This window comes from Pseudorca crassidens, chromosome 9, assembly GCF_039906515.1.
Source record: "Pseudorca crassidens isolate mPseCra1 chromosome 9, mPseCra1.hap1, whole genome shotgun sequence".
Classification (NCBI taxonomy): Eukaryota; Metazoa; Chordata; class Mammalia; order Artiodactyla; family Delphinidae; genus Pseudorca; species Pseudorca crassidens.
Window position 1 is genome coordinate 33,201,389 of NC_090304.1, and position 72,089 is coordinate 33,273,477.

Sequence of the window (72,089 nt, forward strand, 5' to 3'; positions counted from 1 at the left end):
ATCCCACCCCTCTAGGTGGTCACAAAGCACGGAGCTGATCTCCCTGTGCTATGGGCAGACAGATTCTTAACCACTGCACCACCAGGGAAGTCCAGTGTCTAGCTTAATTTTAAACTCATCTGTTTAAAGTCTTTAATTTCAACTATTATGTTTTTTCAGTTTTTTTTTTAAACAGAACATATTCTTTGGGAAGTTCTCAACTGTGCAGTACATTTTCATGGAACATTTAACTGTAGATACTTTAATATTCATTCGTGAAAATTGCAATAACTGGCTCATCTGTCTATGTATTGTCTTTTTTGTTTCCTCTCTCTTAGTTCAATTTGTCATTCAATTTATTACGGTTGTTACGTTTGGAAATTCATGATGGAAAAGTGGAAATTATTTATAAAACCTGTGGAAGTCTGTTTGATAATATATTCCTTGCGTGTGAGTTTATACTATTCTCCGGCAGACAGCATGAATGAGGTCATCACTTTAATCCAATTTAGAAAAAAAAAGTAAGCTATAGTTGGCCAGAGTTATTTTAAAGTCAATGACCATCTCCTGTTTGCCCTCTCCAACTGAGAACTTGTTTTGTTTACTAGGGACTCTCTGCCTTGGTGAGCTCTCCATCTCACATGTTTTCCTCTGTGATATTAAAATCCACTGCTCATGTTTAGCAGCTTTTTGCCTGATGTCTTGACCTCTTTCCTGGTGCAAATTAAAACTTCAGCAAATGCCTCCAATGGCAGAAAATATGTGGTTCGGCTTACTTACTTGCACTTCTGTTGAAAATCTGTGCTCCCTACCTCCTGTGTGTCTTGATAGCTCCAAGATCTAATTTTTGTTTACCCAGCCCTGTGAGACAGCCAAAAGCTATGCTAACTTCTTTACTTCTTAGCTGAAATCCTCTCACTGAAATATTTTCATCATCTCTCCCTTTCCTAAGAATGGGCCTTTGGAATGGCATATTCCATCTCCCAAGTTGCCTTTTCTCTAGGATCTTCTATCCTTAAGTTCTGATTATCTCAAAAGCCCCCTGTTGCCTTAAAGCATGATATTTTTGTTTTGTTTTGTATTCAGCTTTTTTTTTCTTCTAAGAAATGTTCATTTTCTGCAAGAAAATGGAAGACCCAAGAATTTAATTTATAGGAAAAATATTGGTTCAAGAATGAATGGAGGTTTTATTGCTTTCTAGTGCTAAATTTGGACCTAGATTAGAATGGGCTGAACAAGATGGTTTCTGTGTTAGATAGTCCCTTTCTTTCTGGCTCCAACCTAATCATGTACAGATAGGGATAGAAGCCAGAAGTTGAATGAGATATTTTCACTCCGTTTTTGACAACTGACGCTATTCAGGAGTTAACAAAGAGGGGGAGTTTGCTGTATCTTAATAGAAAAACTATGTGGCTCTGGCACTGTGAGGTCTCAGTAGAAGACAGCATCACTTTTGCTACCCAATTATTTGTTTTAGCTTAGGTAGTACTGGGAACCAACATCCTGAGCCATGGCATCAGGGTTGTCCTGCAGGAAAACAGCAGCCATGGTAACAGCATAACTCAGGATTCAAGTGGTGTTTTAGACAGAAGGCCTGTAAGAGAGTACTGAAAACAAATGTATGATGAGAAAGTCCATGGGTACTTGAGAGATACAGTTTGGGATGCCAGCAGGCTAGTGGGGAATGAAGTGACCTAGAAAGTAGCAGGATTAGTGAAATGTTATGAGATGAAGACATATTCTATTTACATATTTTTAATTTTAATTTTTCTAATTTTGACTTAAAGTCTATCTCATTCAAGCAGTGTATCATAAAATATATTGGTGGTCTCTGGACACACTCGTTTCCTCTTTAAAGGCATTAGGATTTGTTTCATACTTTTTTTTAGGTATAATTTCTGTCTATATGATTAGCTCACAGGTCCTGCGGTTGGATGCTGCATGTATTCTTGTTCCATTGTTTCTCTAGCAAATTGCCACAAATTTAGTGACTTAAAACAACACAAATTTATTATCTTACAGCTTTGTAGCTCAGAAGTATCACTGGCCTAAAATCAAGGTGTCAGCAGGGCTGTGTTCCTTCTGGAAGTTCTAAAGGGAAATGGATTTTCTTTCCTTTTCCAACTCCTAGAGGTCAGCTTTTTGCCTTGCTTGGCTCATGGTCCTGTATCACTCTGACCTCTGCTTCCATTGTTACATGTCTTTCTCTGATCCTGACCCCTGTGACTCCCTCTTATAGGGATCCTTATGATTACATTGGCTTCCCAGATAATTAGCAATAATCCCTTCACCTCAAGATCCTTAATTCCATGAGCAAAGTTCCTTTTTCAATTTCAAGTAACATATTCACACATTTAGGGGATTAGGACATGAACATTCTTGGGAGGCCATTATTCTACCTACAACTTAGTATACAAGTTATTTTACATTCCTCTTAAGTCAACTAATAAACCATTCTGAAGAGAATAAAGTGCTCAGAAGATATCAGTTGGCTCACTGGAACAATCTTTAAAGTCTAATACTTGGATACTTGGAAATTACTTAGAAAATATTCACTGAAATAGACTGATGGTTGTCAAATATTAACTACTAAATTCCTGAATAAATCATGAGCAATCATCAATGACCCATTTCATATAGGAATAATTGAATCATATTTGACATATTGAGAAATTATATCGCTAATGTGTCTATTAAAATAAGCATATAGAATATGTTCAGAGATGGAAGATTTCCAATTGAGCATAATAAGATTTTATTATTTGTTCATATAGATGTATACTCTGGGCTAGATTGGTCCTTGAACTCTAGGCTTCAGAAACAGTCAGATCTATATGGTTTGGACAATCCTTATTATATTTCCTACTCAGTTCCTTCTGGTGAATTTTTCACATAGAAGTAGTGTAAAAGCTCATGGGACTATGCAATTATATATATGTAGGGGCCACATGCATTGGCCCCAGTCCTATGTTTAAATACGTTTTATACCTTTAAATTTCAAGTATTTATCCCACTCATCATCTGGCTTCTTAAAAGAGGTCATGTACAGCAAAAAACTAGCACTCTTTTTGAAAGAGAGAACATATTTTACTTATCTAGTTACCTCAAAAGACTGGGACCATTAATTTAACACCATATTTACCTTGATTGTATTTTGTTTAATGAAGTAGACTATTAACTTTGGAACAATGAACATTGCAAACAGCAGATGATGAAACTTCTCATGTCCCTTAACAACTATAGGATTTGATATACTGTGTTTCCCAGTGCCAAAAACATAATAAGGAAAAACAACAATTATGTATTAAAACACAAGATTACATATGCATTAGAATGAAAACACACATTTAAAAGTGAAAATTATGTTTTTTATACTCATGGTCAAAACAGATTTCAGTGTTATTGAGCAGGTCAAAAGTTTTTTCATGACAGAACATCAGTTGTGTCTTGCTAGTGATTAACTAGCAAGAAGATAATAGCTGTGTTGCTTTAATGCCAAGCACCTGGTTGATTTATCTTTTCATTTTGTTTTAAAATATCCATAGAGTTGGTCTACATTGTATAAAGCAAATAAAATCGTATCATAGATTAAAAACATTTACAGTAATTAAAAAAAATACAACTGTAGTATTGAGTGGAAAATAATCTTCCAGGGAGTTAAATGTTTTATCTACATTATTTTATTAAAACCTCACAATTAATACAACATATTAAAATCAGTTATTAAAATCTCCATTTCAAGATGACAGTGCTGAGGTAGGGAAAGGTTAAGGAGTTTACCCAAGATAATCCTGGTTTTTTGTTGTTGTTGTTTTTAATAATCAGACTTACAAACTGAATGTTGACAAAGAAAACCTTAACATACCCCTCAGCTTGACTAAACTTCTGGCAGCCTTCTTCCTGCCTCTAGGCCCTGAATTCCCTTTTTTTAGAGCATTTACTTTAGGGAAACTTTCATTGTAACTTCTTTGCCTGCCCCTTTGAAATATATCTTTTTTAAAGCCTCTTGTCATTTACAACCCAGGACTTTCTCAAGGACCTGGGAGCCATTCCCTTGAAGTATAACCATCAAGGAAGACAGTGCTCTGTCTCCCAGTCTCTACGGGAGGATAGGAGCCTAACTTTGTTGTGTGCCTTGCCCCAAGTTATAAAACTACCACCTGCCGTGAATAGATAAAGTTTAATTTGCCTTTGGTTAAGGCCAATTAGCAAACACAAATGACCTACAATCGCCCCCACCCCAACTCTTAGAAATCTTCCTCCTCTTTCAGTGGAAATGAGTTCCAAGTGTGTCTGCCCTCTCTCCCTCATTGCATAAAGTCTTCCTTACCTGTCTGACTTTGTCTTGTGTAATTTTTGCTTTGATGTCTTAAGGCCTCAGCTTCTGAATCATTAAGCCTATGCTTCTGATTTCAGAGGGGCAGCAGTGAGTGCCTGAAAAGAGATCTTAGTTCCCTGCCCAGGAATTGAAACTGGGTAGCCTGGATGAAAAACCAGGAATCCTAGCCACTAGTCCACCAGGGGCTAGAGGCTAGAAGCAAAGTTTCCCTGGCTTTTGTCCCATTTGAAAAATGAATTTCTCAAAGAGGCAAACTGTAAAAACAGGTACAAGTTTATTATCAGAGACACAGCATAACATGTGTGAGAGCACAGAGAGAAGCAGTTTGTTTATTTAAGACAGAAGCAAGGCAGAAATACACACCTGGAGAGAAAGGGTGCGGGTATCCTCCCTAATGAGGACTGCCCAGAGAGGTGATTTAAATTACTAATATAGAATAGTTCTTCCCGGTCTTTGTTAACCTTTGGTCAATTATTTTGTTTCTTTTTCCACACCTGACCTGTCCTAGGGCCCTCCCCAACATGCGTGCGCAACTTTTTGCCAAGATGGATTCCAGCGCAGAGGCCTGTGGGAGGCTTGGCATCACCTCCATGGGTGGCCCGCCCTCCTTTCTCTACCCCCAGGGAGCCTTCCTGCTTAGGTGCAGACAGGGAGGTTTCGTTGACCTCAGGAGTGGTCATCTTATCTCTTTACTCCAGCAGAGCTCAGCTCCTGACATTAACTTTGTCCTTGGAGTGTCAGGGAAAACAAAGCTTCAACTTCACTCTGATTGACAAACTCCACCTGCTCTGCCCAAGGGCCCATCTATCTCCTATCTCACTTCCGTTTCAGTATTATAGGAACAATTACCTTGCTTCTGGAAAAAATACGTATGTATGTATACATACCTTGCTGGGGTTTTTTGTTTTTGTTTTTTTGTTTTTTTTTTGCTGTACACGGGCCTCTCACTGTTGTGGCCTCTCCCGTTGCAGAGCACAGGCTCCAGACGCGCAGGCTCAGCAGCCATGGCTCACGGGCCCAGCCGCTCCGCAGCATGTGGGATCTTCCCAGACCGGGGCATGAACCCGTGTCCCCTGCATCGGCAGGCAGACTCTCAACCACTGCGCCACCAGGGAAGCCCACCTTGCTGTTTTATTTTTGTTTTGTTTTGTTTTTTTTAACATCTTTATTGGGGTATAATTGCTTTACAATGGTGTGTTAGTTTCTGCTTTATAACCAAGTGAATCAGTTATACATATACATATGTCCCCATATCTCTTCCCTCTTGCATCTCCCTCCCTCCCACCCTCCCTATCCCACCCCTCCAGGCGGTCACAAAGCACTGAGCTGATATCCCTGTGCCATGCGGCTGCTTCCCACTAGCTATCTACCTTACATTTGTTAGTGTATATATGTCCATGAGTCTCTCTCGCCCTGTCACAGCTTACCCTTCCCCCTCCCCATATCCTCAAGTCCGTTCTCCAGTAGGTCTGTGTTTTTATTCCTGTCTTACCCCTAGGTTCTTCATGACATTTTTTTTCCTTAAATTCCATATATATGTGTTAGCATACGGTATTTGTCTTTTTCTTTCTGACTTCACTCTGTATGACAGACTCTAGGTCTATCCACCTCATTACAAATAGCTCAATTTCGTTTCTTTTTATGGCTGAGTAATATTCCATTGTATATATGTGCCACATCTTTATCCATTCATCCGGTGATGGGCACTTAGGTTGTTTCCATCTCCAGGCTATTGTGAATAGAGCTGCAATGAACATTTTGGTACATGACTCTTTTTGAATTTTGGTTTTCTCAGGGTATATGCCCAGTAGTGGGATTGCTGGGTCATATGGTAGTTCTATTTGTAGTTTTGTAAGGAACCTCCATACTGTTCTCCATAGTGGCTGAACCAATTCACATTCCCACCAGCAGTGTAAGAGTGTTCCCTTTTCTCCACACCCTCTCCAGCATTTATTGTTTCTAGATTTTTTGATGATGGCCATTCTGACTGGTGTGAGATGATATCTCATTGTAGTTTTGATTTGCATTTCTCTAATGATTAATGATGTTGAGCATTCTTTCATGTGTTTGTTGGCAGTCTGTATATCTTCTTTGGAGAAATGTCTATTTAGGTCTTCTGGCCATTTTTGGATTGGGTTGTTTGTTTTTTTGTTATTACGCTGCATGAGCTGCTTATAAATTTTGGAGATTGATCCTTTATCAGTTGCTTCATTGGCAAATATTTTCTCCCATTCTGAGGGTTGTCTTTTGGTCTTGTTTATGGTTTCCTTTGCTGTGCAAAAGCTTTGAAGATTCATTAGGTCCCATTTGTTTATTTTTGTTTTTATTTCCATTTCTCTAGGAGGTGGGTCAGAAAGGATCTTGCTGTGATTTATGTCATAGAGTGTTCTGCCTATGTTTTCCTCTAAGAGTTTGATAGTTTCTGACCTTACATTTAGGTCTTTAATCCATTTTGAGCTTATTTTTGTGTATGGTGTTATATCAAAACTATTTTAGACTGAGACATGGAGTCATTTTCCTTTTTTTTTCCAAAGTTGCATATCTGTATCTGCATACACAATATTGTGTGTGTGTGTGTGTGTGTATGTGTGTGTTTTCTGATTCCCAAATACATTATAAAATTCTGTTGATTTGCATGAGTGACATCTTTGCTTCTCTTCAATAACTGAACACCTTGCTTGTAGTCTGTCTGTACATGAAGAGACAAAATAGAATAACTACAAGGAGATAGGTTTAGCATACATGCTAAAATAGAGCAGCAGGGATTAAAAGAGAAAAAAGTGTATATTTGCATTATGTGACAAGCAGTTTTTAAGCACTTTTCGGATATTTATTCTTTTATTTTTTCCAACAAACATATCACTAACTTACAACGTGAACATTGACCCACATTATACACTCTGGAAGAGAAAACTGAGACACAGGGAGGTTTCTAACTTATTTCAAAGGTAGGAAAAACAAGGCACAAGGAGGTTAGTAAATTCCTCAAGGCCAACGAGTTAATAACTCACACAGCTGGGATTTGAAATCCCAGCAGTTTACCTCTAGAATCTGAGCAATTAATCTTTATGCCATTCTGTCTCTCTTTATTCCATACACACAGTACCTTCACCAAGTACCACGCAGAGACCACAAAACCTGCTGAGACGTGCATCCATCTGATTCTGGAGTTTGTATGGAACTCTAATTGTCCTTGATTAGCTTAGAATAACTCAAAATAAATTGCAGACCTCTCTGAAAAATGAACTCTAAACTGAATTTTATCTACAGAGATAATTAAACCTCTAGTCAGAAGACAAGAACATGGTGAAGGATCCGTAGGATCTGGTTAGCATTTCCATTGTGAAGGAGGGCCTGGACACACAGCTGCTGCTGGACTAAGTTGTTTCAGGGAGTTATTCCAAAATTGGGTATTGTAATAGTCTAACCCAGAGGTCACAAGGAGAACAAGTCAAATAGCATAAAAACACTCCTTAATTAGGATCATCTCAGTGGTTTACATTTTTATGGCTTCTTGAGACTATACAGATAATTTAACAAAACAGAATTGACAGTATGGATAATTTTCAGAAAGGTAGTCAAGAAATGCCATTTTTCTCCTCACATTAAGGTTAAACATAGTTAATGGGGAAGACAACAAAGTCCTAGTGTATAGCACAGAGAACTATAATCAATATCCTATGATAAACCATAATGAAAAAGAATATTTTAAAAATGAATGTGTATATATATATATATATATATGTATAACTGAATCACTTTGCTGTACAGCAGTAATTAACACAACATTGTAAATCAACTCTACTTCAATAAAAAATTAATCATTCAAAGTTAATGGGGGAAGACAAGATCCCTCATTCAATCTAAGTGCCACATAACCATAGATGCAGGAGATAGGACTCACATACTTTACATTAGGAAGTGAAAAACATTTACGAGTTTCAAGCTGGCAGTAAATGCAATATCTGTCAATGGTGTGATGTGCCAACCTTGCCCACCCACCAAAAAATAATAATAAATGCCATTAAAGTAGGTGGGAATATTACATAAAAATAGGTACCACTCTACTCTGTACCAGTTACCAGAATATCCTTGGGATAACACAATCTTTAGAGAGAACTACTCTTTAAGAGCTGTATAGATAAAATGAAATTTATTCAATGGAAACCAGTTAGGTTGGACTTATGTAAAAACTGTTTAAGGAAGAAATTGAAAGACAGATAAAGTTAAGCCTGGGGAAGTACATTTGCAGAAAGAGGTCTAAGACTCTGTATAACTTAAATCATGACCTGGTAACTGGTTTTGGAAGCTCTAGAGAGATATACATTTTTACAAGCAGAGCTACCTCAGAGAGGTGACTCAGTAATTAGCTTCTCAAGGTAGTCAAGCCTTACTTTACAACTTGAAGATATTGTATGGGATTAAATATTCAGGTGGAAAGTTAAATTAGATAAACTGTATGGTTCCCTTTTAACTTTTGATTCTATGATTCTGATAAGTGAATTTTTTGAATGATGTGGCAATTTGTAACATGTAAGCTCTCAGTTGATGAGGGGAATGTGGAAAATTATACTCATCACTTTGGAGACATGGTGATAGCTGAATTTCAGCCCACTTGTACTATCACTTGCATGTCTTGGATTCTAGGAGGATGAGGTAATCTTGATCGCTGTTTGTAGATTGCTCCTAATTTTTGTGCCTTGAAAGAAAACGAACAAAAAATACAGGATATAATTACATAAAATTTCAAGATAAACATCAAAGGAAAAACTGATGTTGGTAAAGCAGATACAGCAGTGGTGTATTAGAGGGGGTGTTTCCACCATGAAATGTCAATTCAAGGAGTTCTCACAGCTGGACTTTAACTTGATGGATTTACCAAGGCTCCCATGATCTTTATTCTGGTACTGGAATGAGATGACTAGGACCTAAGAGGATCCTAGGATCACAGGATCCATCCACACTCTTATACACATAGACTTTCATTCAACTGAAGTTCTTGGAAAGCCAAAATAGAAAGATGATGCATTTGTGGTGAGTAGAGAATTAGAGAAAATTCAGAAATGGGGGATAATCTAAACTTAATTTTCTAAGTTTGTCATGTCCTTCTCTTGAGACCATGTTTCTTTTAATTTAATAATATAGATAGTGGTTCTAGCAGAGTTAGCAAACTTTGTCTCATCCCATCTTCTATCTTCCTCAGATTGTTTTTATCTGTATGAAATTCCCATTTTATGGTCTGAGTCTTTAGAGATACAGCTTTATCAAGTTGAAGTTGCTTATACAGTATAACTTATTCCTGTATTCTCTCCCCTCTGGACATAGTTCATATTTCCTTAAAGCATTTTTAAAAGCCTAATTAAAGCATTTTTAAAAGCCTAATTATAGTTTCTTCTGTAGAATCTTAACTTTTCCCTTATTTTGGATTACAAATGTCTTAAGAGTTGGTATTACTAGGTTCCTAATTTGTCAGTATAAGTACTTTCATCACTACATTAAAAAGCAATTAGTTAAAAAAAATAAAAAGGAATTAGTTAATGCCATTTAAATCATTTTGTCCCAGGTTTGATTAGTTTAAATCTCAGAGGTCAACTCTATTTTCTTTATCTCTGAGGTCCTGTGAACCATCTCACTATTCCTTATGTACTGCTGACAAAGAGCAAGAGACGGTATGGAGTTCAGCCAGAAACCCATTTGAAGAACTGTAGTAAGCCAACTGATTATTTCCATCACTTTGCTCCTGAAGGAAATATCTCAATCTCTCCAGTAAACATTTATTATATAGTGAATGAAGGAAAAGAAACATTTTTATCACTCTCAGTTCTCTAATATATTTTTAATCAAGCTACCATAAAAATTTAAAGTGAATCATAGACCTTCAGGAACCTCTACTAAGAGGAGTTAACCAAGGTGACTAAATTGCAGTCTTGGCCTAATATTTTTAAAGAAATAAAAAATCTTTCCACTTTTATCAGAAATTGCTTCAGTGGATAAATGCATGTCCTTATCTCCCTGCTAAGTCCCTGAATTTCTGCTTTGTGCAGGATAAGACCATTTTTCTTCCTTAGTACTTCATCAAGGATTTTTTTTCCCCAATTTGTTTTAAGATTCATATTATGTTTAGTATTAGATGATTTATTCAACTACACAAAATAATGCAGAGTAAATTTATAGATCAAATTCCCCTTTAACATTTTCCTTTTCATTTAATATTCACTGATGACTTTTGGAGGGCCTGCAATATGCTGGACATATAGGGTTATACAATAGAGCTCACTAGTTAACATAGGAGCAGAAATGCTTAAATATAAGACTTGTATTGCCATTACATTAGTATAATATAAACACGGAGAGGAAAAGTAATCATATCAAGGTGAGCAGGAGGCATGACAAGGAAGACTTCTAGATCAAGGAAACATTCTTTTGAGGTGAGGCTTGCACTGAAAGGAGAGAATCAGAGGAAAGGACTCTTGGTAGGGGTACTAGAAGATGTGAAGGCCCAGTGAAAGTGAATAGCATGCATAGAAAATAATTTGAATTGAAAACTTTCTTAAATATGACATTTTGTATTTTAAAATCAAATCCAGTCAAATGCAATAGATTTTTCACTTAGAATAGGATATAGAATATACATTTCTGGTAAGACAGGGAAGAATGAAGTAGACCAAGGAAACATATGGCAGATAAAGAAGATTTGGAGGTAGTTTCACACTTTTTCCACAAGCCCTAAATTGAGTTTAATGTCAAAGGTCAAAGGACAGTGCAAGCACTTTTAGCCCAGACTATTTATTTGTCTGTTCTTTATCCTCCTGCTGCAGTGTAACTGAATCAGAGAATCTCTTCCCCAGGAGCAAACCTCAGCTATCTAAAATAATTTGTCTGCTATGGTAACTAAATCTTCATGCCAAGATGGTTTAATTGTGTTAATTTGTGGACCAACAGTTGGGTTTTTACAGTTTGTTTATATTAACTATTCTCTATTTATGCTCAAATCTCGGCTTTGCTAGTAATGGAACATGGTGCAAGTGACTTAGGTTTACAAAGCTCTAATTCCCTCATCAATAAATGAGAGCACATTATTTTATCTATTCAGAAACGCCTTTGATTATAAGATACTCCACCCTTTGCTGTACCTCAAAGAAAAAATATCTACCAATTAAAATTAATTTTTAGTAAATTTTTATTTTATATTTATTGGAAGAACTCTTTTAATCCTTATTAGAGATTTTATTACTAAAACACTCACAGATATACAAAAAGAAAAATATAAGCAACTTATTGATTAAATTTTCCTCAGTCTTTTCACATTGAGTCTAATGTTTCCAACTGAATTTTCAACTCAGTGATTAATTTTCTTGTTTTTACATATAACTCCATCCTTTGTGCCATAAATAGCATTGGCAATATATCTCTTAATGTGTAAAATATTTTAAAACATAATGGTACTGAGCTCTTAAATTGACTTTGAAATTAAGTTAACATAGAAAAACTTTTTACTTCAACTTTAAAAATGTTTATAAACAATGTTTGATTCACCATCTCCCCTTTCCACAGTCCTTTGGTGCCTCAGAGTTAAAACAATGCTTCACTATTCACTGCTACTAGAATTTTCTTCCAGACTTTTTACTCCAAATCTGCAAGTTTTGATATTGCTTTTTCTTGATAATTTTTAATGCTTAGGCATCAACAACTGCATCATAGCTGACCCCAGGCCAACATTAATAGCAAACTATCATTGCTTGTAAGATCAACCCTGATTTTAGCGATCTTAAAATATGAAAGATACAAGCCTAAATATCTATGAAATAGTATTGATAACATCTATCTCCCAATATGAATGGTAACTGAGATAATTTCATAAACAGAATATATTGAGTACTTAGCAGACTATTTAGTACATAATAAGTACTTGTTATTGCCCAGTTAGAAAGTTGGTCAGCACTTTTTCCAGGAATACTTGCCTTCTTCAGAAATCAAGATATTTCATTAACTCAAAGAATAGAGAATGATGAAGCTGTTATTTCATTTGATATTGAATCTGAGTCAGCATATAAGTAACAGATTTGACAGTGTAGTAATGAAAGTTAGAGTGTTTCTGATCAAATATTTAGTGTTCATATTAGTTTTTCCTAGCAGTAGAATCTAGAATTTCCTAGCAAGATACAAGGACTAATATTCATTTCAGTTATTAAGCTATCACCACCTTTCTTTGGTCTTGCACACATTTTATTCCTCAAGCACGTGGCACAAACGTAGTGTGGGACACATGTGGGAACTAAGGAAGAGGGAAACAATAGTGCATTTTAATAACTTTATAATAACAGAGAGAAAACGAAAGCAAGTATAATTACACTGTTACCTCATAAGTGAGATATTTTATTATAAAATATTTACCATATATAAATATATTTGTATGCACTTTTTACAGTAGTTAAAACTTCAGGGCTTCCCTGGTGGCGCAGTGGTTGGGAGTCCGCCTGCCGATGCAGGGGACACGGGTTCGTGCCCCGATCTGCGAAGATCCCAAATGCCGCGGAGCGGCTAGGCGCGTGAGCCATGGCCGCTGAGCCTGCGTGTCCGGAGCCTGTGCTCTGCAAAGGGAGAGGCCACAACAGTGAGAGGCCCGCATACCGCAAACAAAACAAAACAAAACAAAAAAAACCTTCAAATCTATCTAAATTGTTTTTAAGATAACTATCTGGTTGAAGAAACACCTATAAGAAAAATACCTCTTAATTTTCAAATTTTCTAAAATCAAACATATATCAGAATATCTTCCTGACATTATGGAAAGAGGACCCTGAGCATTATCTAACAGGCAGAGGATAACATATAGATACATTTTGCTAATTTGATATGTGTAAAACATCATTGGTGTTCATGCTATTCTTGTAAAGTTTTAACAAATAATTTTAACTTTAACAAATGTACTAAAAATCAGTAAGGGGGTCTTCATAATTTGGCCAATGACTCTGGTTTACCAGTGCTTCTGTCTGCAGGTATTATTCTTCATTTGGGGGAGTGATAGCAGAAAGGAACGAATATTATCAGTTCTGAAATCTAGTATCTCTCTTTATTGAGAGATAAAAGAAGAAAGGATCTAGTCTCTTTTAAACATGCTAATGAGAGATCACCTGTCAAACTTACTGGCCAGGGAGATTTTATCTAATGAATGATTTCATGAGGATGAACCTGGTCTAAGTTGCTATTTTAAATTAATCAGGAATTTATGGATTTATAAATCCCCAGGAAAGCTTATACAAGCTATGGATTTGATGGGGTATGTAAGAAATATAACATAAATGAAATAATGAGGTAAATATCACCTCACCTGAATCATTAGTGGTGTCCTATCTGAACCAGCATGCATCTGAATGTAGGAAAAAAGACCTGAAGAGCAACATTGGTCTCAGAATGGTTCCATAATTTTATTTTTCCTGTGTTTTGACATTTTCTCTGGACTTTGGATGACTAATATATTTGGTTCTAGGTAAGAGCTGTGATTACTGTGACTCTGATCTGGCAATTTAAGCCTTCTTTATTTTTTTAATTGAAGAATAGTTTATTTACAATATTGGGTTAGATTCATGTGTACAGCTAAGGGATTTTGTTTATTTATATATATATATAGAGAGAGAAATACATATATATATACAGATTATTTTCCATTATAGGTTATCACAAGATATTGAGTATAATTTCCTGTGCTATACAGTAAATCCAGCAAATCTATTTTATATATAATAGTTTGTATCTGTTAATCCCATACCCCTCTCCCTTTCCTCTTTGGTAACTACAAGTTTGTTTTCTATGTCTGTGAATCTGTTTCTGTTTTGTATATAGACTCATTTGTAAGTATTATTTTTTTGATTCTACATATAAGTGATATCATATAATATTTGTCTCTGACTTACCTCACTAAGTATAATATTCTGTAGGTCCATTCATGTCACTGCAAATGGCAATATTTCATTCTTTTTTATGGCTGAATAATATTCCATTGTATATATATTTATACCACATCTTCTTAAGCCAATTGTCTGCTGATGGGCACTTGGGTTGTTTCCAGGTCTTAGCTTTTGTAAATTGTGCTGCTATGAAAATTGGGGTGCAGGTATCATTTTGAAATAGAGTTGTCATCTTTTCCAGATATATACCCAGGAGTGGGATTGCTATATCATATGGTAGCTCTATGTTTAGTTTTTTAAGGAACCTCCATACTGCGTTGTATAATGGCTACACCAATTTACATTCCCACCAACAGTGTAGAAGGGTTTCTTTTTCTCCACACCTTCCTCACCATTTATTATTTGTAGATGATGACCCTTCTAACTGGTATGAGGTGACACCTCATTGTGTTTTTTAAAATTTATTTTTATTGGAGTATAGTTGCTTTAAAATGCTGTGTTAGTTTCTACTGTACATCAAGGTGAATCAGCTATACATACATATATACCCTCTTTTTTGGATTTCTTTCCCATTTAAGTAACCACAGAACACTGAGTACCCTGAGCTATACTGTAGGTTCTCATCTGTTATCTATTTTATACATGGAACCAACAGTGCATATATGTCAATCCCAATCTCCCAATTTATCCCACCCCACCCATTTCCCCCTTGGTGTTCATATGTTTGTTCTCTACACCTGTGTCTCGTTTCTGCTTTGCAAATAAGACCATCTATACCATTTTTCTAGATTCCACATATATGCGTTAATATACGATATTTATTTTTCTCTTTCTTACTTCACTCTGTATGGCACTCTCTAGGTCCATCCACATCTCTACAAATGACCCAATTTTGTTCCTTTATATAGCTGAGTAATATGCTATTGTATATATGTACCACATCTTCTTTATCCATTCCTCTGCTGATGGACGTTTAGGTTGTTCCATGTCTTGCCTATTGTAAATAGTGCTGCAGTGAACATTGGGGTGCATGTGTCTTTTTGAATTATGGTTTTCTTTGGGTATATGCCCAGTACTGGGATTGCTGGGTCATATGGTAGTTTTATTTTTAGTTTTTTAAGGAACCTCCATACTGTTCTCCATAGTGGCTATATCAATTTACATTCCAACCAACAGTGCAAGAGGGTTCCCTTTGCTCCATTCTCTCTCCAACATTTATCATTGGTAGATTTTTTAATGATGGCCATTTTCTGACCAGTGTGAGGTGATACCTCATTGTCGTTTTGATTTGCATTTCTCTAATAATTAGTGATGTTGAGCATGTGTTCATGTGTTTGTTGGCCCTCTGTGTGTATTCTTTGGAGAAATGTCTATTTAGGTCTCCAGACCATTTTTTGATTGGGTTGTTTGTTTTTTTTGATATTGAGCTGCAGGAGCTGTTTATATATTTTGGAGATTAATCCTTTATCTGTTGCTTCGTCTGCAAATATTTTCTCCCATTCTGAGGGTTGTCTTTTCATCTTCTTTATGGTTTCTTTTGCTGTTCAAAAGATTTTAAGTTTAATTAGTTCCCATTTGTTTATTTTTGTTTTTATTTTCATTTCTGTAGGAAGTGGGTCAAAAAGATCTTGCTGTGATTAATGTCAAGAGCATTCTGCCTATGTTTTCTTCTAAGAGTTTTATAGTGTCTGGCCTTACATTCAGGTCTTTAATCAATTTTGAATTTATTCTTGTGTATGGTGTTAGGGAGTGTTCTAATTTCATTCTTTTACATGTAGCTGTCCAGTTTTCCCAGCACCCACCATCCACTCTTCAGCAAAACATTGCTTCTTCAGTGGTTCCATCTGTTCCTTGGATCATCATTTCTTGTCCACATCATATCTATTCACTTCCATATCTTTTATATTAAAAAAAAAAGTTCTCCGACACTTTCCAGTTACTATCTTTTCTGCCCTCCACTGGTTAGAATGGGCATCATCAGAAAATCTACAAACAACAAATGCTGGAGAGGGTGTGGAGAAAAGGGAACCCTCTTGCACTGTTGGTGGGAATGTACATTGATACAGCCACTATGAAGAACAGTATGGAGGTTCCTTATAAAACTAAAAATAAAACTACCATATGACCCAGCAATCCCACTACTGGGCATATACCCAAAGAAAACCATAATTCAAAAAGACACGTGCACCCCAATGTTCACTGCAGCACTATTTACAATAGCCAGCTCATGGAAGCAACCTAAATGCCCACTGACAGATGAATGGATAAAGAAGATGTGGTACATATATACAATGGAATATTACTCTGCCATAAAAAGGGATGAAATTGGGTCATTTGTAGAGACGTGATGGATCTAGAGACTGTCATACAGAGTGAAGTAAGTCAGAACGAGAAAAACAAATATCGTATAATAATGCATATATTTGGAATCTAGAAAAATGGTACAGATGAACCAGTTTGCAAGGTAGAAATAGAGACACAGATGTAGAGAACAAACGTATGAACACCAAGGGGGAAATGGGGGGGTGGGATAAATTGGGAGATTGGGATTGACATATATACAACTAATATGTATAAAATAGATAACTAATAAGAATGTGCTGTATAAAAAATAGATAAAATAAAATTCAAAAAATTAAAATAAGCCTTAGGATTGGAAAAGAAATTATTCAATGGAAACTCCATATCAATTTTTCAGTTTATGGTGTCTTAGTGCTTCAGTAAGTCACGATTATATCTGAATTTTCTTCTTTTTCTACTCTACTAAAACTAAGTTTGCCATCTGGACAGCTGCTAGTGGGGTCATGTGTCTGAAGAGTGTTTAAATTTACTGCCCCTTTTCTTAATTTACTTTTATATATTTTTAAATTCAGCTATGATACCTTTGTCTTTGTACAGAATAGATATTCTGTGTGTAATATATATCCCAAGATGAGAGAGCATATTTGTATTGAAACTATAATATATAAATATTAATTCCAAAATGTAAAATATGTGATAATCTTTTTCACTTGCCCATAAGCATGTATATATGAGCAGCTCATGGATGAGGAAGTAATCAAAAGTTGTCAGGATGGGTAATAGGGTCATCTCAATTCAGGATAATATAACACCATATATCATTTTACTTTCTGTGAAATAAAAGAATCCATTGAAAGGAAATGGATGGAGGAGGGATAGAAAAATACATTTATTTTTCTGTTTCAAGACTTTATATTTAGAAAAGGACATAAGATAAAAGTTCATTTTTATTTTGCCTGAGCATTCATGTGAGACCCTAGGAACTTTCTAGTTGTGGTTTTGAATCAATGAAATTGAGCATATCAAAGCTCTGTGGGAAATGCCAGAAATATTGAACAAATTTAGATGAGTTGGTGGATTTTGAATATCAGGATCTACCTTGTCCATACCTCTGATCCTTTAGAACAGTAAGGGAATTTAAAAGAAGATATGGCTCATAAAACCTCCACTTTACTGTGGAGATGACCCTTATGGAATCTCATCAGTGCTGGCTATGCAACTTTGTTGGATTGTCATCTTTCTTGTATTACTTGAAGGTTTTCAGAGCTGAGGAAGAAAGTTAATCATTATTCTAGAGAAAGAAAGAAAGGAAGGAAGGAAGGAAGGGAGGGAGGGAGGGAGGGAGGATGGGAGGGAAAAAGAAAGGAAGAGAGATGAAGGGAGGAAGAAAGAAAAGAAAGATGGCCTCAAATTTTTGAAATCTGGTGATGCTCCATTGTTTATATTGTTTATATGATTCTTACAAAGTTCATACAAAGCGGTATCATTCACATTTTCCTTCCTTGGAGTATTTTCCTGTTTGTGACATAAAGCAGACTTTGCTGTGAGTGCCATTAAGACGATTAACAAAAAGATTACTGAAACTGTCAAGGTAACAAAATGTGTCCAGGAAGCTCAAAAGGCTGAACTGATATTCTGTACAGTAGCTTCTTTATAACACCAACTACTCAAGGCTCAGGCCATGGTGGGAGAATAATTCTGGAATCAATGTCTCAGCTGACCCACTCTAGTCTTCTTTATGTCAACTACCTTAATTACATCCACAGGTGCTTTGCCCATTACATCTACAGGGCGTTTGCACATTCAGAACATCTGCCAGGCATGCTCTTTTTTTCTCCTTTTCAATCATTAGTAATCAATGCCTTTGCATTTCAGCCCAAATAGCACCTTCCTTCCATTACCTTTCCTCTATGTCCATGAAGAAGTCAAATTTCCCTACCATAACCTAGAACACTATGAATCTTACCTTTTTAAAACAGTCACAGTTCAAATATTACAATTCATATGTGGCTATTTCTTTAAAGTTCAGCTTTCTCTTTGGTTTATAAATTCTACATGTAGAGGAGAATGTTTTATTCTTCCTACCATGATGCATGACTAAAATATAGCCACCAAAATATTTTTAAAATATATAAATGAATCATCTGGAGAGGTAGCATTACAGCAGATTTGAGTGTGCCAAATGTAGCCAACCCCCAAATCTGTATAACATAATCTCTGTTTCCATTCTCAGAAAATAAAATTTATTCCTATTTCTTTACATAGAATTTTATCCCATATAGTTTTCATTGACTATATATTTTTTCAATAAAAAGAAAGATAGGACTGCTAAATAAATATATTGAAACCCACTTTTAAGTTGGCTTTCATTATGGTCATTTTTCTTGTAACATTTGTATTCCATCAACGTGAAATTTATTACCCCTCAGAGTTTTGCAAAATAATGTTTATTAGAAGTCATTTAAACACCTGTGTTTGGGGTCTCTCTAGACCCCAAAGACAATACATTTTCCTCTTATTGCAAAAGCTCAGGATATAAAGAAACGAGGACTCAAACCTACTAAGCAATAAAATTGACTTATCTTTTTTTTCAATAGTACTTCTAAATCTTACTTTTCCCAAGGGATATTTTTGCTCAAAATAAATATGCAAAATACATGAGCAGGAACTGAACCCTGTATGACAGATGAACTAGGACACAGGGAGTAACAAGTCTGCAGGGGAAGCAGGAACATATGCGTAATATGAAAGTCCCTGACCTGCACCTCCAGCCTGTGGTCAAGATTAGATCACATTAACATTTGGCTCTCACCTGCTCAGTCTGGGCCTCAGCTTTCCCACCTCACCAAAACCCTCATTCTTTGTTGGTTATGTCAGGAAGATCTAGGGAGTTAGAATCACAGAAGCTAAGAACAAGTCAGCTCATATTTCCTTTCTCTGGTCCAGTCATGAGCCGTGCCAATGATTACTGCCTTTGCTGAAAGTGCCTTGTGGAAGTTTTGCTCTGTAGGGTAAAGCTAGTATGAAATGGTAGCACAATTGGTAATGAGTCTCAAAAAACTTTTCATTAGTTCATCTCCTTGAGCTTCCAGTCATGATTTTCCTCTTCTAATGTGTCTCCAAATCAGTCTCTCAAGCTAAGTAGGGAAAAATGTTACCTCATTTGCCTTCTGCTTTCTTGTTTCTTCTTCTTGTGTTGATGAAAAAGTTTCCAACTTCTCCTTTTATCCTCCAAATCCCAAGTCTATCATGACAGCTGTGCAACCAGAATTAGAATATTAGGTTGGTGTCTGCTTGGACACTCTGCAGGAAGTCAGTCAGTGGCCAAAAAATCTATGAGCTATTGCAGAAAGAAATAGATGAGAACCACAGTCTTGGATACATAGGAAGTCTATGGATTTAGTCACTGGGTTTCAACTAATTACCTAATTTTTGATGCTAGGAAACAAAGTGGTATGAGCCTCATCAAAGGTGTGACCAATTACTGCTGGTAATCTAGACAAGGAGAGTGGTAACAGGCATAGACATCATCAATTTCACAGTCTGATTTTCTGAGATCTGGTGCCCAAACTTGCTTATTTGGGACTTCTTATTTGTGTTTTAAAAACATTTTTGATTATCTATGTTTTGAGATACTGCAGACCAGTAACCGCAATATATGCATTTAATTCAGGCAAATTTAGTTGAATTTATTTCAGTATAAAACATAAAAATATCATACCAAATACTAAGCATTAGGCACACGATTAAGATACTGAAGATGCAGAAATAAAAGGAAGGTTATTATTGGATTTGGACATCTACTGCAGGTAAACTCAATAACTAGCATAGTGTATCATATCTAGTTGATGAATGACCAGAAAGGAATACTTGAATTTGTGAATTGTGTGAATGAGTATCAGCCCATTTGTTTTGCTTAGACAGATTTGTATCAAAGCTATCTTAATGTCAGCTGTGAAGCTTCCATCTTGCTTTATATTACTTTTGCTAAGATACAATCATTTACAACTGAGTTGGAAGGGGATATAAGTTTATAAATAAATTGGATATTATTTCAAGCAAAATATTAGCCTTCTGTCTGTAGCATAAGTATAATATCATGCTTTTGTAGGTATAAGATGGCTGTACTCACACTTTTTCCAAGTTGTTCTGCTATGTTCTGTGGCTTGAAGCTAAGGAATGAACATCCAGAGATAAAGGGGATTTTTGTGCCAGATCCTATATTTCTTATTTCACTGAGATCTAATAATCTGGTAATTATAAAGTGAAATTATCAGAGAAATGTAGTTTTACAAAATGTTCTTACCTTTACTTAAATATGTTCTATAAATTATAGCACATAATTCTTAAGGATAATGTTCTCCCCATGAGCAAAGTGATAATGATTGATCTAAAGAATTGTCATCTTGGGCTTCCCTGGTGGCGCAGTGGTTGAGAGTCCGCCTGCCGATGCAGGGGACACGGGTTCGAGCCCCGGTCCGGGAAGATCCCACATGCCGCGGAGCGGCTGGGCCCGTGAGCCATGGCCGCTGGGCCTGCACGTCCGGAGCCTGTGCTCCGCAACGGGAGAGGCCACAACAGTGAGAGGCCCGCATACAGCAAAAAAAAAAATTGTCATGTTCACTAAAAGTCTTATTTCTAAAGGCAAACAGCTGAACCTAGATTTGAGCACTGTTGTCTAAAAAGGCTGAGTATTTTGCCAACTGAAAAACATGACTAGAATTTACATAACATTCCTCTCCAAGACCTAAAGGGCTTATTTGAATTTGGCTTATATTGAACAAGTGTGCAAGTAAATCTCTATTTTTAACTTATCATTGTGACAGCATGTAGCAGTGTTTTCTTTTAAAACTATGTATTTACTGTAAGATGATACATTTTCCATTGTAAACAGTTGGAACAATACAAAAGTGTGCTGTTTGGATTTTGTAGCTAAGGTAACCAGTGTTAACATTGTGATAAATATTCTGTCAGACATTTTTTTACACACACAGACACATACCCTTACATATGCTATCTTTATTTTTTAAAAAACATATTATCAATACATATTGTTATGCAAAATTCATGTTCACTTCACATGTTGGATAAAATTTTCCATGTCAGAACATGTAAATTCATTGTATTTATTTTAATTAGAACTTGATTATTTTGAAAAATCCATCTGTGTTCTTTTTGTGACCTACTGGGTAAGAAGTTGTAAAAGGGAGGGATTCAGGATCTACACTACTACTTTAAATAGGGAAGCCCTTTTTATGGCTGTTTTATATATTGGGGATTCTCATATAATTTTATTTAAATAATTTTATTTCTAAAAGCTAATATAAATCTAGGATCACTAAAATAATATTACTTTCAGAACAATGATATGTGGAAAAATAATGATTTTAGATTTCTTGGTATATGTTTGAATAAAGGACTTTTCCCATGATTTTTATACGTTTTTTCTTTTTCAAGACTTCAAATTCACTTCATAGAAAGGGAGAGAAAATGTTCTCTGGAGACCCAATTCATTTATTTTCCTTTGTGAAGAATCTGATGCTAAAATTAACTCTGCTGTAATCTTGCTGCTTCTGTCCTGTCTTCTGAGAATAAAGTATGAAAATGCATACATAAATATGGAATTCTTAATAAAATTAACTTTGTTCATTTTAGCTTCCTTTATACAATAATTTTTAAGCCTCAATTTCCATTCAATTTTAATTTTGATTTAATTTAATATAAAATTAATTTCTGTGTTTCAGAATAATAAATCACTGAATGAATGTAGGATGGCTGGCTGGATCCTGTGCATATTGTTGAGAGATTTATAGTGGATAATCTATTGAATCCTCTAATTTTTTTTTTGAAAATTTTTGTGGTTTGTGGTTTTTAAAAACTTTGCCCACATTTCTAAAGTGATTCATCTCTTTAGAAACTTTTTCTATCCCTATTTCTTCAGGTTTCATCATACTTAAAGATTAACCAGGTACAGGGCTTTCTACCATGAGATCTGTATTTGCCCTATACTATAATCTATCTTTATCTTTTTAATTTCCCTTTTCCCAAATATCATCATCTATTTTTGGTGATGCTGAACATACGCCGCTTCGTTAAAGTTGTCTCTCAACTTCCTGGAAGCTCCTTTTCCCCACTACTTCATAGACATTGTTATCCCTTATGCCTCTGGTTTCCTGCCTTACCATTCACACTTTTGTTTGTTCCCATAGTCCTCTTCTATTTTCAGGTCAATTGGCCACTTGGACCCAGTCAGTGGTAAATTCTTTTTCTGATCCTGACTATTGGCTAGGCTCCTTTCCTTTGCAATAAATTCCACCAAGAAATTTTATAAAACATTCCCAGGGGCCAAAGGAAAGGAATCTATGTGTGATGAAACCCTGATGCACTTCTAAGAAATGCTTCTCCTGACCATGAATAAACCAGTGCCTTACACATGGACAGTTCTTTGGCTTCCTCTTACATCTGGATAGGTTACTACTCTTCTGTGTCTATGTGGCTCCATCTCTTTCCTCCAGTGACATCATTTGTCTGCCGTCTTTGCTCAGAAAAGTCCATCCCAGTGTTTCAATTACCCGACTTTCAGCCTCTATAGCTTCATCACTATTTTATCAGATGGTGTAGAAAGCAGTGCAGTCAGTGAGGAGAATAAAGAACTGAAGCTTCGGTGTATATATATTTTCCAACTTATAAAATATCTTTAGAGAGATTACAAAACTATATGTATATTACCATAATATTAAAAATAGATTTGAAAATCTTGGAAAATGACAAAAAAGAACCAGAGTAATAATAATGTCTGTATTGTGATTTATACACATAAAAGCATGTAAAAATTTCATTCAACATGAGTCCCACTCAGTGTTTATGCATGTATGTGCATATGTGTGTATGATACATATGGGTGTTATATTTGAGCCCATGAATATATTTTTTTCTTAGAATGAGACAGAAGTGGATCCATTATGTATATTCTACAGAGATATCATGGATTAAAGGCTTTTTGTTTAGTTGATGTGTGGAAACAATGCACATCCTGAAAGTTGCACACAAATTACTAACACTTGGGAAACATGGCTTACAGGGTAAAATCCAAGTCTGTGGCACAGGTTGTGAGGTCATTTCATAACTTTCTCTCAAAACTTGACTCTTTACCTGTTTCAGTCCCTATCATTTTTCATCTTGCTGCCTACACTACTCCTTTATTATTTCCATTTTTTATATGTGTATGTGCTGTATACATACTATCATAATGCATTTGTATTTGGTCTACTTTTCTCTCACCTGTTAGAACAGACTGAATTATTTGATGGCTAAGACTTTATCTTATTTATCTTTGTACTCTCAAGGTCTAGTACATAGTAAGAGCTCAGTAACATTTTAAAATATGAGCATACCGTTATGATATACCCTGTACCCCCTAAAACAATACATTAGCTGAAAATGTACAAAGCAATATGTATCCCTTAAATCACTTAAATCTGACACTCTACTTATCCAGTTATCTTTAATAATATTATCATGTAACAAACTAAAAAGAGTGAGAGAAGTGCTTAATCATTTAAAATCATGTTGAAAATGCCTATGTTGTAGTGCTCTATAAATTGCTGAGGATATGCTTGAATTTTATTCTTATTTAGACTAAGAATACAAGCTTTATGCCAAGTGAATATACATAGAAAATTAAAAGGTATATATAGTATTGTGTTCACTGTCGTATTTTTCAAGGTGATCATGCTTAGGTCATAGTAAATTTCCCAGTGAGAACTTACCAGAAATGTCATGAAAAGAGCTACATTTAGGCATAATACTTTCTATTATTTTATTTCCCCTTATATTGGGATATTATAATTTTGTACCATTGCCATTGCCTGAAAAATATTTGTGGCTAATATTGTTTGTTTTCTATTGTCACAGTAACAAATTACCATAAATTTAGTGACTTAAACAACACAAATTTATTATCTACAGTTTTGTACTTCAGAAGTCTGACATGGTTCTCACTGGATAAAATCAAGATGCCAGCAGGGCTAAGTTCCTTTATTTGTATGCTCAAAAAAATAACCAATTTACTTGCCTTTTTTAGCTTCTAGAGGATGCCTACATTTCTAGGCTAGTAATCTTCTTTCTTCTCAAAGTCAGCAATATTAAATCTTTCTGACCATGACCAAGTGAGGTTTATCCCCAAATTACAAGGTATGTTTGATGTCTGAAAATCAATTAATGTAATACACAGTATCAGTAGGATAAAAGATAGAAACCACATGATAATTTCGTTTTTTTTTGTTTTGTTTTGTTTTTGTTTTTTTTCCGGTATGCGGGCCTCTCATTGTTGAGGCCTCTCCCGTTGCAGAGCACGGGCTCCGGACGCGCCGGCCCAGCGGCCACGGCTCACGGACCCAGCCGCTCCGCGGCATGCGGGATCCTCCCGGACTGGGGCACGAACCTGCGCCCCCTGCTCTGGCAGGCAGACTCCCAACCACTGCACCACCAGGGAAGCCCCCCCCCAGATGATAATTTCAATCAACACAGAAAAAAGTGAAAAATTCAATACATTCCTGACATATTTTAAGCTATTCTCTTTCATGTGTGATATTCTCTAGTCCAGGAATTTTATTGTGTATTAAAGTTGCTCTCAGTTTTTAAATGAGTACAAATTGTCAAAATAAGACATATCTTTATCAAAAGAAAACCTAGAAAAAAATGCAAATCATTAACCTCTACAATAGTCATCCCAAGAAAATGTTGTTTCCCAAACCTAAGGCATACTATAATTTAAAGTCACATTACTGCTTTTGGTAGTCAATTACTCTATAACAGCTTAATGTTTCCAAGAATAAAGGCATTCAGAAAAATCATTAAGAACAAAGATAAAATTTCTTGGGTCAATCTAGCCAAGATATCAGACAACAGGTCTTTGATAGCTTTTTAGAATTCCAACTTTTTGGAAGTTCAACTTCTGAAACCAGATTGGGGGAAAAAAAAAATATTTCAGCCAGAGACCAATTGTTGTGCCATATGTTTACAGAGTCTAGGTTAACACTCTACTCACCCGTAGCACCTCCTTTCTCATAGAATGCGTCTTTGAATTTGATTTTCTAGAACCCACCCACCCTTACTGCATTTTATTGAAACCCCCTTTTTTTTCTTTCATGTCCATATACTTTTATTAGAGTTACTATGTATTTATTGTATTTTAAAAGTAATTTAATGGATATTAAAGATTCAAATATGGAGAAGAGCTTATGAGATTTTCTGCCCCACTTACCAGCACATCCCATTTTTACTTCCTAAGACAGCCACCTTTTTGACCCTTAACTATTTCTTCTGATAGGTCTATGATAGCAATGTTATTTCTGAAATAATTAATTTTGGACATTTAGATATTTTTTGTTGACTGCCTGCCATATTATATGAGGATTTCTCTCTCTTATACCAATAGCTCACCTACTTTGCTGGAAAGACCAACGGGTACATCACAATGATTATTATTTTGTTTTTACTGAGATTTTTATTTTGCAGGGAATTTTTATTTTGTAATGTTTTGTATTTTAATTGCATAATGGTGTATGTATCAAAAATTGTACATGAAACACATGTAAATGTTTAAGGAAACTGTTCCCTTCAATAAGCTTCATGAACTGAAAACCATCATACTTTAAATTCCTCTGTAAACCTCTCTGATTGCCTATACCTCCTCTAAGAGGTAAGCACTATCTTGAATTTTATGTTAATTATTTTCTGACTTTTATTTGTGATTTTACCATCAATAAATATATGCACTGTACATATAAATTTTATTTTGATGCTTTTAGATGTTAACATAGGAATTTTACCCTGCATACTTCACTTAACAAACATATGTGTTTAATAGTACTTTGACTCCATTCTTAAACCATAGAGGGATTTATGCTTTAATTGTATCTATGCCAGTTATTTGTTGTTGAATATCAGTCATTATAAATTTAGTTTCTTAAAAATTTTTAACATTTTATTATTATTCAGCCAGATAATTTATTTTGTGATTTCTGATCCACATGCTATCAGACAGGTGGGGTCTGGAATCATTTGAAAGTTCATTCAATTGCATGTCTGGTGCCTTGGAAGGGCAAACTTAAAGAGCTTGGAACTGAAAGAGCTGGAGCTCTTTGGGCATCTCTCTGTCTCTAAGTGGTGTTTCCACATGTCCTCTCTAGCATGTCTGTGTCAAGGGAACCAGGTTTTCTTAATTAAGTCTCAGGCTTCAAAGACATCTGTCCTTAAACAGAGAATGTCAAGCCCAGACTGTATTGTCCTTTATGACGTAGCCTTGGAAATCAAGCAATGTCAATTCTGCTATATTAGAGGCAGTTACAAAAGTCCATCCATCATCAAGAGGAGAATAAGTAGGCTCTACATAATGATAGTGAATAAAAAGGAAGACCTTTTGGGGCCAAATATAGTTCCATGGCTATTTTGGAAAATATAATATGCCACAACTTCTTTTGGCCAAAAAAATTTACATCTCTCTTCCATCATCAGATTAAAATCAACCCTTCCCCAGGATACCTCATCTCTTTGCAACATCAAACTCAGTCTTGAGGTTCAGGATATCACAATACAGATAAGGTTTATGTGTGGATGAAATTCTTCTGCTACAGTTAACTTTGTCAGCTAATTGATCTAAACACCTGTGAACTAAGGAAATACATTATCTGCATCCCTCCCCCCTACATACACACACAACCTAAAATAGTGGAACAGTCATATGATAGCAATTATAGACCATTCCAATTAAAATAGTGAAAAAACAAGGTTCCAGATGTCACCAATCTATAGTAATTCCAAAATACAGTATTTTGGAATTTCCTTGAATAGGACTCAGTCCCATTGCTTGGGAATGATTTGCAACAGCTCTTAGCTTCAACCTCTGGATTCTTAAGTCATCCTTTGTTTTGCATAAGAAATAACAAGTATTTGAAGCTGGGTTGGCTTCTGTTAATCATAATTCTAGGTTCCAAATACTTTTTCTGACTTTGCATGGTCTCTGTCCATTTTAGACCTAGTTGATGATGTTCTGCCAATATAATTCTTTTTAAAGCATTGTGTGGTAACTATAAACCTTATTGCAGTTCACTTCATTAGACAAAAGCCTTCTCCCCAAATCTCTTCAAAATAAGCCTTTTCTGTCTAGAATTTCCTATAATGTAGCTATTGGCAGCATTCTTAAGATTCTTAGAAGTTCTGTTGTTTAACAGGAAAGATTTGTATGGTATGCTCTTAAGATGCTTAAATGGAGTTCTGTTTGTGCCACCACCTTAAATCTTTCTGAGGTGTTAACAAAAGATTATAAAGTCACATCCTTGTCACACAACATATTTAAACCATTTCCCTTGACAGTGCACTGAATTTAATTTATGCCCAGAAGCTATGTCTCAATTTTAACAAAGAAAATAAGATAATCAGAATAAGAATCAGTTTTATTTTAGATTCATGCAGATCCTGGTGCCTTTATATTTACCAGTTATCTCACTAGCTTATCTCTCTTTTCTCATATTTTATTAGACAAGAAGACAGTCAGCAACTTCAACAGTCTGCCTAGAAATAGTTAGATCTCTTAGGTTAATAGGTACTTTTTCTTTTTTCCATGTCACTGCAGGTAATAGTGTTGCTAAACTTCCTGTTATTATAGGACAAAAGCCAGTTTCCTACAGCTCCTAATATCACTGTACTTACTTTCCTTTTAGCTCTCATTTATTGCTGCCTTAAGGGCCGTCAAGCTTTTGCCAAGTTTCTTTAAGGCCATTAACATTACTTCTCTATCAGGTACCCAAAGAGCTTCCAGTTACTATTGATATACAGCATACCAGCACAAACCTTAGTGAATCAAAACAACCACATATTTAATTATTATCTGTCATTATTTTGAAGATTGGCTGGGTTAGCTAGGTGGTTTTTAGATCCTCTCAGAAAGCTGCAGTCAGACAATGGCTGGGCCTGAAATCTTCTGAAATCTCTCTCAATTACACATTAATTGTCCCAGCTAAGAAATTCAAAATGAGTTGAGGACAGGAATAATGGGGTCTGCTTGAGCACTTCTCTCGGTCTTTATGTGGTCTTTCTATAAGATCTCTCCAGAGCCAGATAGAAACCACATCAACTTTTATAACCTAATATCAGAAGACATTAATTATAACATCCACCACATTCTATTTGTTGAAGCAGTCGCAAAGCCTGTCCAAGTTAAAGATGAGAAGAAATAGGAACCATGTCTTGACAAGGGAGTGGCAAAGTTTTAGAAGAGCATAGGGGTCCAGAAATATTTTTTGAAATACAGTATGTCATACATCTAATCTAATCTGCTTGTAAATTATACACTATTGTCAAGATTTCATCAAAAATTTTTCTTCCTGGGTCATTTATCTTCCTTCTAAAGACCACCTTTAGAAGTATCTTTAGTAAACAACTGTCTGTTGGTAATGGACTCTCAGACTTAATTTGCCTGAAAATATTTATGTAATTCTCATACTTTAAAGAAAATGTGGTAAACATAAAATTCCAGAATCACAGTTATTTTTTCCTCAGAGCTTTGAAAATATTATTCTACTGTATATTGGTGTTCTATTATTTTGTTTGTTTGTTTGTTTACTTTATTTTATTTTATTTGCGGTACGCGGGCCTCTCACTGTTGTGGCCTCTCCCGTTGCGGAGCACAGGCTCTGGACGCGCAGGCTCAGTGGCCATGGCTCACGGGCCCAGCCACTCCGCGGCATGTGGGATCTTCCCGGACCGGGGCACGAACCCGTGTCCCGTGCATCAGCAGGTGGACTCTCAACCGCTGCGCCACCAGGGAAGCCTGGTGTTCTATTATTGATTTCTTTGGTTTTTATTGCTGACCTTGAATAATCTATTGCCAGAAACTTTGGTTGCTCTTCTCTACTTATATGTTCCTCTCTTCATCTTTGCTATTCTATAATTTTGTTGTGAAGTGTCTAAATATCAATATCCTGTTTTAGAAAATTCTACTTTGAATTTATTGGGCTTCCTAAATGTATTAGTAGCTTTCATTAATTCTGGGAAACTTTCATTATCTCTTTTCATATTATCTTCCCCAAGTTGTTTTTAACTTCTACTTTAAATTCTCTCATGAGATTTATGTTACATTTTCTCACTCTATATTCCATATTGCAATTCTTCATTTCATATATTTTTCTTATCTTTGTGAAATGTATTATGGGTCATTTCTTGTGGCTTCTGTGAGAAATTTCTTTTGATATTCCATATTTCTCTCTTCAGCTGTTAAGCTTTAGTTCAACCAATTTAATCTGTTCATTGGATTCCAATATTAATGTATATTTTAGTATATTCTATATATTTACAGATTCCTAATTATTAATATACTTTATTTTTTAATATTTAATTTGTTCTTTTTCTGATATGCCTCCTCAATTTCAATAGCCTCATATTATTGTATAATTCTTTTTTGTATTGTTAGTTATTAGCCATATTAAATGTATTTAATTTGTATATATGATAGGGGAGAGGTCATCTACTTTGCTGATCCATTTCAATAGATTTTTTTATTTGCTGACTCTCTCTCATGATTAGTTCCTTTAAGGACTTAATGATACTTTTCTATAACCTCATTTTCCTGAAATTATTTAAAGCCAATGTCTTAAAGAGGGATTATATTTGTTTGTCATGCTTCTACAACTTTAACCACCATGAAAAGTTAACAAAATTTTCTGCTTATTTTTTTCAGGGTGGGGTTAATTATAAAAGTGCATGAATTCTAGACCCAAACCCACATGAGTAAAAGCCCTGAGTTTGGGAGTCTTCAAGTAGCATTCTTCTTCTTCCCCTCCTCTTCCACCTCCTTCTTCTTTAACTCTTCCTTCTTCTCCATTTTACCCCCAAGGGTATCACTATATTAGGTGTCTCTGATTTTCACAGTTGCCTCTGATCTGCCCACCATCCTATTGGCCTCAGATTTTGTATCTTTTTATCCAATTACACAGGCTTCCCACCTGCATTTTTTTTTTAAAAGAAGATGTTGGGGGTAGGAGTTTATTAATTAATTAATTTATTTTTGCTGTGTTGGGTCTTCGTTTCTGTGTGAGGGCTTTCTCTAGTTGCGGCAAGCAGGGGCCACTCTTCATCGCGGTGTGCGGGCCTCTCACTATCGCGTCCTCTCTTGTTGCAGAGCACAGGCTCCAGACGTGCAGGCTCTGTAGTTGTGGCTCATGGGCCTAGTTGCTCCGCGGCATGTGGGATCCTCCCAGACCAGGGCTCGAACCCGTGTCCCCTGCATTAGCAGGCAGATTCTCAACCACTGTGCCACCAGGGAGGCCCTCACCTGCATTTTAACTGTCCTGAGTTCAGTGACCCACCCACAGTAGATGTCCATCACTGTTTGCTAGTGTCTTTACTAAAGAGAGTCAAGCTCTAGGATCAGCCGAGGCCTCAAAGCCAAAAGCTGGATCCAGTTATAACCTAAACCCCTGGACTGAATCTGTTTTGCAACTTTTGCCTTTCATGGAACATCAGCTCAAGCATGCATTTCAAAGCAATATTTTCTATTATATGCTGCATTTTTAGGGATGCTATATTAGAATTGATTTATCTGAACATATAAATTGTTATAGGATTAGAAGCACTAGTTTTGATATTTGAACCTTGTGTCTTTGGCAGTCCATTTTAATTCTGAATTTGATGAAGGCTCTAAAAACTTTAACTCCGCCCCATTATATTAATATATATTTGGTATAGAAAACTTTTTAAGCTCATATCTTAGCTTTGCATTCACCACATTCCTAGTCTCCAACCTATGTATTTATATTATATTATATTATATATTATTATAACACAGATCCTTCCGTATGATCTATGGATAGGCCTTTGACTATCATTATCTAATTTATGGAAATTTGGGGAACTACAAATCCCTGTTTGTCATCCCCATATTTGCTTTTATAGAAGAATTACCTGTAGTAGTTTCTTACATTTAAGCTACATTTAGCTTTTTAAAGTTTTATGTCTTCAGGAGCCCAATGAAGACCAATATGGTTCCCTTCAGTAACCAATATCACCTTGAGGTCATCAAAAGCATTGCTGTGGGCCACATATTTTCCTGAAGTATGGCATATAGCCCTCATTTTCCACTTCTCTCTATCCCCCTCCATTTTTATTCAGGCAGCTTTCTTTAGTTTGTAACATTTAAGCCTGCTTATTATGCTGGCTTTTTTGCTTTTCTCCTTTGTGTAATGTTATCACTGCGATTGGATCAGAGCAGCGTGTCTTCATTTATTTTACATTTTGTTTGTTTGCCTGTTTAAGGCCAAGCTATTTGTTTTGATTATGTACTTCTCTGTATTTGGATTTATGGATAGCCTCGAAAGCAAGAAAAATGAAGTAAATGAGCGTTCATTTGTTCAAAAAATTTGGCTCACTTCCACCTCCTAAAGCAGTATAATTCCACTCCGGAAGTATCTCCATTTATTCCTATTCCTCCCCTAGACTTCCTTCCATATGACTTATCTTTTCTGAGTTTCACTTAGAGACTTAATTTGATATATGTGTTGGGGATGAAAGTCATGAATTGCCTTATCCACACACCAGCAGAAATAATTATCACCCTTGAATCTCACCTGATAAAGCTTGATATATTTTATCTATCTTTCAAATTTGTCAAAGTTTTACATAACAATAGAATATTGCTATTCCAGATTTCTCAATTATTGCTGTTAACTCTTTTTTTTGTTTGTTTGTTTTTGCGGCACACGGGTCTCTCACTGCTGTGGCCTCTCCCGTTGCGGAGCACAGGCTCCGGACATGCAGGCCCAGTGACCATGGCTCACGGGCCCAGCCGCTCCACGGCACGTGGGATCCTCCCGGACCGGGGCATGAACCCGTGTCCCCAGCACCAGCAGGCGGACTCTCAACCACTGTGCCACCAGGGAAGCCCCCTGTTAACTCTTTAGTTACATTTTAAGAGGCAAACTCTCACTGTCCCCATGGTTCTTGTTTACCTCTGGGGGTAAGTACTCCGTTTGATTTTTAAACTCTCATCTGTTTTCTTCCATTTAATCACTTTGACTCCCAGAAACCCTAGTGACAATTGAATTAGCTTCCCTTTTTTTGGTTCCATGTCAAATAGTAGTTTTAAATATACCTCATTATCTTTTTTGTTTTTGGTTCCCTTAACCTCTGAGATGTTTGTATTTTATTTTATTTTTTAATAGATTTTATTGGAGTATAATTGCTTCACAATACTGTGTTAACACAATACTGTGTTAGTTTCTGTTGTACACCAAAGTGAATCAGCCATATGCATACATATATCCCCATATCCCCTCCCTCTTGAACTTCCCTCCCATCCTCCCTATCCCACACCTATTGGTCATCGCAAAGCACCAAGCTGATGTCCTTGTGCTATGCTGCTGCTTCCCACTAGCTAACTATTTTATGTTCGGTAGTGTATATATGTTGATGCTAATCTCACCTCCCCCCCAGCTTCCCCCTCCCACCCTATGTCCTCAAGTCCATTCTCTATGTCTTTATTCCTGCCCTGCAACTAGGTACCATTTTTTTTTATTCCATATATATGTGTTAGCATGTGATATTTGTTTTTCTCTTTCTGACTTACTTCACTTATCAAAAAATCTAGAAACAATAAATGCTAGAAAGGGTGTGCTGAAAAGGGAACCCTCCTGCACTGTTGGTGGGAATGTAAATTGATACAACTGCTATGGAAAATAGTATGGAGGTTCCTTAAAAAACTAAAAATGAGATGTTTGTATTTTAAAAATGCTTATTGGTTCACCAGATCAACTGACCTCTCTCATTCTTCCTTCTTTCCTCCCTCCATGCTTCTTTGTTTCTTTTTTTTTTTTAATTAAAAAAAATTTTTTTTGGCCACACCACATGGCTTGTGGGATCTTAGCTCCCTGACCAGAGAGTGAACCCAAGCCTTTGGCAGTGAAATGGAGTCCTAACCACTGGACCACCAGGGAATACCCACTCCCTGCTTCTTTCTGTCCTTCTATCCATCTTTCCTATCTTTTCTTTCTTTCTCTCTTTCTTTTTTGTATTCATTCTTTATTCTTACTTTTGATTCTAAGACTAAAACATTTTTCATACTATTCTAGTTACTCATTGAGCAAACTTGATTCCTAGAGAGAGAGAATCACAGGCACAATATTTAAATTGCCCATTTTATATTTTGTGTTTGTAATTTCACTCAGGTTTATTTATTTCTCAATCAAAGAAAATAAATTATATTCTGTAAAATAAGAACAGTTGGTTCTCTTTATCTTTTCACTGACATAGCCCATCACTTTTGTGTTATTAAAATCATAATCAGTCCTGCAAAGGAGTTTATTAACACTAAACCAATCTTACAAGAAATGTTAAATGGACTTCTCTAAGCAGAAAGAAAAGGTCACAGCTACAGATAAAAAATTATGAAAGAAAACAAAATCTCACTGGTAAAGGCAAACATTAATAAAGGTGGTGAATCAACCACATATAAAGCTAGCACAAAGGTTAAAAGACAAAAGTGGTAAAATCACCTATATCTACAATAAGTAGTTAAGGGATACAAAAATAAAAAGATGTAAACTATGATGTCAAAAATATAAAACATTATTGGGGAGTGTAAAAATGCAATGTTGTTAGAATGCATTCAAATTTAAGAGATTATCAACCTATATATCTATATATAGATATATAAATAGATAGATATAGGTATATAGTTATATATGACATGTGAACCTTGTGATAACCATAAAACAGAAATCTATAACAGATACACATACAAAAAAGAGAAAGAAATCCAAACATAAAACTAAAGATATTCATCCAATCACAAGGGAAGAAAGTAAGAGAAGAAAAAGGAAAAAAAAGAAGAACTACAAAAACAACCAGAGAACAATTAACAAAAAGGCAGTAAGTACTTTAAATGTAAACGGACTAAACATTCCAATCAAAAGACAGGTTGGATGACAGTTAAAAGCAAGACCCATATATATGCTGCCTACAAGAGACTCACATTAGATCCAAAGACACAGACTGAAAGTGAAGGTATGGAAAAAGAAATCCCATGCAAGTGGAAACAAAAAGAAATCTGGAATAGCAATATTTACATCAGATAAAATAGATATTGAAACAAAGATTTGTCTTAGCAATATCTTTTTGAATCTGTCTCTTTAAGCAAGGCCAACAAAAACACAAATAAACAAATGGGACTACACCAAACTAAAAATCTTTCACACAGTGAAGGAACAACAAAATAAAAACACAACCTACTGAATGGGAAAAGATATTTGCAAATAATATATCCAATAAGGGGTTAGCATCCAAAATATACAAAGAACTGCAACTCAACCTTTAAAAAAAAACAACCTGATTAAAAAATGGGCAGATGGGACTTCCCTGGTGGTGCAGTGGTGGGGAGTCTGCCTCCCAGTTCAGGGGACACAGGCTCAATCTCTTGTCCGAGAGGATCCCACATGCTGCAGGGCAACTAAGCTCGGGCACCACAACTGATGGGGCCCGTGCGCCTGGAGCCTGTGCTCTGCAGTGGGAGAGGCCACTGCAACGAGAAGCACGCTGCAGCAGGGAGCGGCCCCCGCTCACCGCAGCTAGAGAGAGGCCTGCGTGCAGCAGCAATAACCCAATGCAGTCAAAAATGAATAAATGAATAAATAAATAAATAAATTTTAAAAAGCATGTAGAGAACCTGAATAGACATTTTTCCAAGGAAGACATAGAGATGACCAATATTCCCATGAAAAATGCTAAATATCACTAATTATCAGGGAAATTCCAATCAAAACCACAATGACATATCACCTCATATCTGTCAGAATTGTTATTATGAAAAAGACAGCAAATAACAAGTGTTGGTGAGGTTGTGGAATAAAAGGAACACTAGTATAGTGTTGGTGGAAATGTAACCTGGTATAGACATTATGGAAAATGGTATCAAGGTGCCTCAAAAAATTAAAAATGGGACTACCATCAGATCCAGCAATTTCACTTCTGGTTATATATTTCAGAGGAAATAAAAACACTAATTCAAAAGATGTTTGCCCCACTGTGTTCATCACAGCATTGTTTATAATAGCCAGGATATGGAAACAACCTAAGTGCCCATCAATAGATGAATGGATAAAGATGTGAGATATATATATATATATATAGTAATAACTTTGTATGGTAACAGATGCTTGCTAGACTTATCATGGTGACCATTTTATAATGTATATAAGTGTCAAAACACTATATTATGCACTAGAAAATAATAATATATCAGTAACATTGTATGTCTTCTATATTTAAGTTTTTTTAAAAGTCCTACAATCTCAGTCAGGGCTTAGGAGATTTTATTCTTTCTCCCGGCATTTGGACCTTGGTTTAAAAAAATATAGAAATTTCCATCCTTTTGGAAATGCTGAGAAGAAAACTTCTATCTTGACCTCTTGTTTTCCAGTCATATTTATTTGATTGTAAGATCCAGAGAAAAAATCGTCATGACACATATGTGTTGTAGTTTACTTTTGGGTCTATTTTTTTTTGGGTCTGTTTTTTAGCCTGAAATCATTCTCCAGTGATTCATGGAGAAAGCCCACTTGGGCTTTTTTTTCAGCAGTCTTGACTCTGCTCTGTGTATATATATGTAGATAATTTCAATTCAGTAGAGGAGCTGTTAAAAGTCCATTTTGTCCCTGAATCTTGTTAAATTCTCCAGGTAAATCACAGCAACAACCATCTTGATCCTTAGATCCTTCCTCTGTTTCTCCATTTGGATCCCTCAGAACTCCCACAGAATCTTTTAAGAATGATAAAATCCTTTATAACATTAAATGTCTACAAAATCCCTTGAAAATCTATTATCATTATGGATTTGAATGATAACTAAATGTAGAAGTTATTCAAGTTGTTTAAGTTATTTTAAAGAGAAGGAAAATGGGACTTGAAGAGGTGAAATAACCCACCAGAGTTTACAGAGACGTCATGTTGCAGAGCTGAGGCAAGAACTAAGATCTGTTAATATAAAATTACACTCCAGGAAAATTACAAACCCTTAAAGTGCATTTAGGTAATTGAGCTGAAGAGTATGTTGCATTAGACTTAGAAATCTGAACATTCACAGTCGATTCCTCAGGTGGTAGCTGTCAAGATGTTTGACACTGCCATTTTCAAGCTTCCTTGCTGCCAGTGAACCCAAGGCTCTGTGTCTCCCTAGGCCAAGGACACTCATGCAAATGACCCACTTAATGTAAGGAAGCAAACTTTTGACCATTGTTTTCAGAGAAAGGTGAAGAAATTTAAGTAGAGAAATGTGAGTTAATCACCGCTTTAGCTACGGGGAACAGCTAAGAGTTTTTCACAGTGTTAATGAGATTTTTAACACTGTTCATCCTTTGTTATTTTTCTTGCTTGTTCTACTTCAGTAACTCTTTTTTAACCACATTAGAGAGGCTTGGAAATTACTTGATGAAACACCCATCTATTCTGGTAAACGTGCTTTCATGATTAGATTTCTGGCTGTGTAATTTTATTTTCATTGTACTCCATCCAGTGCAATAATCGGAAAGGTCATGAGAGTAGTTCTTTCTAGACCAGTCAATGTTACAAAGCTGACAAAATGCAGGAAGTGGATTTTGTCATATGTCCCTGATACAAAAGAATCAGCAGTGCTGTTCTCTTTAGTAATAACAGTTAGTATAAGTTTATTCCAAAGAAACACATATGATAATTAATGATCTAGAGGTGGTCAGAAATGTGCACAGAAATGAGAGTTTTTTATGATCAAAGCTGCATTTTGTCAAAAAGCTTAGCAACTTTTGTTCTTCATGACCCAGTGTTTAGAAATGTGCAGTTGTCAAGGCAGCTGTACAGAGCATCTGCTAAATAAATCGTGCTGAGCCGAATGTGGGAAAGTAAATTGAAAACTCGATTCAGTTACAAGGAATGAGTCCTGTGAGACTGTGGGAGCTCAGCTAAGCCGTCTCTGTAGGGCTTTTGTCTGATGATGGAGCTTGAACTTCACTGGGCAGGCAATTAGGAAGCGATGATGGCTGTAATGTGGGGTAGATCAAGGGCAGGCTGGAATCCACAAGCGTGAGCTGGAATCTTACAAGATGTTAGGAAACTCTTAAGAGATGCAGAGCTGAGAGAACAATGCAAAGATGATATGTAGATACATATAAAGACAGGGAAATCACATACAAAAAATAAACTGGCCTCATTAATCTCAAACAGGGTTGGACTATTCATATCTTTTTCATGTACTATACACTAAGTGGTATATAAGACTAGAAATTCTAGAAGATACTACTGTTGGCTTATTTTTTTTGAAATAAATTGATCTCTCTTAGGGGTCATTAGACAAGATCAAACTCTTGTGGGTGATTAATGAGTTTCTCTGAAAAAGTGGATATTTCTGCTGTTAATTATGTATTCTAGGAAGAGATCAGGGGCCAAAACACAAGAACTGAGGAAGGTAGGAAGAAAAACACTCTCTTATAAAGCACTGACACTGACATTGACACTGGAGATAGAAAAAAGTTTGACAAAATCTATGAAGAGGCAGCCCTGTTCTCAACAGGATCACCATGGCAGTGGCACTGGATGTGTGGGCTTCAGTAGTCACTGTAAATTACTCCTCTTTTGTGTTATACTTCTTTCCTTATATTTAAATCTGTAATAATATCTCATCACAATTTACCATCAGGTCTTAGCTGTTATTGTGAGTAATTAAATCAAAGATCTGTGACCTACTTGGTACCAGCCTGAGGAAAGATAGGTGTCCAGGAACTTTAGAAAACAAGTCCCATGAAAAGAGCAAAGGCCTATGGAGAAAGTATGCAGCAGCCATTGGAGCAGAGGGCCCCATCCCCAGGACAGGTTTGTGACAGATGGGAGCATCCTCCTGTTAATCCAAGATGTACTTAACAGGTAGCTGTGGGAACATATAAGTAACCAGCAAAACAAGACTCCCCACAGTAAAGCAGGAGGAAAGAATGTAGTAATAATAATTTAGTTTATGAAAAACAATAAAAAACCATTAAACTGATAAAATAGTTGATATAAGATTCATATTATAAAAAACTGAGTCACTAAAATTGGGTCATTCTAGAATTATTCATTTAAAATGAAAATTCATGTGCCAAAATGAAAGTATGACAGCTAAAGCATGAACAAAAGATTTTTTTAAAAGGAAAGCACAACACTAACTTCATATTTTGTGAGAACAGGAACAAATGTATTAAATCTCTTAACTGACATTAAAGGGGAAAGTATTTTAAATTCAGAGGAGACGATATTAGACTTTGCATCTGAGCCAATTTGTCCTCATTCTGACACTTCTTTGGGCATATAGATCCAAAAATCTAGACAAACTGCCCAGGGAGCCCTACATTTTTTCCTGAAATGGACAAGGCAGCCTGCTGACGGCTAGATGCTTGTTTGAAACTGCTTGGATGCACAACAACTGTGATGCCTATGGGATATCACATCCTGAGTTTGTGTTTGCCAGCTATACTCAGCCTGTCTGAATAGGAGAAGATTAAACAAAGGTTTTCTTGCCTGGGCTTGTCTGACAAATCACATTCTTGGACTGATCTTCTTGTAGAAGCTGCAGTTATGTTTAGATCAAGGACTAAAAGCACCTATTCCCACCACAACAACCTTACATTCAGTTGGGTAACTGTTGTGACAGTCCTCTTTATTTGTCCATTCATCAAATATTTACTGAGTGCCTATGATGCTATGCTGGCTACTGGGAATACAGATGGACAGATCCTCATTTGTCAAGGAGCCCAGCCCAGTGATGAGGGAGGGAAGCAAACAATTACAATAGATCCATCAGTAAAACTGCTTGACCCTGAGCAGCTGAGGGGTACTGTTTAATCCCACCAAGATGCGACCATTGTCTGCTGCTGTCACAGAAGGGGTTTTTATAATGTGGAGAGTGGGAATGAAAGTCTTTAGAGGGAAAAAAAATCAAGATGCTGATGTGTGATAGAGATTTTTTTTTTCACATCGATCATGTTTAATATGTGGAATTGAGTTAGGAAGCTCAATTTTTTTGGGGGGGGGGTTGGGAGACAGCATAGGCATTAAACAGATTTTATAAAGCAGTGATAGGAAGTAAAGGCGGGCAGGCACCACTCCTCTCCCTAACACCCAAGGCAGATATTTCTAATAGAGCCCACATACATAATTTCCCCTTTCCAATAAACTGCTCCCAATCTGTCACCACCAGCCATCAGGCTCCCTGTGTGGAACAAAGCTTTTCTCTATTTCTCTTGAAGTAACTGTGCTTTCTGGTATGGTGGAAAGCGTCTTAGTTTTCAATCTCTCTGAAATGTTCTGGAAGAGAGATAATAGCATTATTCCAACAAGAACTTGAGCCAACTTTGGGTTTGGCTTTAAAAATTTCCAGGGGCTATATTTGAGCTGTACCTAGTGTCCTGTCAGTCTATCCTAGCTGAGTGAGCTTAAGATTGAATTCCAAGTGAACCCTCTTTTGCTTTCAGCATTTCTCAGATAAATAATAGGGTAATGGTATTTTTATCTGTATATATACGTAGTTCCAATATTCAAGGATTTTTTTTTCCTCTAATCATATTTAATACTTGGTGCATGTATCATTTCCTTAGAGACATGTTCCTTGATCACCCTGTGTGGTGAAATCATATTTTCTATCCTTTGTTCTGCCGTATTTTTATTCATAATACATGACTTTTTATACATTAACATCTTTTCCACTCGAATACAGCTCATGAGGGCAAATAATTTTATGTCTTATTCACCATGTAACCTTAGTACCTACAATTAAACCTGTGAAATATTTAATGCTTAATTGAAATAAGAAACAATTGTGAGAGGCAAGCATGGCACAAGCATAATTTTGATGAGAAAGCAAAATCAGAGGATCTCTTGGCTTGATTAAAGTACATACGGTAAACAGCAAAATCCCTGCACCTCTGCTACCTTCATTTTGGTGCCTCTAAAGCTTAAGTTTACGTGGTGCTTGTTAATAGCCTGTTCTCACTCAAGTGAGGTTGATAAGTAGATACAACCAGAGAAAATCCAACAAAACCTAGAATTTAGAAAAAACTGTATGATATACAGAGAAATCTGAAAAGAACTCAGAGTCATTAACTTTTAAAAAGAGACTAGCACTTTTACGGCTACATAACATGAGTGTTGCATGCAAGACCCTACAGGATTCATTAAAGCTCCTTGAAAGCTGAACAGCTCACAGAACTACTAAAAATTTCAGAAGATTTCTTTTACGCTTGATCACTCATCAGTTAATTCTCCTAAATTATTTCAGTTCATCTTTTATTTGCTTGACACCTACTATCACAGCAATGCATTTAATTGACATTTTCCTTAATGAACATTCAAGAGAAGCACTTGAAAATGAATATTATTTTCTTTCAACTACCTTATTTTGTCCTTGCAAGTTTATTCCTGGTTTTCCTGTTTTAAAATAATTATGATCCCCATTTAAAGGAATTCTAAATTTCAATATTAAATTTGCTGTATTCTATGAAATAATAAAACGATAAAGGAAGACTTTCACAGATACTTAGGATTAATTTAGAATTGCACATGCCTGTTTTTATGAATATGTAATAAAGGTATATATGTTCCAGTTGCCTAAGTTACATAAATATTGTTAAGTTGCTAAATTGCTTGACATGAGTTTTTGAATTTATGGCTTTACCAGAACTGTCAACAATTCAGTTGGTTAAAAGCAGAATTTGTAATACAGCAACCTTGAGATCTCTAAAGCAGCAAATAAAAAAAGTTCACCCTCTAACAGATATCTCCTCCGACCAAACTCAATAGCAACACAACCTTCCTCTAAAAGTGTCCAAAACACAAAGCTAACACAATACGGGCTTAAGCTCATTGCAGTGACACCAGAAAGACTGTTTACCCAGAGTTCTTTCAGTTTCATTTACTTTTTTAGAATTGAGAGAGGTGAGCAAATCACCAACAAGGCTAAAACTGTCTCCAATATATTCATTTCTACCCTTCTTTTGAACACTCAGAAAGGTAGTAAATTGCTCTGTAGTGAATCGTTTCCCAATTTCCCCTGTGAACTGCTTTTCAGGCAGTGATACAAGCTCTATTTACAGCATACGCTGGACTTCAGATTTTCAGAATAGAGTTAGTCTTGAGTGTCCTTGTTCTCATATATTGATTACAACAGAATGCCAAAACAAATTATGAAGTCAGCAAAATTTGTCCTGAGAATTTTTTTAAAGTAGAGATTGGCCTATGTTCCTTCATGGAGTGGTGGATTTAGGCCAAATCTCTACTGGAAGAAAAGTTTGTGCTTCCACTCCCTGAGTTCAGAGACCACTACAACTACTTAATAGGCATGTGAATCCAGGCAAGGTGCATAAGTTCTCTGTGCCACTGTTTTCTCCCTTGTAAAATGGAAATAATAATGTTTACCTCATAGGATGGTATGCAAATCATTTAATAAATATGAAGTGCTTAAAATGGTGTGTTGCATTCTATACTTTTATGTGAGGATTTGCTATTACTGTTACTCAGTACACGCACACACGTATACACATAGATGCTCTTTCATTACTATCAGCATGAATTGTGTTTGCTTTCCTCCTTTTAAAAAATGTTCCATTTCTTCCATTAATCTTGTTAATAATTAACTTGATATACTAATTGATGCAAATAGCTTCTCAGATAAAGCCTTGATGTCTGTAAACCTTCCAGGGTTCTCAGCTATTGAGACATTTAAACTACTCAGCCTAACTTGCAAAAGCCTTGGTACAATTGTTCCCTTTTATTTTTGTTCCTAGATATTTACCCACTCTCTAACTATGACAAAATTCCCCTTTCCTTAGGAGTTCTTCCACATCATATTCTCTATATTTTGGTTTTACTATTCCCTCTCCCATAAATATCTGTCTTATTCTTCCCTATCCTTAAGTGCCCAACTCAAATTTCACTCTGGTCCTAAAGCCTTTCCAGAATTCCCCAGTAAATCTGATTTGTTTTATGTTTCATCATAGTTCCTTTTTTTGTTTCCTTTTTAGTATATATCTTTTACATACCTTACTGTGGAAGGATTTACACACAGTGAAATGTATAAATCTTAAGTATGCAATGTGATGAGTTTTGATAAGTACAGATACCCATATAACCCACACTCCTATCAATTCACAGAATATTTCCATCATCCCAGAAAGTTACCTGAGCCCCTTGCCGGTTCTCAGGCAACTTCTGTTCTACGTCCATCACTCTGGCTAGTTTTGCCTGTTTTAAAACTTCATAGGAATGGGATCCCTTTTGAGTATGTTGCCTACGAGTTAAAGCACTGTACATATAGTCATAATCTAGAGGTTAGGCAGCACAATATTTAACATACTTTAGATAAGAAATTGATAAGAATTTGAATTAGGAAAGAGGCAAGGGTTAAGGAAATACTAGAGGAGTTAAATTATAGGGCTCTAGGTAAAATATCTATTGGAGAAAATTCTGAGGGACTCAAAATTAAGGATGACTTATTGGCTAATTGAATTTTCAGTTATTGATTATATCACATGTTAATATAGATCCTCTTTATTTGCCACAAACTACTGAAGTATTACTGCTCCACACAGGCCTTATGAGAGTAGTATTTAAGAAAAGGAGGATTCAGCTCAGCAACTTGAACTGGAAAAGAATGAGAGGTACAGGAGGCAAAGCACAGATGCTTTCCCAAGAACTCATCAGAAGCAGAGAATTAGAGGAAGATAAACACCCAAAGTTAGGAATTGTTAGGAAAAATTTCCGATTCAGTACCACATAAAATATTGGGTATTTAAGCCAATTTCAGTAGATACGGATGGTCCCAAGATATAAAATTAATAAAATCCTGGAAACTGACAACTGGTTTACCTCAAAAGACAGTTTTCTCACTAGTTGAGTCACATTTATCTTTATCCTGGTCACTCTGATTCTTGCTTTTCTGAATCATTCCACAATTTTTACCCCAAACCCCTTTAAACTACCCTTCTTTCACAGCTATGTTATTGTTTACACTGTGTTATTGAATCTAGTTTCAATAGCACAAAGCCAGGTATAGCATAGTCTATCCATTTTTGAATCGAATCATATTATAACTGTTATGTTTTGAAGACAGCAGCTTCACCTAATGTTGCAATTTTAATCAAGTAAGGCAGACTGACTGTTTAAATAGTCATTCCTCACATTGCTGCCCTCATACACACTTTGTACTTAGGTGTCAGAATTTACTCTACATTTCAGATGTGCCTGTATTCACCCAGGAGTCATGAAAGATAAACTTAAGACCTTGAGAAAAACATTAAGCTGAGTCTGGAGAGTACTTACGATTTCTATTCAATGTCTGCCTAAAGCACTCCAAGGAAATTCCCATGAAAACAACTTGAATCGTGTGTAGAGACCTTATTGTATTAGGTTTCTACTGCTGTGTAACAAATGACCACAAACTTGTGGTTTAACACAACACTCATGTGCTATCTCACAGTTCAATAGTTCAGAATTCCAGGTGGACTTGACTGGATTCTCTGCTTAGGGTGTCAGTCGGCTGGGTTGGGTACTTACCTTGAGGTTCTGGGGAAGAATGTACTTCTAAGCTCATTCAGGTTGTTGGCAGAATTCAGTTCCATGTTCTTGCTGAGTGCTGACTTAGGACTGCTCTCACTCTCTAGCGACGGTTCCAGGTCCTTGCTTTGTGCCCCCTCCATCTGAGCAAAGCAGAAACTCCCTCATATTGAATCCCTTTATTCAGTCTGACTTCCCCTTCTGCTAGCACCCAAGGAAAATGCTCCACTGCTAAAGGGCTCCTGTGAAAGTTAGACCAACCTAGATATAACCTTCCTACCTCCTAGCTTACTCTCTTACTTATCTTACTTCCACCAAGATAATCTTACTAAACAGATTAGTGAATTTAATTGTATCTAAAAATCAGTTTTACTATATATGTAACATAATCACTGGAATAACACAAGATGGCAAAGTTAGTGGGGTCAAGTTTAGAATTCTGCCTACTACAAGTATTTTAAAGGGTCCAAGTTCCATAGCTTAATCCACAGTGTACATTATTTTATTGCCACTAAGTTGGTACTATTTGTTTACTATCTCTATAAGTAATTGGCATTTGCCACAGTATATCATGTTGGCAAAATACAGAAAATTTTCAAATTCCTTCTTGGTTAAGTGTTTGGTGTATTGTGGGAATGAAAGAAATTTTAAAAAATTAACATTTACAACCACAGACCCTAAATGTTTGAAGATTACACATAATCAGATTACGGCTAGTGATCACTTAGCTTAATTTTTAAATCAAGATTTCATTAAAAAATAAGTAAGTGTTGACTATATTCAAGTAATCCACTTTGAAGTTCATGCATGCATTTCTTTTTTAGAACCTTTGGGTGTATTTTAAACACAGTGTTTTGTATGCCCATTAAAGACTTTTTCCTTACTTCATTGCATACTTTATTTTCTATTTTAATCACAAACTATAGACTCTATAGTTAACTTTGAATAGTGGTTTGCATAATCCTGAGACCAAACCCACCCACAATTAACAAATATATAACACAACCCAGAAAACTCTTATGAACAAGACTCAAATTCAACCCCAAAACAAGTAAAAGGGAAATTCCAAAAATATTTTGAGCCAAAATGACATTACTCATATGGATAGTTAAGTTCAGAAGTATATGTACATAGGAAAATTAACATAAATGCAGCCAGAACCTACTTATCCAGTTGCTTTGAGCAATCTCAAACCTCTGAAAATACAGCCCAATAGAACATTTACTTATTCTTGCTGTTCCAAAAAAAAGGTCTAGATAGCAAACATGTTCAAAGTTTAGCAGAAGAGGCACACATTATATAAATAATAAGGAAATTATTAATCATCAGTATAATAATGGTAATTATTTGATATGTACGATATGGGCTACTTTTTTAAATTATCTGAGCCTCAATTTACATATCTGTGAAACAGGAATTACAAAACATATTTGGCAAAGTTTGTATTAGGACCAGAGATAAAATGTATAAAATGTTTGATATATGGCAGGCACTCACTAAATAGGAAGTATTTAATAGAAAAACTATACTTGTAAAGAATTTCTATAATTGTAACAATTAATAAAGAATTGTTATAATTTTCAATTTTATAATAAAATCTAATACTCCATATTTTACATTATCCAGAGCACATATAAATACATTCACTCTGCTGATCACTCTGGGCCATAGATTGAAAAGTTTCCATGTAAGAAGCAGCCTAATCAAAACTGAAGCCTACAATATAGATCTTCTTTGTTGGTGAAGCTCATTAAAATCTAAAGAAATTTTAAAATGATTTCCTGTTTTGAGGAATTTAGTTATATCTGGGTGATAAATATTGATCCATTCTTGTTTAACACTTGTTCATATGCACTATTGTAGACTCAATGTCATGTTCTTTTGTTTTCCTGTGTCTGGGTTCACGAAGTTTCTCCCTTAATAAAAATTTTTACTGAGGTCACAGAAATTAATTCAAACATGCTCTTACCAGTGATCTACCTAATACATATAAAATTGCCATTTTCATGTCAGAACTTACATTAATGGAACATTTCAATAGTGAACCACTTGACCAGTCCCTTAATATATTTGAAATATGATTTGAAATCATCAGAGTTTCATGCATTCAGAACATCCTGATACTGTGGACCAGCCTCTTCCAATTCTTTCCTGAACATTGCTCTCTTTGGACTAATTTTCATTTTCTAAGGCTAGAACATATCACATCCAATAGACAGTTCAACAGTTTATTCATTTTACTTCAGGGTTAACTTCTCTGGAAATAATAGCTTCTTTCTTTAGGTGTCTATACTTTTCTTAAAGTCTTTTGCCATTGAGAAAGTACATTACTGCCGCAATTCCATATTGTCTTGAATTTATCTATCAACCTATCTATCTATCTGATAAGAATATATATAACTTATATTTTTAAAGGATATATATTTAAAGGATAAAGATTATAAACTGTATATATATTATATATGTATTTTTATATGTGAATATATATATATATATACATATATCTCCTTTAAATAGTCATCACTCTGTATCCACAAGTTCTGCCCCTGCAGATTCAACTTACTGTGAATTAAAAATATTCATAAAAATTTCAGAAAGTTCCAAAAAGTAAAGCTTGAATTTGCCATGTACTGGCAATTTTTACATAACATTTACATTGTATTCACAGCTATTTACACAACATTTATATTTTATTAGTATTATAAGTAATCTAGGGACAGTTTAAAGTATATAGGAGTATGTGCATAAGTTATGCAAACACTCTGCCATTTCCTATAAGGGACTTGAGTGTCCACAAATTTTAGTATCTGAGGGAGTCCTGGAACCAAACCCTCATGGATATCAAGGGATGAATGTATTTAATACCTGCGTATATCATTATATACTTTAAAAAAGTTGTGGGAATGTAAATTGATACAACCACTATGGAAAACAGTATGGAGATTCCTTAAAAAACTAAAAATAGAACTACCATATGAGCCAGCAATCTCACTACTGGGAATACACCCTGAGAAAACCATAATTCAAAAAGAAACATGTACCACAATGTTCGTTGCAGCACTATTTACAATGGCCAGGACATGGAAGCAACCTAAATGTCCATCGACAGAGGAATGGATAAACAAGATGTTGTACAGCTTTTTGTTTCCTGGTGTGCGAGGAGAGGGGAGTAAGAGCACTGCTTAAAGGACCTCCAGAGACAGGCGCAAGCCGCAGCTAAAAGCGCAGACCCCAAAGACGGGCATGAGACGCTAAGGCTGCTACTGCCACCACCAAGAAGCCTGTGTGCGAGCACAGGTCACTATCCACACCCCGCTTCCGGGGAGCCTGTGCAGCTCGCCACTGCCAGGATCCCGGGATCCAGGGACAACTTCCCCAGGAGAACGCACAGCACGACTCAGGTTGGTGCAACGTCAGGCTGGCCTCTGCTGCCGCAGGCTCGCCCCTCACTCCGTACCCCTCCGTACCCCTGGCCTGAGTGAGCCAGAGTCCCCGAAGCAGCTGCTCCTTTAACCCCGTCCTGTCTGACTGAAGAACAGTTGCCCTCCGGCGACCTACACGCAGAGACGGGGTCAAATCCAAAGCTGAGCCCTGGAAGCTGTGAGAACAAAGAAGAGAAAGGGAAATCTCTCCCAGCAGCCTCAGAAACAGTGGATTAAAGCTCCACAGGCAACTTGATGTACCCTGCATCTGTGGAATACACGAATAGACAACAAATCATCCCAAATTGAGGAGGTGTACTTTGAGAGCAAGATTTATTATTTTTTCCCCTTTTCCTCTTTTTGTGAGTGTGTATGTGTATGTTTCTGTGTGAGATTTTGTCTGTATAGCTTTGCTTCCACCATTTGTCCTAGAGTTCTGTCCGTCTGTTTTTCTTTTTTCTTTAAAAAAAATTATTTTTCTTAATAATTATTTTAATAACTTTTTAAAATTTTATCTTACTTTATTTTATCTTCTTTCCTTCTTTCCTTCCTTCCCTCCTTCCTTCATGCCTCCCTCCTTTCTTTTTCTTTTTCTTTCTTTCATCCATCCTTCCTTCCTTTCTTTCTTTCTTTTTTTCTTTCTTTCTTTCTACTTTTTCTCCCTTTTATTCTGAGCCATGTGGATGAAAGGCTCTTGGTGCTGCAGCCAGTAGTCAGTGCTGTGCCTCTGAGGTGGGAGAGCCAACTTCAGGAAACTGGTCCACAAGAGACCTCCCAGCTCCACATAATATCACACGGCGAAAATCTCCCAGAGATATCCATCTCAACACCAACACCCAGCTTCACTCAACGATCAGCAAGCTACAGTGCTGGAAATGCTATACCAAACAACTAGCAAGACAGGAACACAACCCCACCCATTAGCAGAGAGGCTGCCTAAAATCATGATAAGTCCACAGACACCCCAAAACACACCACCAGACATGGACCTGCCCACCAGAAAGACAAGATCCAGACTCATCCACCAGAATACAGGCACAACTCCCCTCCACCAGGAAGCCTACACAACCCACTGAACCAACTTTAGCCACTGGGGACAGACAACAAAAACAACGGGAACTACGCACCTGCAGCCTAAAAAAAGGAGACCCCAAACACAGTAAGATAAGCAAAATGAGAAGACAGAAAAACACACAGCAGATGAAGGAGCAAGATAAAAACCCACCAGACCTAACAAATAAAGAAGAAATAAACAGTCTACCTGAAAAAGAATTCAGAATAATGACAGTAAAGATGATCCAAAATCTTGGAAATAGAATAGAGAAAATGCAAGAAACATTTAACAAGGAACTAGAAGAACTAAACATGAAACAAGCAATGATGAACAACACAATATATGAAACTAAAAATACTCTAGAAGGGATCAATAGCAGAATAACTGAGGCAGAAGAACAAATAAGTGACCTGGAAGATAAAATAGTGGAAATAACTACATCAGAGCAGAATAAAGAAAAAAACAACGAAAAGAACTGAGAACAGTCTCAGAGACCTCTGGGACAACATTAAACACACCAACATTCGAATTATAGGGGTTCCAGAAGAAGAAGAGAAAAAGAAAGGGACTGAGAAAATATTTGAAGAGATTATAGTTGAAAACTTCCCTAATATGGGAAAGGAAATAGTTAATCAAGTCCAGGAAGCACAGAGAGTCCCATACAGGATAAATCCAAGGAGAAACACGCCAAGACACATATTAATCAAACTGTCAAAAAAAAATACAAAGAAAACATATTAAAAGCAGCAAGGGAAAAATAACAAATAACACACAAGGGAATCCCCATAAGGTTAACAGCTAATGTTTCAGCAGAAACTCTGCAAGCCAGAAGGGACTGGCAGGATATATTTAAAGTGATGAAGGAGAAAAACCTGCAACCAAGATTACTCTACCCAGCAAGGATCTCATTCAGATTTGATGGAGAAATTAAAACCTTTACAGACAAGCAAAAGCTGAGAGAGTTCAGCACCACCAAACCAGCTTTACAACAAATGCTAAAGGAACTACTCTAGTCAAGAAACACAAGAGAAGGAAAAGACCTACAATAACAAACCCAAAACAATTAACAAAATGGGAATAGGAACATACATATCGATAATTACCTTAAATGTAAATGGACTAAATGCTCCCACCAAAAGACACAGATTGGCTGAATGGATACAAAAACAAGACCCATATATATGCTGTCTACAAGAGACCCACTTCAGACCTAGAGACACATACAGACTGAAAGTAAGGGGATGGAAAAAGAAATTCCATGCAAACGGAAACCAAAAGAAAGCTGGAGTAGCAATTCTCATATCAGACAAAATAGACTTTAAAATAAGGACTATTAGAAGAGACAAACATGGACACTACCTAATGATCAAGGGATCGATCCAAGAAGAAGATGTAACAGTTGTAAATATTTATGCACCCAACATAGGAGCACCTCAATACATAAGGCAAATACTAACAGCCATAAAAGGGGAAATCGACAGTAACACATTCATAGTAGGAGACTTTAACACCCCACTTTCACCAATGGACAGATCATCCAAAATGAAAATAAATAAGGAAACACAAGCTTTAAATGATACATTAAACAAGATGGACTTAATTGATATTTATAGGACATTCCATCCAAAAACAACAGAATACACATTTTTCTCAAGTGCTCATGGAACATGCTCCAGGATAGATCATATCTTGGATCACAAATCAAGCATTGGTAAATTTAAGAAAATTGAAATCGTATCAAGTATCTTTTCCGACCACAATGCTATGAGACTAGATATCAGTTACAGGAAAACTCTGTGAAAAATACAAACACATGGAGGCTAAACAATACACTACTTAATAACGAAGTGATCAATGAACAAATCAAAGAGGAAATCAAAAAATGCCTAGAAACAAATGACAATAGAGACACAAGGACACAAACCTATGGGATGCAGCAAAAGCAGTTCTAAGAGGGAAGTTTATAGCAATACAATGCTACCCTAAGAAACAGGAAACATCTTGAATAAACAACTTAACCTTGCACCTAAAGCAACTAGAGAAAGAACAACAAAAAACCCCAAAGTTAGCTGAAGGAAAGAAATCATAAAGATCAGATCAGAAATAAATGAAAAAGAAATGAAGGAAACGATAGCAAAGATCAGTAAAACTAAAAGCTGTTCCTTGAGAAGATAAAAAAAGTTGATAAACCATTAGCCAGACTCATCAAGAAAAAAAAGGGAGAAGACTCAAATCAATAGAATTAGAAATGAAAAAGGAGAAGTAACAACTGACACTGCAGAAATACAAAAGATCATGAGAGATTACTACAAGCAACTCTATGCCGATAAAATGGACAACCTGGAAGAAATGGACAAATTGTTAGAAATGCACAAACTGCCAAGACTGAATCAGAAAGAAATAGAAAATATGAACAGACCAATCACAAGCACTGAAATTGAAACTGTGATTAAAAATCTTCCAACAAACAAAAGCCCAGGACCAGATGGCTTCACAGGCGAATTCTATCAAACATTTAGAGAAGAGCTAACACCTATCCTTCTCAAACTCTTCCAAAATATAACAGAGGGAGGAACACTCCCAAACTCATTCTACGAGGCCACCATCACCCTGATACCAAAACCAGACAAGGATGTCACAAACAAAGAAAACTACAGGCCGATATCACTGATGAACATAGATGCAAAAATCCTCAACAAAATACTAGCAAACAGAATCCAACAGCACATTAAAAGGATTATACACCATGATCAAGTGGGGTTTATTCCAGGAATGCAAGGATTCTTCAATAGACCAAATCAATCAATGTGATACACCATATTATCAAGTTGAAGGAGAAAAACCATATGATCATCTCAATAGATGCAGAGAAAGCTTTTGACAAAATTCACCACCCATGTATGATAAAAACCCTGCAGAAAGTAGGCATAGAGGGAACTTTCCTCAACATAATAAAGGCCATATATGACAAACCCACAGCCAACATTGTCCTCAATTGTGAAAAACTGAAAGCATTTCCACTAAGATCAGGAACAAGACAAGGTTGCCCACTCTAACCATTCTTATTCAACATAGTTTTGGAAGTTTTAGCCACGACAATCAGAGAAGTAAAGGAAATAAGAGGAAACCAAATCAGAAAAGAAGAAGTAAAGCTGTCACTGTTTGCAGATGACATGATACTATACATAGAGTATCCTAAAGATGCTACCAGAAAACTACTAGAGCTAATCAATAAATTTGGTAAAGTAGCAGGATACAAAATTAATGCACAGAAATCTCTGGCATTATTATACACTAATGATGAAAAATCTGAAAGTGAAATCAAGAAAACACTCCCATTTACCATTGCAACAAGAAGAATAAAATATCTAGGAATAAACCTACCTAAGGAGACAAAAGACCTGTATGCAGAAATTATAAGACACGGATGAAAGAAATTAAAGATGATACAAATAGATGGAGAGATATACCTTGTTCTTGGATTGGAAGAATCAACATTGTGAAAATGACTCTACTACCCAAGGCAATCTACTGATTAAATGCAATCCCTATCAAACTACCACTGGCATTTTTCACAGAACTAGAGCAAAAAAATTCACAATTTATATGGAAACAAAAATGACCCCAAATAGCCAAAGCAATCTTGAGAACAAAAAATGAAGCTGGAGGAATCAGGCTCCCTGACTTCAGACTATACTACAAAGCTACAGTAATCAAGACAGTATGGTACTGGCACAAAAACAGAAAGATCAATTGAACAGGATAGAAAGCCCAGAGATAAACCCATGCACATATGGTCACCTTATCTTTGATAAAGGAGGCAGGAATGTCCAGTGGAGAAAGGACAGCCTCTTCAATAAGTGGTGCTGGGAAAACTGGACAGGTACATTTAAAAGTATGTGATTAGATCACTCCCTAACACCATACACAAAAATAAGCTGAAAATGGATTAAGGACCTAAATGTAAGGCCAGAAACTATCAAACTCCTAGAGGAAAACATAGGCAGAACACTGTATGACATAAATCACAGCAAGATCCTTTTTGACTCACCTCCTAGAGAAATGGAAATAAAAACAAAAATAAACAAATGGGACCTAATGAAACTTCAAAGCTTTTGCACAGCAAAGGAAACCATAAACAAGATGAAAAGATAACCCTCAGAATGGGAGAAAATATTTGCCAAGGAAGCAACTGATAAAGGATCAATCTCCAAAATTTATAAGCAGCTCATGCAGCTCAATAACAGAAAACCAAACAACCCAATCCACAAATGGCCAGAAGACCTAAATAGACATTTCTCCAAAGAAGATATACAGACTGCCAACAAACACATGAAAGAATGCTCAACATCATTAATCACTAGAGAAATGCAAATCAAAACTACAATGAGATATCATCTCACACCAGTCAGGATGGCCATCATCAAAAAATCTAGAAACAATAAATACTGGAGAGGGTGTGGAGAAAAGGGAACACTCTTGCACTGCTGGTGGGAATGTGAATTGGTTCAGCCACTATGGAGAACAGTATGGAGGTTCCTTAAAAATCTACAAATAGAACTACCATATGACCCAGCAATCCCACTACTGGGCATATACCCTGAGAAAACCATAATTCAAAAAGAGTCATGTACCAAAATTTACCAATTGAAACATATGTATAGATTATATAAATCTGGTTTTTGTTGGTAGGTAGGTAACAAAATTCCTCCTACCTTACAGGAGTTGCCAGTGACATCCATTAGGTAACAAGGTAACTTTACCTAAGTTGTTCCCCTTATATGATACAGAGAATGAATACTGCCTAAAATGTTAGGGGTCTCCGCCAGATTCTAAAAGACTACTTGAAAAGGCAAGAATAATGGAAAATTTAAGATGACGAATAGGAAAATTGAACAAACTAATTCAACCAGAGGATTTGAATGTATTTCTGGGAACTAAGAGCTCTAAGTCAGGTGGGATCTGAGCTTTTTAGTACAACAGTGGGAGAATGAACCTAGAAGTAATTTTCGTTTAAAATGCCGAGAATATACAGCACTAATGCTAATTATCACAGCAGTGGTCATGGAAACTTTTCAATACAAAATTACAGCTCCACACACTGTAAGAAGTGTGAGTATAACTTACTGCTCCTACTTGCTCACAACCCCTCACTCTTTAACCCGTTTTAATCTGTTTCCAAATGTCCCTCTTGAGAAATGGTCATCTTGAGTTTTACTGGTGGTCATCTTTCTAGCAATTCAATTGAAAAAAAAGTTTATTGAGTACATTCTGTAATCTCAGGGCTCTGAATACAGAGTAGAAAAGGGCAAGAAAACTTGTTCCTAAAAAACAAACAAACAAAATACTATTCAATGAGAAACATAATATCATATGATTTCACTTATACAGAACTCTTGCAAATGCAAACTAACTTAGAGGAAGAGAACAGCTAAATGGTTGCCTGGCAGGAGGCTAGAAGGGGCCAGAGGGAGGAATTACAAAGAATCATTAGAACAGTTTTTCTGCTGATGGATATGTTAATTTTCTTTAAAATGGAGATTGTTTCATTGTGTTTACGTATGTTCACATTTTGTGCCAATTCATTGTCTGTCAATTATTCCTCAATAATAAAGCTGTAAAAACCATTATGGCCATGTGAATACATTTTTCAGGGCTTCTCTAGGGCTTTGGAAAAGCTCTGTTAAAGTGAACACTTCTGGAACTTTACTTGCTTAGATCTACTCTAAACCTATAATGTTTATGAGATACAGCTAGACTTATACTGACCAGTGTCTTATTCCTCAAATGAGATAAGAGTGTGATCATAAAGCCCTATGAGGACAGGGAGGTTTTTTTTTTTTTTGCGGTACACGGGCCTCTCACTGTTGTGGCCTCTCCCGTTGCGGAGCACAGGCTCCGGACGCGCAGGCTCAGCGGCCATGGCTCACGGGCCCAGTCACTCCGCGGCACGTGGGATCTTCCCGGCCCGGAGCACGAACCCGCGTCCCCTGCATCGGCAGGCGGACTCTCAACCACTGCGCCACCAGCGAAGCTCGGACAGGGAGGTTTTAATGCTTGTGACTGCACAACAGTGTTTATAACTCTGTGGCCAGAGAGAGTCAAATGTTTGATGGAATAAATCAGCTCATCTCTCATGATAATCAATAAGGGCTTGGTGATCAGAAATTCATCTGCTTATCATTAAACAGTTAAATTCCTCTAAAAGAATAGGTGCAGCTAAATGATTCATCACATCTTAAATATGAGAAAACCTAGAGATCCATTTTTACTAGTTCATTTTTTTTTTTCTCGAACTTTTGAGAAAAGCAGGAGAAAGTGTGAGGAGTGAAGAAAAGAGGTATTTCTCAGGAGTAAGTGAAAGATGTGCTTGAAATAAAGATCACACCAGCATCATGATCAAAGAGACTAGTGAGACCAAGGAATACACAGGCCTGGGCAGAGCAGAGCTGTACTGTCTGCTGCCGTCATGCTTACAGGACTTGCCCTCCTGGAGAAAGAGGCCCAAGTAGTCATCTAGTCAAGAATTCTTTTTTAGGGGCTTCCCTGGTGGCACAGTGGTTGAGAGTCCGCCTGCCAATGCAGGGGACGTGGGTTCGTGCCCGGGTCCGGGAAGATCCCACATGCTGCGGAGTGGCTGGGCCCGTGGGCCATAGCGGCTGGGCCCGTGAGCCATGGCCGCTGAGCCTGCACGTCCGGGAGAGGCTGCAGCAGTGAGAAAAGAATTCTTTTTTACACAGGTGGAGAAACTGAGGTCCAGAGACTTAGCCAAGTTAACAAGTTCATACATTCCTGGTTCTTTTTATTGTATCATACTGCCTTTTGTTTTTATCCAGGTTTAGTCTACACTTGGTTTCATTTTTTAATGTGTTTGCATATATGTATGTGTATCATTCTAAGGAAAGAACAGAGGGAGCATGTCACCTATAGAAAATTGATCTCGTCACTTTGTCTTAACCAGTTATTTCAATTCTGTATGCAAAATACCAAGTGGGCAAGGGCAGGAGTGGTATGACCCTTGCTTAAACCTTAGGTCTTCCCCATATTCTCCAAGCTTTTCAACTCATTGGAGGATGAATCTGTAAGCTATTGCCAGCAGCCTGATAAACCTCAAAGACAAGGATGTTAGATCAGCTAGCCCAGCGAGTATTAGATCGAAAAATTTTCTGCATGTAATACTTCAAATGACATCCTTCTATTTCTATTTTATTAATCTTAATTCAAGTGAATTGTATTGTATGTCACTAAAAAGCCTTCTAGGAAGTACTCTGGATATAAATTATGAAGATGTACGTGGACTAGCCTGGGAGTCAAAAGTCTCATGTCAGTTTTAGCAGTCATTTGGTGTGTGACAAGAGGTTTTTGTTTAATGTCTTTGTGCTGTGAGCTTAATTCAAGATAATGAAACAGATGATCTGTATTAGCCCATCAACTTTGACATTCTGTAATCTAGCATAAAATGATAAATAGCCATCTTCTGTAGACTTATAGCAATGTGGAAGACTCTTTTCTCACTTCCCACTGCCCACGTCCTATTCCCAAATTCTACGACTCCGTCCACAGTCCTCCACTTCTACCCAACCAAATTCAAGCAGAAATGAATGTAGGACAGACTATTCTATGTTATGACCAAGGCTGGGACTCTTTATGGATGAAACTTGTGGTATGTGTTGTTCTTTGATTATTTCCTTAAAGACTTTTCAGGTCATTGAGGGGGTAGATCACAATCACCTACCTGGCTGAATAAAATAGTATATTTTCAGACTATATTTGAAGGCCTTTAAAGAAATTTCTTTCTACTTGTTGTGAAAGCATTTAAAGATAAGCCCTCATCATCACCACTGGAAGCCCTGTTACAAAACAGGAAAATATATTTAATCATTGGGAAATAATAGCTAAAAACATAGTTAATCAAGAATAAAAATTATTTTTGGCAAGAGACCACTCTAGCAGTTTCTTTTTTTTTCTCCCACAAATACTTAATCTATTTTTACAAAGTATCTGAGAGAGTGTTCCATTATTTTGGTTAGCAAGATGAAGTTTGAATGTAGCATCTTGTTCTTTTTCTTAATGTTATTAATTCAACAAATTTATTGATGTCAAATATACATAGATATCATACTTAGGCACTAGACATACAAGGTTAAATAAAGCAGGTGTTTTTAGTACAAGTTCAGTCTACAGTGAAAGAAGCAGGACTCTAAATAGAAAATTACCAAACACAATTAAGGCCAAAATAGAGGATTTCACAAGGTGTTACTGAGAACAGAGAACAGGTGGCAATTAATTCTGTTTGAGGAAGAAGGACAATTTCACAATGAAACTGGTTTTGTTGAATAAGAGATTTTCCCCATAAATAGTGGGAGTTTCCTTGGAGGGAAGAGCAGAGGAAGCATTCCAGATAGAACAACTGGAGCAGAGGCATATAGACGGGAAAGCCAATAGATACAGTTAGAGAATAAGTGATAATTTGATGTTGTTGGAACATAAGCCTAACCAAAAGAAGTATCATGGAAAAGCTAATGAATTAGATAGAGACAATGTCTTAAAAAATTTATATGTCAAACTAAGGAATATGGATATGGTGACCCATGCTAATTTTTAACACAAACTTCTGGACATAACATGGTTTTGTTTGCCCAGTGTCTGACTCCTTCCTTCTCCATTTTTTTCCTAATAAAATAATTACAATTTATTTTAAAGATCTAATTCCCTCCTATATTCAGTCAATATTATTTGGCTACAGATGACTCCACCCCTCCATCCCCCAACCAGGAACGAGAATGTAACCTAGGCCTGCAAGGCTGTGTATTCCTTCTCTTGACTACTGTCATTAGTTCAAGAATGGATATGACCTGTGTTGGTCCACTAAAAATACATTTCAGAAACATCGCTGTGATGATTGAACAAGAGAAACTAAAGCCAGAGCCTAATCTGAAGCCATAAATGCCCCTGAGATTTTCAGTTTGTAAGGCAATTAAAAAAAACATTTTGCTCAAGCTAGTTTGAATTGAGATTCTTTCATCTGCAACCAAAACAAACAGACAAAAGAACAAGGATTTAATATGGTTATATTTTATAACATAAGATATGATTTTATTTTAAATATAGACCACTGATATTCTGATGCTGGTTTACAGCAGAGTTTGGAGTGAGAGACTGAAGCCAGAAAGATCAGGTTAAAAGTTGTTGTAACAGGAAAATACTGAAGATAATCTTGATTAATGCAGGGGTCCTGGAAATAAAGGTTGGTGCATTGCTTATTTTATTCTACCTTGAATCACTAGGTCTAAGCTCACTGCCTGGCACACACAGTATGCCTAATACATGGTTACTGATAGGAGGTCAGGGGAGTGGTGAGGAAAAAGTGGAATTTAGCAAAATGCATATATTTTTAGTGAGAACAACTGGTAGATGATAATAGTGTTACATAAACCAGGGAATGAGGAGAAGGAATTAATAATATGGGAGTAGGATGGGTAAGTGGCTAATAAAAATTGAGTTTTGAACATCTGGGGATATGGCAGGCAAAATTCTAAAACAATCCCCAAGATCCCTGCTCTCTGCTGTACGTACCCTATAAAATCCTTTTTCATGTGAGTGTGGGCGGGACCTGCGAATCTGATGTAATGTTACTCATGTGATTAGATTAAATTACCTGGCAAAGGTGGAGGATTTTTTTTAATGTAATTAATGTCCCAAATCAGTTAATTTTGAGTTAAGTAAAATAGACACCACCCTGGGTGGGCCTGGCCTAATCAGGTGAAACCTTCAAAGAAGAGTGGGGCTTTTGCTGAAAAGGGAGAGGCTCCCTTACTGGCTTTGAAGAAATAAGCTTCCATGTGGTAAGAGAGCCACGTGACTACATGTAAGCACCTTCCACGTGCTAGGCTTTGGGCTTGGACCAGGGAACTCATGGTGGAATATAATGGGAAAGGGTTCCAGTCTCCATTTCCAGGGTCACTTGATTAATCTAGGCACTTATTAATCTAGGCACTATTATTTTCCTAAGATAAGTACTGTAAAATTTAGTTTCTATTTATTTTATGACATTCTTCATATTTTAGTGTGTGTCCTAATTAACGAAAAAAACCTTAAATTTGCTACTCAACTATGAATCCCTTGAGGTCAATACTTATGCTTCATTCCTCTTGATATATCCCAGAGTCCCTCAGAAATACATGTCACTGTGTAGATGATCAGTAAATGTTTGTGAAATGTAATGAAATTAGAAGCTTAAAGTAATAAGCATCTTTTACAGAAATATAGTTCATTATATATACGTGTATGTGTGCATATATCACACTTCTGTGTTTCTGTGTTCAGGCTTTAGCATCAAAATAGACCCAGAATACAAGCACTTCTCACTACCTGAAGCAGCTGCTTTCACAGGCCCATCTACATCCTCTCAGCACCCATCTCTACATGCTAAAGTCTAGTTATTACGACAAATGTGAATCTCTCCCTAAGGACTATGGACTTGCTATAGTCAAGGAGCATTCTTGACCAGAGGAGGGCAAGCCAGAAATGTCCCTTCAAACAGCCCTCAACCACTGATTGACAAGAATTTGATAGAAATCTTTTCGCAGCTTTCTGACCCCTTAGCTGGAATAACTCCTCTATTCCAGTTGCCTACTTCTATCTCCCTTCTATTTGCCCTGAAATACTTACCTCAAAATCTGCTTCTGAAGAAACACAGATAAAGATTGCATCTCTACTGCTACACTCTTGTCCAAACCACCAATATCTCTTATTTGGACGTTTAAAATAATTTTTGCAATTTTCTTCTTGCTTTCAAATTTGCAGCCCCTACAAAGTTTTCTGACTTCAGAAGATTAGAATGCAGTTAGAATGTTCCTTGCAAACTTGTCAGACCATGTCTCTCCCCTGATCAGAATGTTCATTACAGCCCTCATTTATTGACATTAAAGGATGTGGAAGGCCCTACAGGGTCCGACTCCTCTGTGGCCTCTCTTTCTCCTCCTCCTTCTGGCCACTCCGCGACGGTCACACTGCTCTCCATGTTGTCCTTCAACAGAGTGGGCACAGTCTTCCGCCAATTCCATCAGCCAGGGATTTTTTCAGCTTTCACTATGACCTGAAATAGTCTTCCCATTTATATCTGATTGACTCTTTCCCTTGCCTATCTCAAGTTTTGTGCAAATGCTATCCTCTCAGTGAGGATAGCCCCCATCAGAATTTAAATTTGTGATTCATGGGTCACCATTGCAGTTCGTACCTTTTAATCTGCCTCAAAATATATACCTCCAGCCCAGAACTCTCTCCAATTCCATATCCACCAACTTTACTTTTCCATGTAGATGTCTAATAGACATTCAACTCAACACGTCCCAAACTGAACTGCTAATTTTACCCCCAAACCTGCTTTCCCTCTCAGCTGATGGCAGCTCCGCACTGAAATTCAATTGCTCAGGTCAAAAACCTTAAAGTCAACTTTACTTCTCTCTTTTGTTAAAGCCCAGGTTCAGTCTTTCAGAAAATTCTATTAGCTCATTATTTAAAATATATTCACAAATTCACCACTCAGCAGCACACCCATTGTTACCGCCAGTTCAAGCCACCATCAGCTCTCATCTGGTCTCTCTATGACCTTTCTCTGGTTTCTTTGCTTCTGTGTCAAAAAAGAGTAGCCAGAGTGATGATTTTAAGACATAAGTCAGACTATTTACTTCACTTCTCAAAAACCTCAGTGTCTCTGAGTTTTACTCAGATTATGTAAATCAAAGTCCTTACAACGGCCCACAAGACCTTGTATTACTGATTTCCCCATTATCCTTCTGAACAATTTAGCAGTTTTGGTCTAGTTGCTCCCACTTCCTGGAATACACTATTTTTTATTTCTTGGACTCTGGCAAAATCCCTCACCCATTCTTCAAGTAATATTTACCCTGACAACCCTATATACTGCTGCTTCAAAATGTGTCTACTGTTAGCAATACCGACTCAGGTCCCCTCACCTTGTTTTCTATTTTTATTGTTTTTTTTTTTAATAGGACTTGTCACCTTTTAGCAGTGACTATAATTTCATTTTTAACTTTTTAAATGTCTGCCTCCTCCCAATAGAATACAGAAGCTCTATGAAATTTGGAATCTCTGCTTATTTTATTCTTCAGGTTATTCCAAGTAAGTTGAACAGGGAAATAAGTAATCCATGGAAGTAGTCAAAAAGATATGCTGCATAAATAAATTCACTACATTTTACGTGTTCATTTTGTTTAGTATATCTCTACCTACTAAAGCTGCCACACTGCGTAATATACATATTACAGTCTGTGTGAATGACATCCTTGGTAAAGCTGTAGGCATAGCCTTTGAAGCCCAGTAAATTGTAACATACACAAAGGTAAAGATTGTTGTCTATTTTGTTCCCTACCATATCTTCAGATCCTAGAACAATGCCTGACATATAGTAGACATTCAGTAAATTATTTAATAAATGAATAAATGAGTAAAATCATCCAATAAAAATATTAGGAGAATGCAACTGGACCAAGGTAGACGCCTTAAACATTTTAAATATAGGTTTCCCCGACATTAGCACAGTGAATGAGACACTTAACTATATTCTGTCAAATAATAGATAAAATCAACACACAGAACTTAGTGATTGTTTATGACTATAAACAGAGTTGGAAGAGTAAAAAATCAAGAATAATAAGCTATAAATTTTATTTTTTTACATCCACATTCTTTCAAACTATACCCTATCATCTTTGACAGCCATAGGGGAAGGGGAAAGGAAAGGGAAGATCAAAGATATAAAATGTCTGTTGCTGGCACACAGGTGGGGGATTGAAATAAGAAAGATTTCATAAGCCAGGGCCACAAAAAACAGGGTGAAACAGATTTTCATTACATGCTGGTTCTCTGATATAGTCTAGTAAATGCCATGTGGGTGAAGCAGTCATTTAGATATCCTCTGTCAAAAGTAAGAAATAAATACCCCAAAACTTGGAAATGACAAGAGAAGACTTCTGAACATTTCTGACAGGGAATGCAAGTATACTATATTCACTTACATAGTCACACACACACACACACACACACACACACACACACACACACTGCTCCAAACTCCTGGATCTGAATTTCTGTACTCTGAAGTAGGATGTTTAGGGTGGAGGTAGTAACAGAACCGTCAATACCTCTTGTTATTTATGATCAGATTCTACTCTGCAAAGAAGAATAACAGGGGCTATAAGTTTACAACTTCAGTCATCAGTGTGATGCTGGGAAAGACTTGACTACCAGTTTTTAACTCTGCACCATTGATTGCCTAGGGCTGATGCTTGTCCACATTAATTTCTCCCAAAGACCCTATTTGTTTAAAATTGTACAAATTTTCAAAGCTGAGGCATCATCTAGGACCAGCTGCTCTTTAGACTGTGATTGGGCTCAGCAGACTTCCAAGATAATTGACATGTTCATTTTTACTTGGCCACTAAGCATCACCCTGACAGGGAAACTGCTAACATTCTCAAAATAATGAAAAGAACAAAACTCACAGAAAATAAATCAGATAATGATTCTGCTTAGTTGAACTTACTTATTAGTTGTGGGAGACATACAGTGATTAATAAATGAGTAAGTAAATTGTGTTGTACATTAGAAGGTAAGTACTGTGGAATAATAGAAAAAAATAAGGGATATCAGAGATGTATGTGTAGGTGGTAGGCATTTTATAGGATTAAATTGGGTAGATCTATTAAGTCAGATTCTCAAGAAGCTGATCCAGAGGTCCAGGCTAGTGTACAAATAATTTATTAATAATGTTTTCAAGAGAAAATGGTAATAGATTGGGGTAAGCAAGATAATAATGAGGAAGAAAACAAACAAAGGTTCTGTCTCAAGCAAATGATTGGCCTCAGCCTCATACTGTAGAGTTGCTCTGAAGTGTGTATCAGTTTCTATCTTAGCAAGAGAAAAGAGGACTGTGCTATTATACTTCCATATCAGACAGTCATTGGCTAAAGGCCACCTCTGGTGGAAATAAGGTGGAACATAAACTCCCGGGAACTTCTGGATCTCTGCAAAAGGTTAAGCAGCTTCAGTAACATAGGGACAATCCTCCAGAGTGTCCCAGATGCAGGTTTCAGGAGGAAAGCTGGGGAAAGGGCATACGGAAATAGTAAAATGAATATGAGGAGATCTGGGCAGAGTACCAATGGTGCCTGCAATAGTCATGGTAAGTTTAATTGACAAAGTAGATTTGTGCAGACTTGAAAGTTAAGAGAATTAGCCCAGCAGATGTCAGAGGAGAGCATTTCAACAGTGGGGAAAGTCAAAGCAAAATCATTATTTAAATAAGTCCACAAATTCTTTGATACTTTCTTCAAAAATTATATTCAAATCTCCTTCCTCTTTAGCATGGACTGGACTTTGTAATTTGCTTCTAATGAATTTGTAAGACAGAAGTGATGGTATGTGACATCTGAAACTAGATCATAAAAAGCATTGAAGCTCATTCTTGGTCTCCTTCTCTTGGATCACTCTGACTGAAGCCAGCTGCCATGTGCTAAGGACATATCAAACCTCCCTAAGGCTCTCTGGTGAAGACTTAGGCCTCCTGCCTGTAGCCATGTGAGTGTGCCGTCTTCAAGTATATCTTCCAGGTCCAGTCAGTCTTTCAGATGACTGCAGCCCTGGCCAACATATTGACTGCAAGATGATAGGAACCCCTCACTAGAGCTACCCACCTAAGCCACTCTCAAGTTCCTGATCCACAAAATCTGAGAGGTTTTGTAAATTTGTTGTTATAAGTCACTAAGTTTTGGGTAATCTGTTATGCCGCAATAGATAACTAATACAAGCCCTAAGTGGAGGACATACCTAGCATGTTCAAGAAACAAGATAGCTAGTTTGAAACAATAAAGACTAATTTAGTAGCAGGAAGACAGTTAAAATGCTCGATCATCCTCAGTTAGCTATTTGGCTTGGAGTAGATTTTTAAAAAACCTAATCACATACACAAAGTCAATTTTTCCATGTAAGTTGCATAGTCACAGGTTCTGGTGGGCCTGGACATTTTGGAGAGACCATTATTCTGTCTCCCTCAGTTGTTAACACTTATTTGTACAAGACAGGTCTTGCAAAATTAAGGTCTGTTAAAGCTACTTTCTGCAAAGGCAAGCAAAGCAATGGAGTTTCCTTTGCTTTTTTTTTTTTTTTTTTTCTTAATGCAGCTTCTTGAAATGACATGGTATCAAGGTTCACTAGGATAGGATTAGAATGAACAGGCCTCAGCAGGCTTGTTGCTAATTTCCTTTGAGAAAGAATTGTGTAGAGAGTGGGGTTTGATGTGTGAGCTTTGTTGGGGGGTTTATTTTTATTATCTACTTAACCTCTAATGACTAAAATAACTGTCAAAGGCTGCCAGTCAGGAGACAGAATGAAATTATAAAAATCTGTCCTTTATTTATATTAGCAAAATCTCCATAAGATTCATCACAAGGTGGACCAGATGTGGAGGCACAACTTGAGGGAAGACTAAGTCCTGGTCCTGACAACTGGGGCACAGTGTTGTTGTTTCCTGGTGTTAGAGCAGAGGCTCCTAAAGAGGAGAGGGAGTGGACAGAGGATAGGGGATGGCAGGAATTCTGGGAGAAGATAGGGTAGAGGAATATATGTATTTGAAAAATTACATGTGCTGTAAGAATATCATTTTATATCTGAGAAACTTAAAAAGGTACCATTGTTCTCATAATATAAATTACAAAATGCACAGCTCAGGGAAATTTTCTTGAGTTGAGAATTTGGGGTTAAAATGGTTGGCAAACACTTCTTTAGAGAATGTGTATGCTTAATCAAATATATATATACATACATATATATATATATAGTTTGATGAAAAGCTTTCATATGTGGTTACATTTGTCTTCTTTTAGTTATTAAGCATATTAGGAAAAGTTATAACACATCATTTTAAATATAGCAGTGCTCCCGAGTCTCTGAGACAAGTGCATCAAGATAAAATGTTTTTATGTAAGAGGCTGGCATTAAGACGGAAGAAAATGCATGAATGTGTCTTTAAAATTCTTATGCACTAAACCTGCATCCCATGCAGCTTGCACTTAGCGTAGTGAAGGATTATTGGTTATATGAATGTCATCAGTTGAAAGGATAAGAAAGGCAATTGTTAATGCATACTTAGAACATGTCATTAAGGCAGGTTTATTGAGGTATAATTTACACAGATAAAATTCAGCTTTTCTGGGAGCATTCTTCTAGGAACTTTGTCAAATGTATACGGTCATATAAACACTACTGCAGAGAAGATATAGAATTATTTCCATCACCTCAAGAGTTCCCTCATGCTTCTTTGTAGTCTACTCCCTCTCCTTCCACCCTAGAAATCACTGCTCTGTTTTATTTCCCAACATTTCTGCCTTTTCCAAAATGTCTTATTAATGAAATTGTATCATATGTAGCTTCTTTACCCAGCACAATGCTTTTGATATGAAATGTATACTATTGCTTACAGTTTATTCATATTTAACGCTGGGTACTTTAACGTATGGAGGTATCTCAATAAGTTTAATAAAGCTGGGCAAAACTTCTGCATATGCCTTTTAAAAAATGGACATACAGTATACTGCATACATTTAAGAAATACAATTAAATATATTTGCCACTTGTATACATTCATGAAAACATTCCCAGTTGAGATTATGAACGTACATGTGACCCTCAAAAATTTCCCCATGTTCCTTTGTAATACCTCTCTCCTGCCTCTACCTCACCTTCAAGCAATAACTATTTGCTATCTCTTACTACAGAAAAGGCTTCACTTTCAAGAATCTTGTATAAGTGGAATCTCAGAGTATGTTGTATTTTTTAACTGGTATCTTTCACTCAGCATAATTATTTTTAAATTCATCCATGTTGTTGAATATGTGGTTCATTACTTTTATTTTATTTTATTTTATATTGCAATCTAGATATTTTAATGATTAACATTAGATAAACATCAGAACATTATTCCATATAACTGTAACCTGTATGTGCAAAGATACATTTGATAGATTACATGAATTAATGGAAGTAATTTTATAAAAATGGCATCACTGTACAATCTACTGTTTTAGTGCTACATTTAATTTTAATTTAATAACATAACAGTAAATTTGAAGGAATTGTAGATAATTTTAGATAATTTTTCTTTATCACAAACAATACCAGTTTTCTGGGTTAGGGAAAAAACTATGAAAAACTAAGAAGTTATTGCTTTTAAACTACATTTTAATTTTGTTTTTTTTGGATTAAAACAATAGAGACTTATTCTTTCACAGTTCTGGAGGCCAGAGTCCAAAATCAAGGTGTTGGCAGAGCCATGTTCCCTCTCAAAGATACGGGCAGAATCCTCCCTTTTCTCTTCCTGTTTCTAGGGGCTCCTGGCAATTCTTAGCATTTCTTGGCTTATAGTGGCATCATTCTAATCTCTTCTAGTCAAAATGTTGGAGACGATGTGGAGAAATGGGAACCCTCGTACACTGTTGGTGGGAATGTAAACTGGTGCAGCCACTTTGGAAAAGAGCATGGAGAGTTCTCAGAAAAACTAAAAGCCATATGTGACAAACCCACAGCAAACATCATTCTCAGTGGTGAAAAACTGAAAGCGTTTCCTCTAAGATCAGGAAAAAGACAAGGATGTCCACTCTCACCACTATTATTCAACATACTTTTGGAAGTCCTAGCCACAGCAATCAGAGGAGAAAAAGTAATAAAAGGAATCCAAATCAGAAAAGAAGAAGTAAAACTGTCACTGTTTGCAGATGACATGATACTATACATAGAGAATCCTAAAGATGCCACCAGAAAACTACTAGAGCTAATCAATGAATTTGGTAAAGTAGCAGGATACAAAATTAATGCACAGAAATCTCTTGCATTCCTATACACTAACAACAAAAATTCAGAAAGAGAAATTAAGGAAACAGTCCCATTCACCACTGCAACAAAAAGAATAAAATACCTAGGAATAAACCTACCTAGGGAGACAAAAGACCTCTATGCAGAAAACTATAAGACACTGATGAAAGAAATTAGAGATGACACAAACATATGGAGAGATATACCGTATTCTTGGATTGGAAGAATCAATATGGTGAAAGTGACTATACTACCCAAAGCAATCTACAGATTCAATGCAATCCCTATCAAATTACCAATGGCATTTTTTACAGAGCCAGAACAAAAAATCTTAAAATTTGTATGGAGACACAAAAGACCCCGAATTGCCAAGGCAATCCTGAGGGAGAAAAATGGAGCTGGAGGAGTCAGACTCCTTGACTTCACACTTTACTACAAAGTTACAGTAATCAAGACAGTATTGTACTGGCACAAAAACAGAAATATAGATCAGTGGAACAGGATACAAAGCCCAGAGATAAACCCATGCACCTATGGTCAACTAATCTATGACAAAGGAGACAAGGATATACAATGGAGAAAAGACAGTCTCTTCAATAAGTGGTGCTGGGAACACTGGACAGCTACATGTAAAAGAATGAAATTAGAACACTCCCTAACACCATACCCAAAAATAAACTCAAAATGGATTAGAGACCTAAATGTAAGATTGGACAGTATAAAACTCTTAGAGGAAATCATAGGAAGAACACGGACATAAATCACAGCAAGATCTTTTTTGACCCACCTCCTAGAGTAGTGGAAATGAAAACAAAAAAAAAAACAAACAACCTATCAAAAAATGGGCAGAAGACCTAAATAGACATTTCTCCAAAGAAGATGTACAGATAGCCAAGAAGCATATGAAAAGCTGCTCAACATCACTAATTATTAGAGAAATGCAAATCAAAACTACAATGAGGTATCACCTCACACTGGTTAGAATGGGCATCATCAAAAAAATCTACAAACAACAAATGCTGGAGAGGGTGTGGAGAAAAGGGAACCCTGTTGCACTGTTGGTGGGAATGTAAATTGATACTGCCACTATAGAGAACAGTATGGAGCTTCCTTAAAAAAACTGAAAATAGAACTACTATACGACCCAGCAATCCCACTACAGGGCATATACCTTGAGAAAACCATTATTCAAAAAGAGTCATGTAGCACAATGCTCATTGCAGCACTATTTCCAATAGCCTGGTCATGGAAGCAACCTAAATGCCCATCGACAGACGAATGGATGAAGAAGATGTGGTACATATATACAATGGAATATTACTCAGCCATAATAAGGAATGAAATTGGGTCATTTGTAGAGACGTGGATGGACCTAGAGACTGTCATACAGAGTGAAGTAAGTCAGAAAGAGAAAAACAAATATTGTATACTAACGCATATAGTGGAACCTAGAAAGATTGTACAGATGAACTGGTTTGCAGGGCAGAAATAGTGACACAGATGTAGAGAACAAATGTATGGACACCAACGGGGGAAAGCGGCAGGAGGGTGGGGAGGGTGGGATGAATTGGGCGATTGGGATTGACATGTATACAGTGATATGTATAAAATGGATAACTAATACAAACCTGCTCTATAAAAAAATAAATAAAAATTTAAAAAGAAACACATGTTTTGGGCTCAAGGATTTGGCAACAGTAGCAATATGGATCTCCTTGGTTTTCCTGAAGTAACTCAAATCATTTGAAATTAAAGATGAACATATAGACATCTATAAACAGTGATAAAATATGCATTCTTGTTTTACTTCTATTTCTGTCATCATTACTTCTGTGTTAGGTGTCCTTTACTGATTTAATAATGTAGTACTACAGCTTCCAGCAAAATAGTCACCCCATGTATTTCTGGAGAAGCATGGGTTCCTTTTAATGAACATACTTTTATTTCACTTCTGACCTCATTCAACATTTGTATTTTGATGACTGTGACTATTGGCTACACAGTCTCTTTCCAGTTTCCATACAGTAGAACAGTGTATAAGTAGACCTGCCTGGGTGTGAAGTGTCCAGATCATTTACTTCCCTTTTCTCCCCCTTTGCTGTTTCTGATGAATCTTAAATGGTGCTGTTTGAACCTCAACTTGTTTAGCAATCTTTTAAATGAAGTGCCTATTTTTGTCTTTTCCTCCTTAACTAGGCATTTCTCTACCACCAAATAACTCATACATTATTCCATAGAGATCTGTGCAAGGAGCTTCTTCAAACAAGAAGGTGACATTTTTAGATGTCCACTCTGACAGGTAGACGAGGTCTTTGCTGTTACTTTAAAGTTTTCCTGGACTGGGTGTTCTCAGCATTATTTTCTTCTCAGGAGCCTTAGTACACGCTCAAGTAGATTTGTTTGACTTTATCCACCAGTTTTCTAGAGGTTGCTGATCTTTAGGACTAGAAACAATGTAGGGTCAATACAAATACAAATAACAAACTCAGAGAAATAATTTCATTGTATGGATATATATGTATATGTTTACATTAGAGCCCAATTAAAGCCTAGTTGTGCATTGAGGCCACTTAGTCTGTTGACATGTAAAACGCATGCCTGAGAGCCACCAGTTTATGAAAAGTGTTTTAGAGAAAATGACTCTACATCAGGCCATTATAATGCTGACTAAAATATTCTAGAACATTAACTCAAGAACTTTGAGAAGTGGCGGAAATTGGTGGAACAAGCACCAGGCTTCAGCTGCTCAGAAGATTTTTGATCCTGAATCTTGGTTCTGAACATAAATTATTTTATCACTTTTAGAAATTGGCAACATTTCTGGGTCTAAGCCTCCTCACCTAAAAAAGAATAACCCAGCATGCCTAATCTTCTCAGAGGAATAATAAATAGAAAATAGAAGTTAGAAGTTCTCTGTTAAGGGGAGGTGAAGTTTTCCTTATAACAATGGCATAATACTAATGCATTGGTATCAATATACCAATATATGAACTAATATTAAAATGCAATTACATTATCTAATACTTAATATACATTTTATTAAATAATCATAATTTATATGAGGTTATAATAAAATGTATATTTTAGCACAGGTCGCTGTGCTAGCGCAAGTTTTGATCTCAGAAAATAAAGACAGTATTAAAGGCTAAGTGGAGAATAGCTGGAATCTGAATGAGGAAAGTAACCATAATGATATGTTTAACAGCAAGTCCCTATCACACCATTGCCTTAACTCTTGGCAGATAAGCGCCTCCTTTTTCTACATTTCCATACTTTTTGTCCTTATGAATATATTACCACTTACCTAGACCTCATTTTCCTCAGGTGTAAAATATAGGCAATTGGATTCCATCTTAAAGCCCTAAAGTATTTCTAAGAAATTCTGATATTATAAGATATTTGGGAAATAAAAGTAGTCTTTGTTAAACAGTTTGGGAAACACTGATAATATGCCCCTATCTTAAAGCTACAGTGTACATTTACATTCACATGCTAACAGACCTGAGAAGACTTGGAGTAAAAAAAAAAAAAAAAAAAAGACCCTACTTTGTTTGCTTAACCTACCTTTTATCAAAGTAATGTCTAAGTATTTAAAGTCTGTCATCCACTCAGATCCCCTTCCTCTTACTATTTTAGTACAAATCTGCCTAACTTCAATCTGTCAGTACTTGCTTCATTTTGCCTGAGGGATTTTTCTCTGTCCCTCCCACCAGTGTTTTGCATGCCCATAGGGAACCAGAAATACTGATAAATTAGCTCCACCCACACTCCAGCATCCCTCTGCAGGAGTTGATGTGCTGAGGTACTCTGGTTTCTCACACTCTGAGGTATAACACTGGCTTCCAGTTTCCCCAAGGGCAAAGCTTAGAATCTGGCACCATAATGTACCCTTTTTGCTGACATTCTTCCTTGCCCTTCTTTTCTGATGTTTGCTTTGCATCCCAAATAAGCTATTTCCTTCCACTCAGGGTCTTCTTGGAGGAAGGGGAGAATCTAAGTTAAGACACATATTTGGAAATTAGTGTGCTACAGTATCTTAATGACTATTCCCAGCTCCATTTTTCAATGACCCAAATATACTGAGATTATTTCTGACGGATTCAGGTCACAAGCTTCCAGTACCTGGCTTCTATGAGTCACTTACTAAATGTTTCCTGAATAAATCAATTTCTCCAGAGGGCAATACCATAGGTCTTTGCAAAGGAAAAAGCATGAACTCAGAGGACAGCACTTTTAACCTTCCTATCTTGGGAGACAATGGACATACAGGCTCTGTCCTGGCTGTTTTTCCACCGCCTCCCTGATCTGCTAGTATCACTGAACTCTCTCTGTCCTGTAGCACTTATCTCCAGTAATGCAATGTCTCAGTACCCTTTCCTTCCCTCTTCACACTTTCAGCTTGTTGAATAAGAAATTCTTTTCCCCTCTATGTTCTTGCAATTCATCTTTGACAAATGGTGGAGAAGGAACTCTTTAAATCCAATATTAATGCCCTTTTTTGAGAGCCTACTATGTACACTATGGTAGACTATATCCATATGGTGCTCTCATTAGATCAATTAAATATTGATATGTGAAATAAAATCATATTTTATGGTAAGAAAAGAAATATTTAAACATAAAATATTTTCTCTGGGGCTTCCCTGGTGGCGCAGAGGTTGAGAGTCTGCCTGCCGATGCAGGGGACGCGGGTTCGTGCCCCGGTCCGGGAGGATCCCACATGCCGTGGAGCTGCTGGGCCTGTGAGCCATGGCCGCTGAGCCTGTGCGTCCGGAGCCTGTGCTCCGCAACGGGAGAGGCCACAACAGTGAGAGGACCGCGTACCGCAAAAAAAAAAAAAAAAAAAAAGAATTCCCACATAAAATGGATGGTGGGGGTGGGGAACATACAGTAGTCACTGCATGGTAGCAATGAAGGAATCCTGATAGACAGGAGTTGTTAAGACCCCTACCCTTGATTATATACTCTCCCCAGTTACCACCCCTATCTCCCCTTCAGGCTTATTTGCCTCCAGAAATATCCAGGTAAAGTAGTTATGTTCAAATAACTTTCTTAAGTCATAATTTTAAAACTCGGATTCTCCTCACTCTTCTCCCTGTAATCTGAGACTTCTCTGCTTACTTATTCCTTCTTCCCTTTGCTAGTGACAGTCGTCTACACATTTTCTGAGATGATGCTTAAGTGAGTAGGCAGTTGGCCTAAGAACTAGCTTAGCTAGTCAAGCTAGAAATATTAACCAGAAGACTTTGAAAGAAATGCTGAGAAACCATCTTATACATTTTGTTTGGGATAAACGAATAGTTAACTTTTCCAACCCTTTAAAGCACTGAAGTTCAGCACCCTAAGTCCGATGGCCACAGGGTAATCATCTACCTGTTTCCAAATTTTGTATTTTTTTTCTGATAAGGCAATTATGTAAGTAAATTGTGACTTTAATTAAGAAAGAATCTATTTGTACCGTAAGAAAACCTTCTGCTAATAATTAGGTTTTTCAGTGGAAATTGATATGAAATTTGCATATTTAGAGGAACCTTATAGTACTTCCTACAAGTTCAGTTGGTGAATGGTGCCAAGTAGTCCTGGCGAAATGTTTTCTTTCA